Raw genomic sequence first — 53,516 nt, 5'->3', positions numbered from 1 at the left:
ACCACAAGTGACAAAAGGCACAGGTTGGACACTTGTCAGCTTCCCTCAAGTTTTGATGGGAAATGTAGGCATCCTGGTCTCGCAGCTTCACTCTCTGACTGCTATCCAATGGACTTTTCAACTGTCACTTGTCCAACATTCTGCCAAGCTGCCTACATTTCCCATCAAAACTTGAGGGAAGCTGACAAGTCCCCAACCTGTGCCTTTTTGTCACTTGTGGTTCTGCTCTGAGTTTCCAGATGCTTTTTACTTTAATGTAGCTGCAGGGACCAATGATAGCTTTTTGATAGGAGTTTTTTAGTTGTGGCTCTCCTGTGCAACACATTAATCAGCCCTGAAGCTATCTAGGCAGGTGGTGTGAGAGGCAAAGTTAGCCTAAACTTCTGACTTTGACTACTGAAAGCCCATGCCATAGGCATCTCGAAAGCCATACTGTGGTCTTAAAGGCGCTACTGGACTCGAATCTCGCTCTTCTGTTCAGACTGGCACTGTTCTTTGCTCCCCAGACTTTCCCACTTACCAAACTGCCTCCCTGTAGACAGGATTTAACACCCGTGAATTTTGCGACACCTTTATTTTTTAGACCCTTCTGTCTGTCTTTAAGGCCTCCTGTTTTGGCTCCTCATCTAGCTTTTCCAACACTGCCGTGTTTCCAATTGACAGTCTCCTTGTGGCTCGGCTCCCCAGCACCCTCTTGGGTCTGGCGACACGTTGCCATGGTAAAGGCTGTGATGTCACCCTGGAAAAACAAGGCAGCGAGACCCCAAGTTCATGTTGGCGCAAAGCGAGCAGTGTTTGGAAAAAGAAAGTTAATTAGGCGAGGGGAGGTGGGGTGGGGGTGGGGGGTGGGAGCTGGCCAGGCAGAAAAATGCAGAGCGCTTTACACCAAGGAGTGTTGTTCATCCCAAACAGCAAATATTCTGGCCAGAGATAATTCTAGAGCCCGGAATGGCAGCCCCCAGATCAGCAAAAAGAATCGGGTGGGGAGGAAGAGGGGGAAGAGAAGGGAGGAACTGGGCATTCATACGATGGTGTCCTTTCCCCCCATGACTAGGTAACAGGGAGACAGGCAGAAATTCAAAAGGTATGCTGGCTTCTTTCCCCCCCTGGCTTGAGATGTGATTTCCAAGAAAGCTACATGGATGAATTTCTGCATGTCTGGCAGCCGTTAAGGCTGCCCACTAGATCAGTTTTGTCATCTGATTTTCCTGGCCAGATTATGAGGCTAAAACAAAAGCAAGCCCTCATCACTGGTAGCCCCATTCCAGATGTTTGGCTGAGCAGCACTGCTGGAGACAAATTCCTCAGAGTTCTTTTATGTTTCCTCCTTTCCCGGAGAGGGGATGGTTAATCTGAATATTCATTTCAGTGTGTATATGTGTGTGTGTAATTGTAACATTGCCCACCTGGTGCTATTAGTAAAGATGGATATTTGAAATGACATCCAGCTCAGCTAAGTTGGAGGCAGAGAGAGATGGCAGCTTTAGATCTATCTGGTTTGGGTATGCTGAAAGAAGGTCTGTATCATCCACTGATTCTTTCTTTAAATGCAGATCCAACCTTATAATGCCAAACATGTCCAATATTGCTCACAGGCTCATAAATTAAATTTCTCCAAACAATTGCCCTAGCAGTGGTACCATTAGCAATAATATAAGCCTTCTGCTCCCTTGCTCTTATTGGTTGGTTTATTAAAACATTTGCAGCCTGCTTTTTGGCATAGCAAGTCCTCTTAAAGGGGTCTGTGTCATAAAATCTTAAATGCAGATTATACAACCAATGGAACAGCAATTGACGAAACAAGAGAGAAATCAGCACAAAGGACAACAACCTCCCATTAAATTTGTTTGTTTGACTTCATTTATACATTGCCTTTTTTCCCCCAGCAGGGACCCAAAACAGCTTACCTCATTCTTTCCTCTTCCATTTTATTCTTACAATAACCCTGTTAAGTAGGTTAGGCTGAGAGTGTGAGTGGCTCAAGGACACCCAGCATGATTCCTAAGAAGAGTGGGGGGATTCGAACCTGGGTCTCCCATATCAAGCCCAGCACTAAAGTCGGGGTCAGCACATGGCAAAGCGGGGCAGCTGCCAGGGCCCATTGCTTCTGGTGGGACCCCCTGCAGCTGACTCACACATCTACTGTGATGCCTGCACTCACACCCTTCTGCTGCCTGCTTGTAAGCGCTTTGTCACCTCTGCGCCCAGTTGCATATGCTGCCTAGCGCTGCTAAAGAAGGGCATGTGAGTGGTGCACGAAGCATCAGCATGACTGGTGGCCATGGCTACGATACTCCTAGCTGCAGCCACAATCCAGCACCAATGGAGAAAGGGCATGCGGGCAGTGTGGACAGCTGTGACTCTCTGCTTAGCGCCCCCCCCCCCCCAAAAATCTGGAACTGGCCCTGCCCAACACTCTAACCACTATACAACATTGCTTCTCCATCCATCCATTAAATGGATGGGTCCTTCCATCAAACAAGCATCAAACAGTTCACTGGAAGCTCTGGCACAAAAGAAATATTTTGACTGCTTTGGGATCATTCTTGATCCCAAACTATTTAGGATTCTAAAATTTAAAACCACTTCTTTGCATTGGACCCAGAAATGAATTGGAAGCCAGTGAAGCAGGACTGAAACTGGTATAGTGTGATCAAAATGACTTGCACAAGAAGACAGCAGCTGACCAGCCGTATTATTTTGAAGCAACAGAAATTTCCCATTAGAAGAAGAATTAGAGAGAACACCCTCTCATTTTCAAAATTAGTGCAAGACTGTGCAGAACTTCTGAAGGGGGTTTTGGTGGACAGAGAAAAGGGTAGAAAGCCAGTGAGGGAAGAGAATAACTGTGGGAACCGAGATGCGAGGGAAGAGGTGGCCAAGAAAGAGCAGAAAAGAAGACTGCAGATATCGGCATAAAATAATCTGGGCACGAACCAAAGTTTTTACTTGAGTAAACGGAACAAGAGACAGACTTCATATAGATTTATATCATATAGCATAGACCCCTTCCTGCCTTGTATGTGTGTGCACGTGTACCTTTAAGTAGTACCTTTAAGACTAACCAATTTTATTGCAGCATAAGCTTTCGAGAATCAAGTTCTCTTCGTCAGATGCATGATACAAACTGGTCAAATACAGAAGAGGAGGGGGGAGAGGGGAGAGGAGAGGAGGGACAAGATGCTCTGTACATTGGACAAACCAGCCAACCTTTACGCAAAAGAATAAATGGACACAAATCTGACATTAGAAATGGAAACGTCCAAAAACAAGTGGGAGAACACTTCAATTTACCAGGACATTCCACCAAAGACTTAAAGGTCACTGTGGTTCAACAGAAACCTTTCAAAAACAAAATCCAACGGGAGGCTGCTGAATTGGAATTCATATGCCAATTTGACGCTGTCAAGCTGGGACTGAATAGAGACTATGAATGGTTATCACATTATCACAGGTAACAGATTTCCTTTACAGCGGCGTGGTCTGGGGGAGCCCAGTGACGCCTGGTGTGGGCTTTCGGGGACCACAGTTCTCTTTGTCAGATGCATCTGGCAGGGAGAGCTGTGGTTATCGAGGGCTTATACTACATAGAAATTGGATGCTTTTACTGCTGCAAACTAACACGGCAAACTGACTACACACCAAAAGGAGATGTTTACATTTACTAGCAAAGGAATGTTTTGGTTGCCTCCCCCCTAATTGCATCTTGTCCCTCCTCTCCTTCTCTCCCCTCTCCCCCCTCCTCTTCTGTATTTGACCAGTTTGTATCATGCATCTGACAAAGAGAACTTGATTCTCGAAAGCTTATGCTGCAATTAAATTGGTTAGTCTTAAAGGTGCTACTGGACTCTTTTTGATTTTGCTACTACAGACTAACACGGCTAACTCCTCTGGATCTTATTACTGAGATGTTACAAACTCTAGATGAGGTTCATATGGCTTGCTTCAGGTTTCTGAATCACTCAGCCATGCAGAAAAACAACTGAGGCAAATATGTTACAAAGCCCTTACGAATGCTTTGTATCAGATGTGCAGTGGGAATTTTGTCCCTCTCAGATGCATGGAGAGTTTCTTCTCATGATTGCAGCATGTGGGGTGAAGCAGCTTTAGTCTTCTTCTCCCCACCCCCCATGCTGATGCTCATTTTTGTTTCTAAAACTACCCAGGCAGCTGCCAGCAGCTCTGCTGCGAAAATGTTGTGTATCAACTGTGCAACGTATGCGTGAATGTGAATGTGTAAGTAAATGTGAATGAGGCAGTCAACCTCTGAATACAAGGACCAGGAGGCAACACTGGGGGAAGGCCTTGGCCTCTATGTTCTGTTATTGGGCAAGAATAACTGGTTGGCCACTGTGTGAGTCAGGGTGCCAAACTGGATGGACTGCTGGTCTGATCCAGAAGAGCTCTTCTTACCTCCTTATGTGGCACATCTGGTACCTGCCTATATTTCATGAAGGTGGGTTGTGTGCCTGCCTTCTTTGTAGGGTTGCCAGTCTCCAGGTGGTGGCTGAAGATCTCCCGGAATTACAACCAATCTCCAACTGAGAGAGATAAATTCCCCTGGGGAAAATGGCTGCTTTGGAGAGTGGACTCTATGGCATTAAACCATTCTGAGGTCCTTCCTCTGCCCAAACTCCACACTCTCCAGGCTCCACCCCCCAAATCTCCAGGAATTTCCCAACCTGGACCCGGCAACCCTACTTCTTTGAATTGGCACCAGTGCATGTCTTCTTGTAGGGGACAATTTCTGGAGTGCAGGGCTGTCTGATTTGGGGTAATTCAAAGACTGTTTGGGAGTGCAGAGGACATGTAGCTGTTCCTGTTCCTTGTTTACAAGCTTCTGGGAGGCAGTGTGCCCAAACAGGAGCTTGTAGCTCCAGAACCAGTGTTTGGATGGGCACATTTTTTTGTAGAGGGCAGTCTCTGAAGTGCAGGGCTGTGTGTGTGTGATTTGAGGTAATCCAAATATTGTTTTGGGGTACAGCTTCCTCCCTTTCTGCCTGTGCATTTGTTCCAGGAGCACCCAACTTTGAAGCAGTTAACACAAGAACTGGGGGCTGGGGAAGGACACAGCATAGGTCCACTTGGAGGGCACAGTTCCCTGAACATGGAAGTGTATGGTATATGCTCCTCTAATCTTTATTTTTGGGTGCAGAATTTGTCAACTACCCCCAATATTTGTGTTTGGATTTGCGAATCAGGAACTAGGGACTCCGAATAAGGAACTGGGAATCAACTTCAGCTTCGAGATAAATGTTGAGCTAAAAGTTTAATAGTGAACAAACTGCCTGCCAGTCCATTGAGCAAAAACGTGGTTACTGTTCACATCTGCACGTGAATTCCATATAGTTCAGCAGCTTAAATACATTCAGTGACTGGAAGGACTCTGTGAGTTGCTAGCTGACAACCTCGACCTCCAGTTAGGGTCTGGAATTCTCCCAGAGTTACAACTTACCTCAGACATTGATCACTTTCCCTTGAAGAAACGGCAGGTTTGGAGCCTGACTATACCATCACAATCTCATTAAGCTCCATTCCCTCCCCAAACAGAACGGTTGCCAGCTTTAGGCTGGGAATTTCCTGGATATTTGTGGAGCCTGGGCAGGATGGGGTTTGGGGAACGGAGGCTCTCACCGGGTGTAATGCCACAGAGTTCACCTTCCAAAGCAGCCATGTCCTCCTGGGGACCTGATCTCCGTGGCCTGGAGAACAGTTGTAATTCTAGATCTCTAGCCCTCACCGGAAGGTTGGTAACCGTAGGAGCGAAACCTTCCCGAGCGCCTTTTTTGAGAACTTCCAGGAAAGAGGAGGGTGGAACTTGGATTGCCCGGAACTGCCGCGTAGGTGGTTGGCATTTCCCGGCCGGGCGTCTTTAAACTCGCACCCGCCGGGCTCTGCGCGCTCCCGTGCGCCTGCGCAGTCCCTTCCAGCGGGGCCATTGCGGTAGCGGTGCGTGTCCGGCCTTGCCCGCTCCCTCTTTCCTTCCTTCCCTCCCTTCCTTCTTCCCCCGAGCGAAGCATGGCGACGGACTCCTGGGCGCTGGCGGTGGACGAGCAGGAAGCGGCCGCGGAGTCGGTGAGGGGCGACGGGATAGGGGGCTCAGAAGGGGGGAGCTCTTTGGGTGAGAGTCCAAGGCGTGGGCGCAGAGCTTCATGGGAGTGACTTTGGAGGGAGGGGGGAGACGTTGGTCCCCTGACGGGGCAGGCAGTGCTTCCTAGTGGTTAGAATGTTGGGCTTGCCCTGGGAAGACCCGGTTCGAATCCCTACTGCTTGACCTTGGGTTAATCCTTTTTTCCCCGATTAAGCTATTTCACAAGCTTAACTGTGAACCACTTCTGAGGAGAGAAGCGAGTTATAAATACTTTAAATAAAGTCAGGGGTTCCAACCTCCAGGTGGTGGCTGGAGAACTCCTGATATTTCAGTTGCTTTCTAGGCTATAGGGTCACCCTGGAGAAAATGGCTGCTTTGGGGGGTGGACTCTGTAGCAATATACACTGCTGGGGTTCTTCTCCAAATTCCACCATCCTCAGGTTCTACCCGCCCCCCCCCTCCAAAAGCTGTACAACTTTCTCAACTTGGAGCTGGTAACTCTAAAATAAACACATTCTCATTATAATGGGTTCCTTGGATGATTAACCGGATGTTTTTGAGTTGGTCCTGATAGTGATATGGTGCTGAGCCATTTATTTTACTGTATCTTAATATTTCAGTTTAATTTTAATTGTATTGTTACCATCTGTCCTTAGGTTGGTTTTAACTGACTATATTGTTAAATGTTATAAGTCACCTCAAGACCTGAGGGTGCGTGATGATTAAAAAAAAAACAATAATATTAAGGATTTTAAAAAGTAATAGACTACGTACAAAGGTGTTCTGGCACTTTATTTGCATATTTTTCAGTGTTCAAATGCATGTTTCTGCATATGATAAAGTATGTGGACACATGAAGGTTGGAGCTTTGACTCTTGAAAGCTCATGCCCTGCAAATCTAGTTGTTCTCTAAGGTGTTACTGGACCCAAGTCTTGCTCTAAGAAACCTTCTGTATTTCTTAGTGGCTGGGTGTGCTCAGTAGTGCAGAATAGGATAGCCGTTCCTGGGTTGCTGAAGGACCTTCTAGGTAAGGATGTATGTTGTCATGCAGAACTGTGTTTTGCCAAGTCAGACCTTGGCCCACTTAGCCCAGCAGTTTTCCAGGGTCTCCAGCGGAGAAAAGTCTTAAATCTCTGGTTAGGAAAGTGTTTCTTAAAGAACTGCCTCTTTGAATTTGCATGTACAGACCGCCCCTCCCTTCATCGGGAAGTTTGAGATGGAGATTTGAAGATAATACATTCCTTTTACTACTTTGGTGTTTTGGGTGTAAGTCTGACATTGATTCCCACGTGAAAATTAACGATTAGAAAATGAGAACAGATTACATCAAGTGCCCATAGCCTTAGCATCGGTTTCATTTTTCTGCAAAGCTGGTCCATCATTGTGCTGTGAAAGGGCAGAAAGAGATTTCCACCTGTCCTTTGAGCTGAGGTAATGAAAGCTGTACTGCTCTTTCATATTCCCTTTCAAAGAACCTGATGCTTAGGAGCCCTAAGAAGCAGTATTGAAAAATATGTCCTGTGATAATATAGCTATTGCCCTATTCCTCACACTTTATCCTATTTTACTTTCAAGTTTGCCTTAAGCTTCTTTACTTTGTATTTTATCTGACACAAGCCTTTGCATCTGTTGTATCATGTGACATTCCCAGCATTAGAGAGCATTTTATATGCTCTGTAAAACTAGCCGGGTTCTTTCCTCCTCTTCTCTTTCGATATTAACTCTTGGGTAGCTGTTCTGTTGCTGAATCTTAATCCAATTCCAAATCGTACCATTCTTGGAAGTTCCTACACAGCAGGTGATACTTGTCATGTTGTGGTTCATTCTGAATACAATCTGTACAGATTATACTGAAGTCCCAGCAGTGTGGATGGGATAATGCTTTTCCATGAACGTTAAGGATCCATTCGGGTGACACTCATGATGGGCATGAGTCCGAAATCCTCAATGTCTTAGGCTTCCTTCCGTCATGCACAGAGCCAAGATCGAACACTCACTTGGTTAGGATTTTTTTTGCTCTAACAACAGTATGTTGTGCCATACATTTTTCTGACGCTTTAAGAAATCAGGATTTATTTCATCCCCACAAACCAAGGCAGTACAATTCAGTGGTTAAAGTTTCAGATTAGGATTATGAAGATTCAGGTTCAAAACTGTCTTGATGAAGTTTGCTTAGTGATCTTGGACCAACCGCTCTCAGCCTAACCTACCTTACGGAGTTGCTGTGAGGATAAAATGATGAGGACAGAACCATGCGCTCCATCCTGAATGCCTTGGAGGATCAAAATGTACTAGGCAGATGAATTCTAAACCACGATCTCATCCTGATTTAGATTCCCAGACTATGTACAACAAACAAACAACAGCTTGAAGGTCACTTTCTAAGCCTATTTGGGTAAAGCTTAAGTGGATACCAGTTCCTTTAGTCAGCATTTTAGCCTGCTTGCAGGAATCCTGCTTTCTGATTCAGCAACTATTTTGACTTCTGCTGAATTGAAACATGCAATGGCGACTTTTTGATAGCGTGGAAATACAAGGTCACTAAGGGTTTCTGATGATATTCTAGTTAGAGCTCCAGGTTTTTTTAACAGCTGCTTATTAATGATTTTGGCAGTGTGGTTTTATCTTCCGATGCTGCTATCTGCGACCATCTTGGGGGTGGTCTTAGTTTGTAGGTTGCCTTTTTAGAACTTTAGGTTATTTTGGTGTCTTAATGTATTTATACCGCTTCTATGTAGGTTTTTTTGTACATTGTTTTGTTCTTGATTTTGCAGGGTGTTGTATATAAGGATATAGATTTTGAAAAATTGTCTAGTTCATGTGTATAAAAGGATTCTGTTTTGAATGTGAAGTGAAGAATGTGACCCAGTTTTGGGGGGCGGGGGAGGAATCTTGGCAAATCCTTTCAAGGCAATAATGATAATTTCTTTTCAATAAGAGCTTAGAATTCTCCATATCACTACATTTTAGACAAAATTGTTTTAAAACAGCTTCTCAGTTGCCTTGGAAAATGACATAAACTATGTATTTTGGAAATAGTAACTTGGTATTTTGGAAGAGTCATTTATGTGTTTGTGATGTACTTGGGATAAAAAAATTGAAACATTTCAATTGGTGTTAGTGTTATATCCTTTATTAAGCCTTCTTAATAAGTCTCTTTTGTGGCCTGTGTGTCTCTTAAGAAAATATGAGAAACTTTTACTTGCTCACAGTAGCAAGAACCAAAAAAAGGAACAATTCTTTGGAAGGGGGAAATATCCCCTATGGGACTAGTTGGGAGAATATTTGACATGGTAAAACTGGCAGCGTGCCAAAAAAATTATAAGTACACAAATTGTTTTGAATATGTGGAGACCAAAACCTGAATATATTTTGGATACAGGTGGAATTTCTTGTACAGATTTGGATGATTGGAAACAAATATGACTTGTCAGTTGGTTTTGTAAATTGTCTTTACATCATAATAATCCGTATTTTTGTATTAAATACGAAAATCAAATTATGTATTACAAGCTTGCATATATCTAAACCACATTGTGCTTTATTTAATTTGTTCCCTGAATCACATCATTTCAGTGCTTGGCTATCTAGAAAAAAAAGCTTGATGTATTTTCGGCAGCATCAAATTAATATGGTGCTTTTTTCTGTTTTGCTTACTAAATATAAGCCAAATAAATGTGCCGAATCCAATTCTAGTCACCTCAGGGTATTGGAATAATTTCTAATTCAGTGTTTTCTGGAAAGCCCACATCACTCAGTCAGCCTTTTACCAAGTGCTGGGAGCAGATGGCCACCATCTCTGGCTGGTCACTGTTGGTAATGGAATGTTGAACTAGCTAGACCTTTGGTGGTATTCTTATGATTAGGGGGAAAAAAACTGTGTTTGAATGGCGACATAATAAACAGAAAATTTAAATGCTGGAGTCCAACCTGGTATAGGTCATGTTTTTTTTCCAAGCAACTAATTTGAGTGAGGTCTCCATTAGCCCTCATATTTTAATCCTAATCTTCCTCTAGGGAGACTGGGGGCCAGCATTTGTGGTTACTGCCACTGCCATTCTGTCCTCACAACAATCCTGCGAAGTAGGCTAGGCCGAGAGAGAGTGACTGACCTAGGGTCACTAGCATGACCAAATGGGGATTTGAAGCTAGTAGTGATTCTGCACACGTTGGATAATGCACTTCCAATCCTCTTTAGAGATCATTTGGAACTGAATGTTTCGAGTGTGAAACAAAAAATCCACTTCCAAATGATAGCTAAAGTGCATTATCCAACGTGTACAGAATCAGCCAAAGTCTCCCAAATCTTTACTCTAAGCACTGCACTGGCTCCCTGAAGGAAGGGGAAAATGCATTATGCTTCCTCTTGAGTTGGGACCTTCAGGTGGGTTACTGGACCCATAAAGCTGCTGGGTTTTTGTGGGTTTTTTTGCTATATGGAAGGACCTGTTGCTGCAATTGGAGAGCAAGGGTGCCATGCCTGCATGCTGACAGGAGCAATGGGGGGGGCAGCAAGGGGAGGTCTGGCGCCTCTTCTTCTGTCATGTGACATCTGATGTCACTTGCTTGCACCTCAAGGTCTCTCTGCTGCTGGCTGGAGGTTAAAGATGGGTTCTAAGGCTGGAAGGGCAGAGGATTGCCCCTTTAGACCATTTGCAGTATATTTTGAATACAGTTTGTGATCATGAGGGCTAGCAACCTTTTAGACCAATACTGAGTCTAAGTATTCTAATATACGCCTTTAGTCTGCCACCCCCATCCTCCCACCCCCGTAAAATCCAGGTATAGCAAAGATGTCATGCCTGTGGCTGCATTAGAGCATGGTCTGCCATTTACAGAAGCGACAAACACTGAGAGTAAGTGCATCGTAGTGTGTCACTTAAGGAAGGTTATATCTCAGCCCCCCCCCCCAAGTGTCCCAACTGCACAGGGCTGTTATGAGGGTTACAGAGAATATGTTTCGAACACCTGAAATGTACTTAAGATCATAAAGAATATTGCTGCCAACCTTTTTTTAAGTTTCCAGGAAAGGGATTTCTTCAAACGTAGCTGATGTAGATTTTGAGTGACTTTTTCTTTTTTCCTCTCCTCTGCATGCTGTTTAGTTGAGTAATCTCCATCTGAAGGAGGAGAAACCCAAACCAGAGTCCAATGGTGAGTATAATAGCTATGACTCTTAGATCAGTCCTCTGAAGCTGTCCTCCCCCCCCTCCCCCGCTCTTGCTCCCAAGGCCCTTCCTCTGTTGGATCAGTTTGGCATTAACATGGTCTCCTGCTTAGTTTTAATGCTGTCAGTTTACATGTTGAATTCTGACCTCCTAAGTATGAGATGGTAATGATTTTAAGTAAATGCGTGTATGTGTCTTTAAATGCTTGGTGTGGCATAGATGAAGAGTGGGGGTGAAAGAGAGGGATGAGTGAGTGAGGTGATTGGTTGATGACTGAGAATGTGGGCAGAGTGAACGCAGTTTTGGACTGAGAGTGGCGAGAAAATGATTCAGTCAGGGCAAGAGAGGCAAGCTGTGTGCAGCCTGAGCATGTTTAACCATTTCTGAGAAAAAAAATTGAGTCTGGTATTAGTAGGCAAGCTGTGTGCAGCCTGAGCATGTTTAACCATTTCTGAGAAAAAAAATTGAGTCTGGTATTAGTAGGCAAGCTGTGTGCAGCCTGAACATGTTTAAGCATTTCTCAGAGAAATATGACCTATGTGGAAACCTGAACTGTGTGTTTGTGAAAGAACATTCAGTCAGGGAAAAGTAGGCAAACTGTGTGTGTGCCTGAGAAAAGGTCTTACTTGTAATTGAGAGAGAAATTATTAATATCAAAAGCAGGCAAACTGTGTGTGAAGCCTGAGAGAAGATCTGTGTGACTGAGTTTAAGTAAAGGAACTTTAAGAATTGAGATCTACTCTTTTGAAACCATCCAGTTTTAAAAATAATATGAAACCAATACGCTTCTTATAACAATAAAAGTTAACTGTTTGTTTTATATATCCCAGAGTATCTGTCATTCCTATATCCCATTCCTTTCCTCAGGGCCACATAGTGCCACGAAAAAGCCTGAACCTTGGGCACGTTACTAAAAGGAGAAATTTTTCTTGAATTTAATTCCTGGTGGCAGCAATCTACCAAGAGGGGGCAAGAATAAAAGGCTTAAAGGCAAAATCTACCCAAGAAAAAGAAAGGGGTCATAACAGAGATTGGTCATCTTGAGAGAACCAGAGTTGCTCAGGGAGGTGCAAAAACTTAAGTCTGACGACGCTGAAGAGCTCGCAAGCGCATATGCTTCGCACATGAAGTGGCGATCTCAGTAGGCTGGCCGTGCTAAAGCATAGAGGACTAAAAATGATAAAAGTAGGGCCATAAGACAAACTGCGTCACTGTGGAATACAACACGTGGGAGTGATCTGGCGCAGCAAGTTTAGTGGGAGTGCCAGAAGTGGGACAGTCACTTTCTGTAGCAAGAGTGCCAATCCTCAGTATCAAATTGTCCAGTGAATTTGGATTTGGTTCTTCAACCTTCTTTTTTTAAAAAATTAAGTTTTTTTAACAGTATAGCTACAAAACAACAGCATAGAATACAATATGAGCTTATACTCAAAAACAGTGTAAACATAATATTGAAAATAATTTTAAAGGTAGTTTTTATGTGCAGTGGATCAAAACAATGTTGTGTGAAATATGCGTGACAGTAAAGCTCTCTCTCGCTGAAATAAAAAACATTAAGAAAGCAAATCTTTGCTTATTTTTATTCCAGTAAATGCTTTGGGGGAATCAGGCTATAAAGATGGATATGGTGAAGTCTGTGTGCTGCATCTGGCCTGCCTAGATAAGGAGCGGTTCTGGTACAGTTGCATAATTGGTTGTTTTGGTGCCACAGCATGAGATGCGCACAGAACAGGTGGCGTGAAATGTTTTCCTGAACTGGCTGGCAGAACAGCATCACGTTTTGAAGGATTGTTACGTTCAGGAGATCTGTGTTATAATCACTCTTTGTCCAAACACAGGTGCAGTTGTTAAGACAGATGATAATGTGGAGAAGACAGAAGAAGAGGAAAAAGGTGAGTTTTCGGCCTCAAAGAGGGAACAAACAAACAAAAACTTTTGACTAAGTGGGAGAGAGCTATTGGTCCAGTCTAAAGCACATGTGCACAGAATCCCAAATTCTTGGCCTCTCAAAGGGATCTTTGTTGGGGCTGGGGCAATCCTTGAAGCGTTGGTAAAGGGCTGCCAGTCCAGGCACAAACTGGTATTTGGCTCAGATAATGGCCTAGCTGCTGCCCCAGTAGCCTACCCAATGTCAAGTATTTCACATACCTTCAGGAAGCAACCTTGAAGTTCTTGATGTCAGATTAAAACTAGCAAGTGAAACTGCTTGTGGGGGCAATATTGGGAGTTACAAGGCGCAAGTCCTTTACGGGGAGCAGAGTAGCTAAGAGACTGGCTTGTAAAAATCCATTTCAGCTTGCCAAGTAGCTTTGGGCAGGATACTTTATTTCAGCTGTAATAAGGGGATCCTAACACTGCCCTACGTTACAGGGTTGTTGTAAAAATTGCCTCAGGAGAAGGTACTGGTGAACTTGCCCTTGACAGTTCGGCTTAAGCTGGGCTGCCTCCCATGTTCAGAAGCGGCATCGTATCTCTGAAAAAAAGATGTTTGCAGTGTGCCTCAGAAAACAAGATGATGTTGCCTTCGTGCCCTGCTTCTCTCTTACCAAACTGGCAGTGGAAATGGAGGGACCAAATGATCAAACGTTGCAACATGATTTAATGTTCTGCTGCAGGTTGAAGGGGGAAGGAGGAGTTATGCGCAATGAGCTTTTCTCTGGCACAATTGAAAACACAGCAAGGATCTCATGGGAGGAAAGCGCTCCTGGAAATAGGCTCGTAGACCACAGCCTACTTTTCTTGGCAGGTCTGGGCAACGAAGTGTCCAGGTCTGTTATTTTAGGGATAGAAGAAAGCCCACCCAGCGTTCTCTCTCTGGTGAGAGCAGCTTCTCAGTTTTCTGGTTCGGCCCTCAAGCATTGGAACAGCAACATCAGAAAAGCCCCCCCTCCCCCATCCTTCCTAGAGAGATCAGGCCCCTTGGTCTTTCTTCCGACATGGCAAAATGGCTGTCATCAGGCTGGTGGGGCTCTTCTTGGAGCAGTCAGAATAGTATGAGAACAAGGTATGCATCCAGCTGCTGCAGATTTAATTGCTGCATTTTCAGAGACAGCTGGTTAGACTGAAAATGGAGTTTCTTCTCATGCTATGCTTACTCATGACGATTAAATTTCACAAAATCCACAGTTAAAGGTACAGCGGGCATCACTGGCCTCTTGCTGTGCAGGTTTAGCTGCGCACACATCCTGCTCACAGCAGCAGTTTTCTGCTCTTGAAATAAAGCTGAAAGTGGACTTTTGTTCTGTACCTTCCTCCTCCAGAGGACAGAGCAGCCCAGTCGCTGTTGAACAAGCTGATCCGTAGCAACTTGGTGGACAACACAAACCAAGTGGAGGTACTGCAGAGGGACCCCACGTCGCCCCTCTACTCTGTGAAGTCTTTTGAGGAGCTGCGGCTGTAAGTACCTCTTCTCTTTTTAATTTTTGTTACTGTTAACATGTGTTGCATGTTACCAATGAGCCATTCCTCAGATCCCTTTGCACGTTATGCTTGTGCCTCATTCCTCCACTGCTTGGCTAGTGTTGGAAGACCCAGGCTGCGTGGGAGGAGCCAGTGTCACAGGCCCCTCCCCCATCTGTTGCCTCAGTGTATAGGAAGAGCAAGGTTTGCTAGGAATGGACTCTGGAGCAATGCAGAATGAGGTGACAGAAATCTGGACTGTACTAGGTCGGATTGCTGGTGTGGAGTTGTGATTTTGTGCATTGAAATGGGTACAAGAAGTCCTTCCTGTACATATGACTATTGCTTAAAGTCTGAACGAAGCCAAGCTACTGGGGTCTAAAGCTTCCTTTGGCCCACATCATAATCCACTATCTTATCTAGTTGCGGTCATCTCAGGAGATTTTTCGCTGGTACCATCTCTTGCCTTCTAGTGCAGCTGAGAGCTGGTACACAGCTTAAGGTTCCTGGGCAAAGCTGTTTTAAAAAGAGATCCATGTTTTTGGCCACGGCAAGTCATTTTAAGAGCCCACTGAGGGTTCACTGCAGTAGCGATGGGCACGAACCGAAATACAAACCAAAGTTCATGATGAACTGAGCTGGTTTGTGGTTCGCAAACCAGTGGTTTGTCAGAGCCCATTTCCTAGACAACAGGGGATGGACTTCCTGCAGACCTTTTGCTGACCCAGAAGTGGCCTGCTGACCCGGAAGTGACAATTTGCTGACCTGGATGTGACGTTTTCACGAACCAAATGAACCGGTTTGCAGACCGGAGCAGGTTTGTGAAAGTTCGTGGTTCGTGAAATGCGACGAACCGCACGGTTTGATTTTTTTCCAGTTCATGCCCATTTCTACACTGCAGTATTTTCGCCTTGTTCCAGCCAAAAATGAGCTTTGCAGTGGCCACCTGATTGGGTATAGTGAGCCACTATACATGTTGGATTTGACATGAGGATGACTACTTTCAAAGAGCCAATCTCAAAGCATCTTCAATGTGCTGGCCATAATGCGGTAATTCCCACAGCAGGTACCACAAAAGAACTGGTACGGTGTTGTAAGAAAGTAATTTGTGAAAGACCACTGCAAGCCTTCTCCCAGATGAGGCTGCTGTGACAAATGGGATTAAACTGTGATAGATCCTGCCCACATTAGCACCCCAGTTATTATCTCTGGTTACTGGTTTGCTTCCATCGGTGGAGGGGGGGAGAGATGCTTGGGAAAGTGTCTCAAGGGGAGATGTTTGCATAATCTTCTCATTATTTCAACGAGACAAGCTGCTGCCTGCCGTTCATCAACTTGTGATCCAATAGTGCAGGACCAAAGTTGTGTCAGGGGGTCAGCAATTACTTGGCACAGAGTGTTCAGGCCAGTTTATTAAGCAGGGCGAAGGGGATCATGAATGGAAACGGGTTCAATTGATAGCACATTTTCTTGCCAAGCACTAAACTTGACGAGCATCCTTGTTTATACTTCTGTCAAAGCAGACATGCCAGAGAAGCACGGGTTGGTCTTCCAACCCCTGACAAATCTGTTCCTTTCAAGAACCTCTTGTTGGTTTCTACATAGACAAGTTTATTGTATTTGACCATAGGCCTTTGCAAGTTAAAACATATTTACAGCTCTAAAATTAAAAAATTGTTGGCTTTTAAGGAAACTGGAATCTCTTGTTGGTCTTTAAGATGCTGTTGGACTCAAACCTTGATGGTACCAGCATGGCCACCCACCTGAAATGTTCTTGTTCTAATGCTTTTGAGGGGCTTCATGAGGGGAGAGGGACTCAACCAGTCAAGGAGAAAGGGTACGATGCAGCTTTTTCTACTTCGAAAGCTTAAAGCCAGTAACGACATCTTTCCCAGGATCAGATGGCAGGTCGGACTGGGGAAAAGAGCCTTAAACTCTTTTGGGAAAGGAGGGCAGAGGGGTCATTTTGGATGCCCTGGATCTGGTTTTAAACAGTCAGTTTTGGATGGATAGTCCTGCTCACTTTGTTTCCTAGATTCAGTTTTCTCTGATGGAAAAGAGGGCGATTTTATTGATTCTCTCCTCTTACTTTACCCACTGTTAAAAGTCTGTGAAAGTTCCCTTGACCCACTCCACCCCAACCTGGGCAGAATTTCAGGCTGCTGCAGGAGTGGGGGAGGCAGGAAAATCCCGCTTTGCAAATATCTGCCGTTCACAGTTTGTTGGGAAGTCACCAGAGGAGGCATTCATTCATTAAGAGTACTTGTGCAAGGGGAAAGATGGAGACATTTCTGAGATCTAGGTAGAAGTTGGGTGTAATGGTATTTGGAGGTCTCGGTTGCAAGTGAAATGGTTAAAAAAAACACAGAAGGGGGCGCTTCTCTGTTACAGCTGCCAGTTACGTCTGTATGAGTTAATTGCTTTGGTCTTGCCGTCTTAGTACTGAGAGGACAACTTAAGAGTAGATCTGATGAAGTGGGCTTTGGCTCATGAAACCTTATGCCACAGCTCATTTATTGGTCTTCAAGATACTGCAGGGCTCTTTGTTTAAACTTAGAAGACTGATTCACTTAGAAGCGTGTGAATTCAATCTAAGGGGATCTAATGCTTTCCCACCGGGTGCGAACAAGCAAGGAGTTTTGCCTATTTCAATTCAGAAAATGTCAGCTGTCAGAACTGGGAAACTTTGCGGTAATGCATGCGCTGGTCTTAATTAGAAGGTGCAATTCCTAGAGGGAAGGTGAACATTTGCAAAAAGAAGCTTTATTGGGAAGATTCACTTTAATTAGAAGGTGCAATTCCTAGAGGGAAGGTGAACGTTTGCAAAAAGAAGCTTTATTGGGAAGATTCGCTTTAATTAGCGTATACTCTGGCGATCTACAGAGACCTGTCACAGCCTTACTGTTTAAGGAGGAGAAAATGCTAATCTCAGCACTAGACATAGCCAGGTAATGTAAAATCTCAGAATCGTAAATCACTTTGTGTAAAATCACTAGGGCAAGCGCATTTCCCAACCCAGTGTTTTTTGTGAGAACCATATATGTTGCAGATAGTTTTTTCATTGCAGAATTCTGCCCTCCTCCCACACACAAGTACCTCCTAATAAAGGCTCGGACAGTTCCAGGTGCCTTCAGACCCAAATCGGCTAATAGCTGGCAAGTTTTCATGCCACCCAAGACATGAAAATCTCCCACTTCCATTAGGAAGGGCGGAAAGGATGTTGTTCTTGGTGCCCAGTTAGTTCAGATCAAATGTACCTTCTTCTTTTTGGATGTGCTTTTAAAGTGGGGGAAACCTTCAAATGGGTTTTCTAGAGAATGTTTTATATTCACTTGGAGGCAGGACAGGTGCCTTCTCGTCTTTGTGCGTGTTTAACGCTTCCAGAGCAAGAGTCTATTTGGTTGCCTGCTTTGCATGTGTGTGTGTCTATAAGAGAAATTATGACTTCTTGAAAAGATAGAGAAACCAGAAATTTATAAGTTAAACAAAAACTTGCACATTAATTAAGAATCAGACTAACAAGTCTCTGCTTACCCTGGAAGAGTTGTCTCCAGGCACGGATGCTTATATAATTTTGCAAAGTCTCTTCTTCTCTTTATCCTTCTTTTTAGTCAGTCATCATGCCGTAAATGGGTAACAAGGTACATATGAGTAGGCAGGCCAAGTAACTTTCGTAGGAATTATTTGCAATGCTGTTGTTAAGTGTTAAATATCTTGGAGGTTTGCCTGGTGTGCACATAAAGCAAGCTTAATCTCAACATTAGATGGGAGGGAGGGGATCAGTTATAACTTTGCCAATCGAAACATCAGCAGGAGCAGCCTCTCTTGGTGCAGACTAGCTAAACAGTTAGCTGGGGTGAACAAGGGCACCTATTATCTGGTCTGCTTTACTCTTAAACTAAGGGGAAAGGAATACTTGGGGATGCTAATTGGAAACTTCAGCTGCTCCAGAATACGGCAGCCGGGTTTTAACAGAGATCTTCAGTGGAGCGCATATTTCACTTGTGTTTTCTTAGTCACTGTGTCTTCTCTCCATCCTGGGACTGCTTTGAAGCACTTGAGCGGAGTGCAGATTACGATCTTTATCAGGCTTCTGATTTGAGACTTTGTGGATGGGGAGATTTCCCCCTTAAAGAGCTTCAGAGAGATGGCAAGGAAGTACCTTCTGGACAGCCTGGTTGTTCATGAAGCATCTTTCCTAATGTGGAATGTAGCACTTCAGTGTTCGTTCGTTCTTTGTGCAAAATGCCCTAAACAAAATCTTGAGTGGAATCCCTCTTCTTTTAATTCCTTTAATCCTCTGCTGCCTTCTGTTAACCTAAAGTTGTACCCCCCAACCTCATCTGGCTTGTTCCCTTTCAGGGTGTTTCTGCCCATGAAAACGAGATCCTGTTCTCCCATCCTTCACACACTCCTCAAATCTGTAAGGTGGGCAATAAATGGGACTGAAATCTGAAGTAACAGCTACTAAGAGAATGTGTGTAGATCAAGCTGGGTAGCCGTGTTGGTCTGTCTGTAGCAATGGAAAAGAGCAAGAATCTAGTAAAACCTATAAGACTAACAAAATTTGTGGTAGGGTATGAGCTTTCCTGAGTCACAGCTTACAGTATCTGAAGAAGTGGGCTGTGATTCACGAAAGCTCGTACCCTACCACAAATTACGTTAGTCTTATAGGTGCTTCTGGACTCTTGCTCTTTGCTAAGGGCATGTGTGTAAAGTGTTTCTGAACTCTTGGAAGATACTCAATCAGTGCTGAATACCTTTATTGCATCTGTACCTACAACTTCAGAAATGGCTCTGGGGTGCTCCCGTTTTCTTTTGAGTGTCTCTGCTGAGAACGAATTTGCTGTTGCAAGCATCCATGTGTCTTGGCATCGGCAAGGGGGGCAAAACAAGGCTCTTATTTATAGTCTCTAAAAATGAAAAGGTATTTAAATCTGTAGCTTATTGCTGTCCCTCCTCCAGGAAAAACAAGTGCATCTTATCTGAGACAGCACTTCTTCCGAGAGACACGACCTGCTTGCATCATAGAGAAGGCAGCAACGGGTCTCTGAAGATCTCGCTCTTGAAATATTAAGCAGGATACTTTGGAAGGAGCCAAAGATCAGGGCTTTTTTTCCCCCTCCCAACTGAAGGAAAACTTAACGCTGTAAGCCTCAGAGAGAGTGTGTGTCAGTGTGGTGTATTGCCTAGTGTCAGGTGTGATGGCTCTCTGGGGGAGATCCAGGTTCAGATCCCCACTTGGTCATGAAGCCTGTTGGATGACCTTGAGCCAGGCACTTTTTCTCAGCCTAACCTTCATTACAGGATCCTTAGTGAAGATATAGAGAAGGAAGAAGGAGCCACGTAGGCTCCCTTGAGCTTCTTGGCAGAACCAGAATAGGATGGGTGTCTGATCTGAATGCATTTGTGTGTTGTTCCCTGCCTTTTCTGCTGGCTTTTTATTATTATTTATTTATTTTCCTTCCATTTATACCCTGCCTTTCTCCTCAATGGGGACCCAAAGTGGCTTATATCGTTCTCCTGTCCTCCGTTTTATCCTCATGACATGCGAGAGTTTTGGAAAAAGTGTGTGATTCGAACCTGGGTCTCCCAGATCCTACTCTGACACTAATAGCTACATCATGCTGGCTTTCTGTTCCATTAAACCCCTAATGTAGCCAATAGAGCCAGACCGTACTTTCCTTTTACGAGAAGATAGTTTAGGTGGACAGCCATGTTGGTCTGCAGTAGAATAGCAGAGGCACCTTAGGGACCAACAAGACACAAGAGAAGAAGGGAGCTCTGGCTCTCAAAAGCTTACACTTTGAAAATCTTGTTGGTCTCTAAGGCACCAACTGGATTCAAATCCTGCTTTCCTTTTACAGTACCTCTTTATAAAAGCCTTTTTTCCTCGCCTCCGGTTTCTGTTGCAGCCAACACTGCATTTCCAACCTAACCCAGCTTTTTCGACACTTTCCATGAGACAAAGTAAATATAGACAAAACTGCAGCGGTTTCACTATAATCCAGAGTTTTCCAGAAGTGCAGAATTTGGGAGGGGGGCTTCACCTGCATCCTTCACCTACATCTTGTGCATTAATAGAGGCTGCCAACTTTGGGGTCCTCCATCCTTTTATTGTGGCCTGAAATCCTCGTGTACACACACTCATCTCGCGCTCTCTGCTAGTACATCCCCCTAATGCTAGATATCCAAAAATCACAGCCCGTGCATTTCCGACTTGCTCTGCTGAGGAATCTGTTGGTGGCGTTGAATATTTTGTCTGTTGCTGATCATTAAATTATTCTCGAGGGGTTCTTTCCCTCCCTTGTTCCGCCCTATAATTGGTCCCAACATCCTATTCCTGACGGTGTGTCCCTACAGGGAACCTGCAGTGGCGCAGTTATTGTGTCATTAAATTGCTTCGTTTTTCATCCGCTGTGCTTTGTTGTTACAAAAGACTCTTTAGATCATGTACTCCTGTCCTGGTACGTTTTTGAAAGCTAAGTATTAGTTCAGAATCAAAGGCAGAGCTAATGATAGCCGTGCTCGGATTAAGCGAGTCTCCCGTTTCGCTACCGCGTAACCCTGGCAACCGTCTCGTTAGATCTCTTACTTCTGAATGGCGCACCGTTTACCTTTTTGGAAGACTTTTCTGCCGACCAAACTAGACGCAGTGATGGCGAGCCTGTCTTTTCATGTTGTGTATGAAGCGAGGAGGTTGGAAGCTTAGATTTTCAATGCAGAGGATGAATGGACGAGTTGACTGCCCCCCTCCCCGCACACAGCTTACCTCCCTATAGCCTCTCCTGCACCAGGGCACATTTTTAGCATCCAGAGTCGGAAAATGGGAGGGGAAAAAAATAAGCTAGGAGAAAATGGCTTCAAGAGAAGAACTGTAGTGATAATTGTGAGAGGTTTCAACACTGGACCCATCTCCTCTTTTTAAAACCTTCTCTCATCCTAGCAGACAACAAAGAGCACCTATTGACCCAGAGGGGCAAATCATCTTTGTAAAATATTTATTATGAAAAAAGAGGTCACATTAGGATCTGCTTAAAGTTAATATCAGATCTTTCTCTCAGATATGCTATTATATTCAACTGGGCTTTAGAGAAGGAATGTTAATTTCAGGACAAGGGGGAAGCTTACTGAGTAACAACGACAACATTTGATTTATATACCGCCCTTCAGGACAACTTAATGCCCACTCGGAGCGGTTTACAAAATATGCTGCTATTATCCCCTCAACAAAACACCCTGTGAGTAGTGGGTTTGAGTCTACCTCCTGATTTTATTTTAGTAAGTGCAACTTTGGAAAATTGTTTCACACATCTGTTTGGGGTAAAGCATTTGACTTACAGCTGTGCAGAAGCACCGTAATTCAGAACAAAGAGACTGTGTGTATCATTGCAAGGGCAAACTCCCTATAAAATTTCCATTCGCCTCTGGATCACGCTAGGTAGAACTCCGAGGCAGAACAATATACAGAAATGCTTTCTCTTCTAGGAAGCCACAACTGCTACAGGGTGTCTATGCTATGGGTTTCAACAGACCGTCAAAGATCCAAGAGAACGCGTTGCCTATGATGCTTGCAGAACCGTATGTATTGGCACATGCTTTCACTGTGCATGCCCATGTGTGGTGTTTTTTGGGGGGCGGGGGAGCAAGAGAGCAAGGATTTGGCTGCGTACTGTATTAAGTGGTCCTAGAAAGACTGTAACTGTCTGCTGCAGGCCAGCCTTTTGCTAATACGCCATTTTTTGTTTTTTGCCTCTATTGAAATTCCTCTTCTTTCGTGTGTGTCCAGTCCACAGAACCTGATTGCACAGTCTCAGTCTGGTACTGGCAAGACAGCGGCGTTTGTCTTGGCCATGCTTAGCCGAGTAGAACCCGAGAACAGATACCCGCAGGTAATCAATTAGCCTTTGGATAATCACAACTAGGTAGTTGCCCCGCATGAAGGCTGTTCTCTTCAGAGGAAGGGTGCGTACACTCTTCCTTTCGGAAACGCCTTCCCTTAATGAAGGGATGCAAGCTTTTAATGGGTAGATTGGCCGACTAAATCCTTAGTTGATTGGCAAGAATTCCCAAGCTGGGAACCTCTTCTATACAACAGCCTCAGTTGTGATACAAGTACATTTTGGAGCGCATCCTCTAGATGCTGCTGCGGTGTGGCGCTTGAGAATAAAAGGCAAGGTTAGTTGTGTTGTTTTTGTTTTTCAGTTCTGTTTTGGTTCTGCTGTGTTCTGACATGGAAACTGTAACAAGATGCCTTTTCTTTCCAATAATAGCCATGGTGTTAGTTAGATCAAACTTTATGAATGGCAGCTGGAGAGAGATGAAGATGCCTTATCTTTCCCCACTCCTCCCCCGCCCCCCCCCTTCATCATACCAGCCAGTTGGGGTATCAGACGAGGATATGGGAGACCCCAGTTCAGATCTCCACTCTACTTTGACAGTTGCTGGCTGATCTTGGGCCAGTCTCCGTTTCAGCCTAACCTGTCTCATAGCATGGTGGTCATGAGGGTGAAAAGGAGTAGAGAAGAACAATGGAAACTGCTTTGGGAACAAAAGCAGGGTATAAATATATCAAATAAATCCAATGTACAAGGTTTGGGGCTGCCCTAGGCCTGTTCTCCAAGTTTGGTCCTGCCCTGAGGATGAGGTTAAGCTTCCATCTCAGAAGCTGCGTTTGTGGAGGGGTGGGGGAAATCTCCCTCGCCTCTTTCACCTGAGCCGCCTCCTGTTGTAGTGAAATAGCCCACTGGGCCCCGTCTCCTGATTTTTGGCGGGAGCCACCAGGAGCCAAGCCAGCCTGCTGCCGTTTCTCCTTCGGATCTTTGCAGTTCCGCTCTGGGTTCTGTTCCTGGTTAATACACTCAGGTGCCTAGTTGAGTACCGCAGGCGGCATTCTGAGTTGAAGTTGGGGTGGAAGTAGGAGGGGGGGGGGGTGGTGGTGGGGAGAGATTTCCTGATCGCCCGGCGGTGGGTGTGATGAAAGACAAGAGCCAAGCCTGCTTTGTCGCTTGAGCTTCACAGCTGGGATAAGACAGGAAGGGAATCTAAAGAAGCAAGGTCTGCTCTCCAGCTGTGATGTAGCGCCATCTAGGGGATGCACCCCAAACCGTGTCAGAGGCTGTTGTATCAAAAGCACAGCAAGCTGGCTTTTTGTGATGTTTTTTTGAACCTGCGATCTGGGGACCCGTCGATGGTCCCGATTGCCCTGTTGAGATGATCCTTCGTTCTATAGTGAGAGATTCTTTTTGAGACTCCTACTGCACACTGAAGATACAAACTGTTTTTCATTTAAGCTTTTTAAATGGCAAAAGGCGCGTCCGTTGTGCAATTGGCCGCAGTGGGAACTACAAGAAAGCTCTGCAAAGATCGATTCTCGCTCGTCTCACTTCCGAAGCTGTATTCAGGATGGGGTCAAGGCTTTTTTCCTCTTCCCCATCGCCACAACCCAGCACTTGGCTTTAGAAGGGGAATAGATGAAAGAATACCTTTTATGTCCTACAAACCTAGAGTGGTGGAGGGGATTGGGAGGGGAGTGTAATTTATCCCCTCTCTGGGTCTTTTGGAGGAAGAAAGCAGACACAGTTCCCATGCTGAGGGCCCTGTCATTGACTGAGCAACTCCGAGTCAGGGATAGCTTAGGAGGGACAGAAGCTCTCTCACGTTCCTGAGAGTTGTGCTTGACTGTTGGAGTTAGTAAAGCCACGTGCTCAGGGATGGCACGAGGGTGCATCACACCAGAGGAGCATCTTTACCAAGCCTCCTGCAGAAGAGCGTCCCAGAGTGTCCCAGAGCAGCCTCTTTTAAAGAGTCTGGTAGCGCCTTAAAGACTAACCCACTTTATTGCAGCACAAGCTTTTGAGAACCACAGCTCTCTTCATCATGCATCTGACCAAGAGAGTTGTGGTTCTCGAAAGCTTGTGCTGCAATTAAGTGGGTTACGTCTTAAAGGTGCTGCTGGACTCTTTACAATTTTGCAACTACAGATTAACACGGCTAACTCCTCTGGATCTGTTTCCTCTTACAGTGTCTGTGCCTTTCCCCAACGTACGAGCTGGCTCTCCAGACAGGAAAGGTGATCGAACAGATGGGCAGGTTTTATCCGGAGCTGAATCTTGCCTACGCGGTTCGGGGCAATAAATGTGAGTTGAGAACCCGTCCTCATTGGATGACTTTCCTGGGGGTGGTGTGAGGACCTTGTACATCGCAGGTTGATAGGTCTAGGAAGCGAATTCCTTAGGACAGGTAGAAAGGGCTGGATAATTTTCACAGTGGAGAAAAGACCATAAAAGGGTAGTGCTGTTGTGCTTTTACATGGAAGGTGGTGGCAGCTGCTGAACCAGGGGACCCCAGTGTTTCATACCTACTGGACAACAATGCTGTCGAGATGCCCCTTCTCTAGGAAACAGCATCAGCCAAAATAACTTGGATGTTTCCTATCTCATTTAGATCAAACCTTAGCCAGCAGGTTTGATCTTACATTTCTAAAACCTTTTTCCACAGCTGTGTTTGAGAAGAGAGAGGAAAAGGGAGGAAGAACGGGAGTGTGAGACTGAGGGCAGGGGCTGCCATTTTTACTTCTGATTAAATGGCAGGGTGGGGGCAGTTTTCCAGAGCTGCAGGCAAGAAAAATAACACAAGACATTACCCTCCCCCCCTACTGTTTCTCATGTAGACCCCCAAAACAAAATATGAAGGGTGGGGGGCTTGAGTGGACAAAGGGGAAAATCCCTCTCTGCATGCAGATCTCATTGTGTACAAGCTACTGTTTCCATGAGCAACACAACGGCTGTCTCACAGAATGTGGGTTTCTGGTCATCTGATTGAGGAGTCAGTTTAAATACGTAAGTTTAGTCTCTGCCACTTTGATGCAGGCAGAAGAGAAACTTCGATTGGATGAAAGAACGTTGAAAGCTGAGCAAGACGGGTACAAATTCACTCCAGTAAGGATCGCCTAGGAGAAGATTCCTGAATGGATTATGTCTGATTTGTTTGGTGGAAAGTGGGTCCTCTTGCTCAAAATGGGTCTTGATCTCTTCTCATTTACAGTGGAGCGAGGTCAGAAGATCTCTGAGCAGATTGTCATTGGCACCCCTGGCACTGTCCTGGACTGGTGCTCCAAGCTGAAATTCATCGATCCCAAGAAGATCAAAGTCTTTGTCTTGGATGAGGCGGATGTCATGATAGCCACCCAAGGACACCAAGATCAGAGCATCCGTATTCAGAGGTACAGAGAAGCACCTGACATGTCCTCCAGGCGCACCACTGTGTGTGTTAAAAGCTGGTTTTTCTGGTGTGGTTATTGCTGTGTTCTTCCTGTTAGCCACAGACTTCAACACAAACAAACAATTTATTTTTGATAAGATGATTAAGAAATCTTTATCATACACATTTTAATTCATTGATGACCTCTGCATCAAGGAGCCTGTGAACAAAACGGTTGTTTTGAGGGTGCTTGTGTATGTTGTAGCAGGTGCCGTTCTAGAGGTGGCTTTCCCCCAAGTGAAAGCGGAGGGGGAAATGCCTTAAGTACAAATTTGTTACCTGTACTTAAGTTCATGGGAAGGTCGCTTTGGCTCCTAGGTGTTGCCACAATAGGGAACTTAAGAAGAGACCACTGAAAACGTCAGAACAGGTTTCTTCTGCATTGCAAAAGAACAGCCGTCTTGAGAGCTTGGCAACTTGCCTATTTATTTGATTAGAGGCATTTGAGTCGTCCGCTTACAACTCGAGCTTTCTCCCAAAGAAGGGAAAGGGCTGTCTGTTGCGGGTCCTTGCTTTCAATTTTCCAATGCACTCTTGAGCTTGAAGATAAAAGTTTATAGTAATGTGAAGCAACATTAATGAGAGAGGGGGAAGGAGGGAAGGACGTGCAGAGTCTCCTTTGAAGGAAGGCTGACTGCTCTGCTCTTGGGTAGGAAATGTGTAAAAAACACTTCGGGAAGCGTCGCTGTCCTTGGCCAGATTTGTGCCACTGCCCTTGAAAATTCCTTGGCTGTTTTGCCCAAGCAGGTACCTCAGACCTCGGGCGCGAGTTCTGGCGTTGTGATGGGAATCCAGCTGGGCACTAGCACCTTGGCTTTTTCTACCCAATCTCCCAGGATGCTGCCCAGAGACTGCCAAATGCTTCTCTTCTCGGCTACCTTTGAAGACTCCGTGTGGAAATTTGCAGAGAAGGTTGTTCCTGACCCAAACATCATCAAGCTGAAGCGTGAGGAAGAGACGTTGGACACCATCAAACAATACTATGTTCTGTGCAACAGCCGTGAGGAGAAGTTCCAAGCCCTTTGTAACATTTATGGCGCCATCACGATCGCGCAAGCTATGATCTTCTGTCATGTGAGTGTGATTGAGGGGAGGAGGATCTGAGGGGGGGGGACAAAATAAGCCCATTTTTACACAACCAGGTGAAGTTCCTGAGGGCCTCAGCTGTGTGTGAGTCTTTCAGAAAGGCCAGGTTCATGGGTGATTTTGAGAGGATGGGTTCTTGTGGAGAGCGTCTCTGAGGCATTGCCTTGCAGTAGGCATGGGCCTAGCTGGCTCCCAGGGCGGAGTAGTGGTGGATAGAATGCTGTTGGGCTGTTCACCGTGGGGCTGCTCTTCTCCCTGAGCTTGGAGCAGTTTTATTGTGCAGCTTGGAGAATTTTATTGTGTACGAGCAGTCTCAAGATGTCGTCTGTGGATGAGTCACCCTCATTCAAATATGGGCCACTCTTCTCCAGTCTCTCGCTGAAACGGAAACTAATTTACCACAAAATACCTTTTTCCAAAGAAAGTAAAGTGTGTCTCCCCCCTTAACACACACGCACAACACTCTCTCTGTGCCATTTCATAGTCCACATTTTTAAAATAAAGTTAAGTTGTTCTGAGGTAATCCAAATTGTTTCCCTTGAGGGTTTTATTTAAAAGTATGTTGCAGGTTAATTAGACATCCCCTATTAAAGGGAAAAAAGGGGTGGGAGGAAGAAGTGGACATTTATACTACTGGAAGTCTAAACGATTCCCAACATTACCTCTAGGTTGATGGAGGGGTGGGTGTCTGAATGGGCTTAACCATTCAGTATTGTTCTTCATCGGAGTTGTTTGTCAGAGGCCTCTCTTAAGCTGCTATTCATCGTCTGTGTCCGCAGACTCGCAAAACGGCTGGCTGGCTGGCAGGCGAGCTTTCCAAGGAGGGCCATCAAGTGGCCCTCTTGAGCGGTGAGATGATGGTGGAGCAACGAGCTGCGGTGATCGATCGTTTCCGAGAGGGCAAAGAGAAAGTCCTGGTGACCACGAACGTCTGTGCCCGAGGTAACTACAGCACCAGAGAAGCTTCTGTTGGCTGTATGTGCAAGTGTGGAGTCCACTTCTGTGTCTCTGTTAAGAATCTCTAAATCCTTTGGGTCAGATCCTATCCGCTTTTTCTCCCAAGCCCCAGCAACACCTCCCCCCCCCATTTCTTCCCTTATTTCACCAGTGCAAAAGTCAGTTGGTCCTCTGCTTCTAAAGCAAGGGTCGGTCGTCTACAGTGATGCCTCTGAAGGTTCCCCTTTTCCTAAAAGAAAAAAATCAAAACAAAAACCCAAGGAGTTTTGCAGCACCGCTTTTCAACAAACATGTTGTGGTCACCAGTCTTTCATGAGCCAGAGCCTGCTTCGTTAGAGAAACGATGTTGTTCTCACCTGACTTCACATTTGCAGAACCAAGAGGTTCTGGGTGGCAAACCCGTTGACCTTCCTGGTGTGTCCAAAGACTGGCTATCCCAGTAGTAGCTTCATGTGCATTCAGTGGGCACTCAACTACATGCACCGCTGAGTGCGCTGAATTAGCTGACCTGCAAGCCGCTGCTGTGCACGCATCCTTTTTGGTACCTTCTCGATCGCCATTGCTTTTCCTCCTTAGGGATCGATGTGGAGCAGGTCTCTGTCGTCATCAATTTTGACCTCCCGGTGGACAAAGATGGGAATCCAGACAAAGAGACATATCTTCACCGCATCGGGCGCACGGGGCGCTTCGGCAAGCGAGGGCTGGCCATCAATATGGTGGACAGCAAACACAGCATGAACATCCTCAACAGAATCCAGGAACATTTCAGTAAGTCCCTTTTGGCTTTCTCCTGCTTCTCAGCCAGATGTTTTAAGGGGTGAGGGGCACCTTCCCTCTGAAAAAAGGCTAACAAGTCGGGGGGGGGGGTCAGTTCAGAAAGAAGACTGGGTTGAGGCGGGGTGGATGATAGAAGACTACGAAACTAGGCATGGGGTGGAAAAAGTAAGTACAGCTTTTCCTCTCCTACATGAAGAATGATAGATTCAGGAAGGACAGGCGGAAGCACTTAGTAAAATCAACAATTCATTTAAATTGTGGCATTTGCTAGTGATGGCCACAAGCTTAGATGGCTTTAAAATGGGATTAGACAGATTCATGGTCCAGCAATGGCTTCCTAGCCATGGTGGATTAAAGGGAACATCCATATTCAGAGACAGCAAATTTCTGAAACCCAGTGCTACGAGTCAACATCAGGAGAAGGCTTTGGTCTCTAAGTCTCCAGGGTTAATTGGCTGCTGTGTGAAACAGGGTGCTGGCCGGTCCACCAGGGCTCTTAACAGTCTTACATTCCCTTTTAAAGACGTTCACAGTCACTTTTGCCTTGCCCTTTGGAAGTTCTCTGGGGCCTCCACAGAGCACTGCCTTGTGTGCAGTTCTGTGTTTTGTGTCCTCCTCCGGGTTGCTGCACCTGCCAGAAGGGATAAATCAGTGGGAGAAAGCAGAAGCCAATCTGGATGAATTTCTGTGGGGCTGTGCTTGGGGAAAACAGCTGAGCGAATGGTGCAGTTCAGGGTTATAAAATCAGATGACCTGGTGCAAAGGAGCACGCCGCAGTTGGTTGTAGGCAGCAGAACTGGGGCTGAATGTGCTGCAGGAGTGGAGTTTTGTTTTGTTCATTGTAAGGTGTTTTCTGGGATCTTGTGGTGGAAAAGCAAAGTAGAAATGCAAAAGTAAACACTGGACACAAGATTCTGCTTTGAGAATCCCCCCTTTTTTTTACCAAAGGAAAAAGTTTAAGCTTCAATGATGGATGGACAATGCTAGCTAACACTTCTGTGACAAGAAGTGTTGTTGCATAAGGTTTTCAGCTGTTTCGGGTATGTCTTCAGTGTCCTAGTCCCCCTCAGCAGCTAGAAATCTTCAAAGCTGCCAGCAGTGACAGCTGAATAAACTGAACACCATTGTGTAGCTTCTTACTTTGCCTAGCTTACATAGGGGGCACAGCATTCTGCATTTTCTGGGTGCAGAATTTTAATTTTTGTAGCACAGCCCTGAGCAAAGAAAGGGATAGAAACTCCCGTTTTCTGATGGAAGGGGGGGATGTTGCCAGGTTGGACCCTTTCGGCCCAGGCTTCAGAGAGTCTCTCTACACAAGACCTCTTACATGGAGATGGCTCCTCAGAGGATTTGTTAATTTCATCTTTGCCTTGGAAGGCTCTGTCAGTTTCACCTTTGGGGAGGCAAAGATGCAATTTAAAAACCCTGGGAGGAGTTTTTAACTACCCTCCTGTAGAGAGGTGAAGTTAAACTCTGCTTCCCTGCTAACATTGTGTCCCCCCTATACTTGAGTGTCCCCGTATAACAGGTATCATGCAGAGAGACTCTTAGAGGGCCTGGGTGGGAGGGGGGATTGAGGAAGAAGGCTCTAATCCCTAAGGCCAAGGAGAATTTTCCCAAGATGTGTTACAGGAGTCAGTCCCAAGCCAGATACTGTGCGGTAACTGTTCCTTTGCTGCCAGAAATAAACACCTATATTAAAAATTAAAGGCTTTTGTGAGTCCAGAGCCATCCACCCATTAAGGCAGCTGCACAAATATACCTTGTTTGGAGTGGTAGATCATGCTGTCAGTCCATAGTAGATGTGGGTAATTCTGCACCCCGTTTTCTGTAATCAGATCATGTATTTGTTCCTAATGCACAAGAATGCCATAGTATCTTGCTTTTAGAAAGAGGCTGCTTGTTGCATCTCTGGATAAGTTATTGCTCTGGGCTTCCCTCCTGCCCTCCAGGTGACACATCCAGAACACTGATGCGTGTAGAAATCTGGGTGCGAACTCTGATCCCTTTGTGTTTTTTTTCCTTTCTAGACAAGAAGATCCATAAACTGGACACTGATGACTTGGATGAAATAGAGAAAATAGCTAACTGAAGTGCGGCTTGCCAGAATTGGCCTGCGCCCTCCCATGGTAGCTCTCCCACTACAATTGGATCAGCATTCTGATTGGCGCAAACCTTTAGCCAGTCGCACGCAAAAGGACGTTTTTAAAGATAACAAACATACAGAAATTACCTCATCTTTAAAAAAAAATGTGGCTGGACTTTGATTTTTAAAAAATGTGCAACTCTGGGGAAAGAAGAAATGTTTACAGAAACTTTTTTTCTTTTAGTTTAGCCTTAAAATGGGAAGCTCTTAAATTCTAAAGATGTACTGATGCCAAAAACGTAGCCAATTAATGCACAGGAGAATGCACCTCTGCATTAACTCGGTCGATGGGGAGAAACTTTTTAAAAACACACCCAAGCAGTATATTAAAGGTTCAAGACACCAAGAGTATGAAAAAAAGAGAGAGCTCAGAGTCTGGCTAAAATTTAAAGTCTTAATGAAATGGCGTTTGCATTTTGAGCTCTAGTTTCTAGACTTCTGTCCTCTTTTTTTTCCTTGGGTAAATGATCCCAAAGGATTGCTTTTTGCTGGTGAGCACGATCAACTGATTTTTTTTATCAAACTCGCTTTCCCTGAAAGGACAGGTTATAATCTTGTGGAGTCCCTTGGTTACCTTGTAGAACTACAGTTCCCAGAGTTCTTTGAGGGAAAGCCGTAGCATTTCAAAAGTTCAGTAACAGCAGGGTACCTATAAAAACAGATTTTAAAATGGAGTCATGATGGAAAGTGGATGTGTAGTGAAATGGACATTTAGAGAAGGGTATATATTAACTTTGCTGTACCAGATAGGCAATTTGTAAAAGAAGGGCTGGATCAACCAGGAAAAGAGGTGGAAAGCTGTAGCCAATGTCTGGACTTGTTGGTCAAGAAACCATCGGGCATTGCTGGGAAATCAACACTTGGTGATGCAGGGTGTGTATTGGAAGAAATGGGGAAAGGGGTTTGGATGATTCAGTCTCTCTCAACAGATCTGGTTCATGCAACTTCCAGCTTTGGGGCTGGAGGATGCTACAGCTTAGTGCTGTAGCATCCTTTTTAGCCTGCTGTTTTGATAGCCCAGCAGAAATCCCCCCCTTCTAAAGATAATGAATCAAACACACCTATTCCCTCAATTGTTGAAACGCAACAAAGAGACCCTGCAGATCCTAGCATAAGGCTGAAACCGAGGGAGCCAACAGAGGAATAGGAGGCAATCCATGGAGTAGATAAACTGGCATGTTAATAACTTAGTTCTTTCCAAAGTTTGTCTCTGAGCGTGTTTTCCTTGAAGGGGATAGAGATTTGATTTCAGTTTCAGGAGAAAGTGCCTATTTTTAGCAATGTTCCCATCTAAGCAGCTCCAGAGGTTGGAGCAGGATCCATCAAGCACTGCTGTTGGGAGGCCCATGAACGGTGATCAGTGGAGATCTGTCAGGAAACAGTTTGATGGAGCACCCTTGGTGTTTCTTATAGGCAAATGTTATCAAACGGGTGGGGAAATGGATTTATTTGAGAGAAATCATGGTGGAAATGGGGCTGACCAAAAATATCCTCTGGTGGGTCATGCTGCACTTGTTTGAGTCTTCCGGTTCTTTTGTTAGCAATCTTGAGATGCACAGCAAGGGTTTGGATAACACCCCCCCCCCCCGATTTTTCTGAGCAAATTAGAGTATTTTTCTCACTAGCGATGAAGAATTGGAGCAGGGAAATAGCCCCCTGCTCTGGGCACAAGTCCCTTCCAAACGGAGACAAATATTGACGTTTCCCCTTCCCTTTGACAATTTTGGCTGCTAATTGTTCTGTCCAAAGACAGAATTGTGGATTCTTTTACCAAGTAAAACGAAATAAAAAAAAACAATCCCACGAACACACACAAAGCTTATTTTAAAAATGTAATTTAAAACTTTAGGAAATTTGTGGCAACCTTTTATCAACTTGTGTAAAATGGCTTATGGGGTGGTGAAGCAAGTTTGTAAAAACAAATCCACAAATTTTGTATTCTGAGGTGTATCTATTTTTATTCTGCTGGAAATCTCTCTAAAGTGGCAGGTGAGTGTGTGCTTGTGTGGCGAGTAGCAGAAGGCCTTCAACCCACTTTCTTTAGTACTGCTGAGAGACAATGTGAGAGCGGCGTGTCGGCTTTGAAATGGTCCCATGGACGCTGCTGGGCCAGTGTACTCTTTCTAATGTACTTTTCAATTGGAATAAAGAATACAGAAATACCACAGTTGGCCCCGGCTGCCTTTTTTGCACCCGCATCCTTTCCCTTAGGGAAGATAGCTTTGTGAAGGTTTTTCTTCCTCCCAATTGGCTAGCGATGAGTAATGCTTTGCAGCCTTGGCTGTGCTGATGGAAAAGAAACCGCTTCTCCCAGATGCATTTGCTGCCAACCATACTCTTAAATTGATCAAGCCATGCCAAGTTAAGGCCATGGTTAAGAGACAGCCCCCACTCTACCTTGGTGTGTTTTTGTGTCCTCCTCCCCCCACCCCCCAAACTTCCAAGCCAGAGAAGCAGGTAGGCTGCATAAAGCCATTCTTCTGCCCAGTTGCTTGGGAGCACACACGAGCTAAATTCATCTCCAACCTCACAATCTGGCTGCTCCCAATGAGCCACCCAGTGAGTTTTCAAAGCACACAGGAGCAGGGTGTTCTCAGGTCCTTCCAACGTGCTAATCTTGCTGCAGGTATAAAAACGGATCACTTCCATGGACTTTAAAAAAAAGAAAAGCAAGCAGTCACACTTGAAATACTTTTATTGAGCCTAATGCTACATATAGTTTTATTTTGAATCAAGTGCAAAAATCGTAACACTCTTCTGTACATTAATTTACTGTTTCAGGCTTTACTGATGAGGCGCATCATGCTTGCATTCCCCCTCAGTCCGCTTACTGCCGTCTCAGAATACTTGCTTGCCCCTAACCAGAGAGAAATGCAGTCCCCCAGGTGACTTTGGAGAATGAGAAAGCGGCATTTTAAAGTTGACCATCTGGTCCCAAAACATAAAAGGTCACCCTCCCACACACTGAGAGAGGAAAACTTCCTACTGCAGTTTGTGTCACTGAACAGGAATCCAACCAGTCCAACCTATACACTGAGAACAGTTGGGAGAGGCTTTCTGTACAATTACAGGTCCCAGGTGAATGTTGCCATTTCCCCCATCTTGAAAAACCTCTGAATGTATGCAACTAGCAGTGGTTCACACTAGCTTTTGTACTGACATGCTTTCCTTATGTGCCTGGCGTTTCATGCAAGAGGGGCCTTTGCTATACATCCCCCCCAACAGCCTGAAGCGGAATGGCCTTTGAAAAGGCTGACTTGAGATTGCTGCTGCGTGTCTAAACTGGTCCCATCTCAGCTGTACATTCGCTTCCTTCCCTCTGAATGCCAGACCGGTTCTCCCATCCCAATGTGCCACCTTGTGGCAAACCACTCGGTAAAAGGCTCAGCAGCTCAGCATGCACAGTCCAGCTCGTCCGTCTCATCCCGTTATTGACCCAAAGGGTTCAAAGTTGTCATGCAGCAGGCTTGGAAGGAAAGTTAGCAGCTGCTGCTTTCCTACTTGACGGAACAAGCAGCTTCCCCCCCCATCCCCTTCCTCTTGCTTGCAAAGCCCAAATTGGAAAGGGTTCTGCCTTAGTGAGTGTAGGGTTTTCTGTGCTGTGGCCAGAACTGGGCCTTGCCTCAAGGCTCTGTTAATCCCAATTCCAAGAGGAGCAATGCTGCCTGTCACCTATGCTTCATATAGTTGACAACCCAGAACAGTCAAGCTCCCTTTCTGTTCAGTCCCAAAACTCTGCTCTGCGGGGCACTGACAGGCAGAGGAAAGGGGCGTGTCATTCCCTGCCACCACTGTCTGTTTCAATTCACTGCTTACAGAACTTCCCAGATTACACTGTTTCTGCTTACAGCTGAGAAGAGCTGGCAGCTTGCAAAGAGTTTGGCAGGGAAGTCAGCAGCTGTAATCAAAGAAAGGAACATCTTAAGAACTGGCATGGGCAAATGCTTCCGCCAGATGGGGAAGGAAGAAAAGTCGAATCGTCTCTCTACAGAGCGGAGGTGGAAGTTGCCTGTTTCTGCAGCCGTTAATTACAGCAGAAGTGTAATCCCCTTCTAATCTGAAGAGGTTAATTTGGCCATTTCATCGAAGCAAAGGTTGAGATTTGCTTATGAGAAACACACACTCAGAAGCAGGCCATTTGGCAAGCAATCCAGTAGGTTAATACGTTTTTTTGTATCATACAAGCTGTCCAAGCCCTAAATATTGCCAGTTGATGGGTTTTCCCCTGCTCCTGCCCCCATGCAAATACAGATTTTTTTACAATATAAATGGCATTTTGCTAAATACAAAGGTTGATTTTAAAAATGAAAAAGCAGTTTTCTGAGAGCGCTGTGGTTTATACACAGACCGACTCAATTTAGAGTACAAGAATACCAAATCAACGCAAGTTTGCAATTAACTCCTATTTCAAAAAGGGAGAGGTTTCACGCCAGCTGCCAAACACTGAGATGCAAATTTACACTGGATAACCCACTCTCGAGCCCAGATCCATCAAGATCTTGCGCAGTAATCTTGTAAGGAACGGCTGATTTTAAAAAATACAGTAAAACTCAGGGAAAGCAAAAGCCGCTTATCCTTGAAGGTAGAACAAAAATATGCGATCTTTTGCTTTTTTTTTTTTTTGAGCCAAACATAAAATGTTCTCTGAAGAGAGGATTTTTAAAAGCACTGGATGATTTAAGCAGGAACTGTCGTCCAAAATATGAAACAAATGGGCAGCCCACGTGACCTTGAAAGTGATGCTGCTGCCACTGCCTGTGGAGTGAAAGGCACTTGCAAGGATACCAGAGTGGTGATGGAAGGAGGAAACTGCGGGGAGGTGGACACCCAAAAAGGGAATGGAAATGGGACGTTTTGAAATGGGTCCCCTTTGAGCACGTGGGGAACAGCTTGGAAAACAAGACCCATCAGGCCAGAGAAAGGAGCTTGAGGGCCTAAGGACATCAGGTAAAGACCCGTGGCTTCCAATGGCATTTTAATACAGAGAACAGACCCTGCCTGCTTAAAGCTCTCCTTCTGGCTCCTCCTGCAAGATACACAGCACTGATTTGTGGAGGATCGCACACTCTTGCAAGGACTTGGTGAGGTCGGAGAAGGTCCGCCGAGGCACTTCCACAGTTTCAATACTGCAGCGCTTATACACGGCTGAGTTTTTCCGCTCTGCCACTGCAAGGACAGTCTCGAGGCGGTCAGTTGGGCGGAAGTGGTGTTGAAACCTCTGACCCAAAGGAGACCTGACAGCCAAGAGCAACATTGGTTCCTTCTCGGAGGGTTCTTCCAGAGCTGGAGCTGGCAAGGAGATGCTTCTTTCTTTCATTTCACTGAATGGCTTCTTTTCCAATGGAAGAGATGTTTTTGCATGTTCCCCACTGCCCCTATCACGTTTTGTCATGGCAGAGGTGGGCACCCTCTCTGGCAGGCGACCTTTGAAGTTCTGCTCTTCTTCGTTCACTCGGTTGCTCACTCGGAGTTGACTTGCCTGTTCGGACATCACTTCCACTGCACCTCTCCTCAGTTCTTTTCGGCTGATGGATGGGAGCACCCTGTACTTATTCAAGGAACAGGAGGTCCGCACAGGCACCTGCTGGAGGAGATCCGGGATTTCGGCAGGAGACGCCTGAACGGGTTGGCACAGCTGCTGGGGGAAGTCTGCCCTCTGGCCACTCCCAGGTTTGTCACAGGGAGATAAGGGCTGAGGGGATGATGGCACCCGACAGGAGTAGGCTTCTACACTACGGGAGTAATTCAAACTGGGCCTTGTGCGCCCCTTTGCAGATTTTGGGCGAGTGACATGCATGGTGACGGCGGGTGGCTGCCAGAGGGGAGGCTCTGTAATGCCAACGGAGGTTTGCCGTTCAGGGGGTGCTACGTTCAGATGCGAAGCAGCTGCCATTGCTTTTCAGGACTCCTGTGGAAATGAATGGGCAACAGTATCTCAAGGAACTGGTAATACCTAAAATGCCTGCTGCAGCCACAGCCACAGCTCATTGTCAGATATGAAAGCAGCCCTTGTTATCCTCCCAGCCAGCATCCCACAAAAATAAGTTGTAACCAAGGGGGGTTCAGATGCACAAATCTCCCTTGAAACAGCCCATCCATTATCACAAGGGCATGAAAAATTCCCAGTGGAGTACACCCTTGTGTTTTTTCACACCTCCAGTGCAAAATGAAGGGAGCCCACCCATCTGAGGAATGGGCAATTACATATTAGCTAATGCTCTGTGCATTAACAAACTTTCCAGCTATTTCAAGCATGGTTATGCTTGCAGCTGCCACTAACCATATTTAGAAACAAAGAAAACACAGGGACCACGAAAAACCAATCCTGCTTTTATGTTCCAAATTGTAGAACTGAAATATACAATGCACTGGAGCTTGATATATATAATTACTGAGTCAAAAATTAACACCAAACCTCGCGGCTGGAGATGGCAACGGGCTTGCCGGCTTACAATTTCGTTTTGCAAGAGTTATGCTTCTTCCAAAGCCACAACTTTCGAATGTCGAAAAAAGAGTTTGGAACAGATTGACTTTGAAAAGAGAAAGGATTGAATGTTCATTTTGCAAGTGTACGGAAAAATTGTGGCTTTGGAAGAAGCATAACTCTTGCGAAATGGGAAAATTGCAAGCCGGCAAGCCCGTTGCCATCTCCAGCCGCGAGGTTTGGTGTTAATTTTTGACTCAGTAATTATATATATCAAGCTCCAGTGCATTGTATATTTCAGTTCTACAATTTGGAACATAAAAGCGGGATTGGTTTTTTGTGGTCCTTGTGTTTTCTTTGTTTCTGCATTGACTCTGGGACATCCCCCCCATTTTTTCTTACTAACCATATTTAAACAGGAGCAGTAGGGACAAAAGCAGATCTAACCATACAGCCAGTGAGGGATGAGGGCAGTGGCTCATTGGCTGACTAGTTTGGGGGCTCCTGTCATTTGGAATATATCCGAGTCTGCTGTGGGCAAGGGCTTTTGAGTGATTTCACAGCTCTGCAGAATGTCCCTTGGATCTCAGTGAGAAAGGTGGACTATAAACAAATAAATAAATACATATCGATAACTGCTGTCAGGGTAAGCACTAAGCCTGCTATACGCTTTAAGAGGGTAAACTAAAATTAATGCTATGTATTTGAAACTTTTATATATATAATATATATAATCTGAAACTTAATCCTGACAAAACAGAGGTGCTACTGGTAGGGGGAACGTCTGATCCAGGAACAGGGCTATCTCCTGTTCTGCTTGGGGCTGCACTCCCCCCAAAGGAGCAGGTTTGTAGCTTGGGGGTGCCCCTGGATCTGGGCCTCCTGTTGGATAAACAAGTAGTAGTCAGAATACTGACTGAAGTGGGTTGTACGGAACCGTATCACTCCAGGCTTGTTCCATTTACACAGGCCCCCAATTTGCTTCTGGGCCCAACCCAAGGTGCTGGCCCCAATCCCTACACACAGCGTAGGACCAGCATACCTTAAAGTGACCACTCTAGTCATCTTCAGAGGCCCTGCATGGGGTGCCCGCACCAAAACTCTGGACCTCTCTTCCCAGGAAGATTTGTCTGTCTCTATCATGATCTGCTGTCAAAGCTTATTGGTTTGCTTTAGTGTTCCCTGCCTAACTCTTCTTAGCCCTCTTCCCAGTTTGTGTTTTTGTGTGTACCTGTGTTTATATTATGTTTTATTCATTTTCAATTTTGTATACATATGTGTATTTTAAATGCTTTTTCGTGTGCGAAACATTTTAACGTTTTGATTTTCTCTGCCTCGGGCACCCTGAATTGGATGTAAAAGCAGCACAGAAATGTTTTAAAGACGTATCTTACAGATCAGGGGTCCCATTCTGCTGCCTGAAGTGTGAAATATGAGTCCTGGTCTGGAGGGGCTGCAGACCACTGTTGTAGGTGACACAGAGCCCAAAGATTGTCATTTTCTGTTTCCTCAGGGACAGAAGTGTATTTTGCTGTATGAACAAAAGTTGGTGCCGGAGAAGACAGAGAAGGAAGCTGCAATACAGCCTTCCACTACTTTTTGAAAATGTTTCTTCTCCATCGAATTGAAATGGGGGAATGTTTTTATCATACCATGAAAAGGGCTGACAGGGCCAGGAGGATGGGAGCAGACAGGTTACTGCAGGAACGGATCCAACTCACAAGCCACCGCTTGGTCTCCTCTGAGCCTAATCCATAAACTCTCTGCAAGGTACTGGTGAGTACTTGGGCCCTTTGGCCCTTATCTTTGCTGGATCCAGCCCTCTTGGCCACTTACAAATAGTAAGGCTACTTCAAATAGCAAGGCATGGTCCAGAAACTTAAGAGAAGAGCTCTTAGAGCAAAACTGCCTTGCTCTAGAGGTCCATCAAAATGCCAAGACTCCAGCTTGTGTATATTCTTAATACCTTCTTGTTCAAACGGGCGCTTGGTAGCTGCAGCTAAGGGGTGCTAGTTGCCAATGTATCCTGTTTCTAGATCAGCTGGTGTTATGTTTTAATTATATCATTATACAATTAGCTATCCTGGACCCTTGGGAGGAGAGAAATTAAATGGAAAAACTCACATTTCACACTGTCTGGTGAATCTCCTTCCCTTGGCCAGTTCCCACCTTACCCATTTCTCTCGCCACCCCTCAATTCCCACCTTGATCCTCTGCCTAAATATTCCCCCCACTTCCATTCCTTCTGTTTAAAGCAGTGGAATCCACTGGGTGGGCATTTGTTGAACTATAACTGAAGAGAAGTGGCCGCATCGCCTATCTTTATGTGACAGAACAGCTATCTTTCGCGAATATCCTCAAAGGGCTAATCGTTGGGAGGAGGAGGCAGGCAAGGGGAAGAGGATGGAACATTGCCCAGCTGTGTGGTACGAGGCAGAAGGCAGCAGCATTGAAAATATCCCCGTTTTAGAAGTCAGACAGCACGAATAAAACTTTGTAAAGGGGGGGGGGGACACACCCAGACTCACCTGCAGAAGATGCTCCATCAGTTCCAAAGGACTGGCAGCTCTAAAGCTCCCACTGATATAAATAGGTCAGTCACTCCGATATGATCTCCAACTGCAGCTCCAGGGAGTCACAGATCTTCAAGCCTGAAACCCAGGAAGAGAAGAAAGATATGTGTGTCTGCATAGTCTCCATTGCCTTTTCAAGGGGAGGGTCAGAGAGGGATCCTCTAGAACACAGGATGAGTTCTAAGCCTGCTCCTATTATTTTTTTTTCCTGGCAAGGGTATCTTTAGCAAATGAAGAAAGGGAAAAATTCAACAGCAGCTGCTTTCCCTGCAATAGAGCTACAACGAAGTAGTCTCCTCCTGACCTGTCTCATGCGCTGCTAGAGACCTTCCTAAAACACATGGCACAGGGCAGGGAATCATCCCAGGATCTCAAAGAATGGGAAGCAACGGCTAAGCGAGGCAGCTCCCTAACGCACATTTTTAAAAGTCACTACTAGCATCTTGAACGGAGGCCAGAAGCTGACTGGTAATTTAAGCCTTCAAACCTGAAGTCTCCAGAATGCAGCCTCAGACCCATCAGGCTACGGTGCTCTTCAGAAGCACTGGGCACTTACTTTCCCGTGGTCCAACCTACATTATGATTATTTGAATGTATACAGCTTTACATCTAACCCACTTTCTGTGTCCCACGCTTCTTAAATCCACCAAAACGGTGCATTAGAACAGGTGCCACCTACCATACTGTGTTCCTTCCGTCTTTGGGAAAACGGTAATTTTAAGGCTAACGTCAGTTTCCTCTGATTTTGCCTCTCATCTCCTCAAAAATGAGAAACAGGAAAACTAACGGATACGCAGCAATGTCCGACGCGCCTGTAGCCCCAGAGGTGAAGGGTGCTGCCACCCCATGTCCAGCAAAGCTGGCTTGCCAGTTACAGCCCCACTGAATTTGGAATCAAAACAAATGCAGAAAAAGCTGGCTTGAGTTAGCTGTGTTAGGTGTGTTTTGTTTATTCAGTTTAATATGCCCAGCAACAGAAACTCCAAGGCAGCACAAAGCAATACTAAGATCCTGAGCAACAGTCTGAATTAATAACTTATGAACAAGGGCAAAAAGAATGAAATCTCCCATGCAGGCTTATACTGCGCAAAGCCAAGGGGAGAATCTCTCTTTTTTCGTTTTGTAAATGAGCATTTGCCATTTTTAATTGAGCCAGGGCAGATATTTGTATATGGACAGCGGTACTTCCCAAGCTTTTATTTAATAGCAAATCGAAAATGTCTGTGCAGGGGATGCTTTTAAAAAGGAGATGTAGAATTAAAAATTATTCTAGAGAAGCAAGATACCAATTTTTAAATAAATGTTAAAGAAATTAAAGAAAAAACTCCATCAGCTTGACTTCTTTGCTTAAGTAATTCTGTAATTACCTGAGCAAGTCTATCAATGATAGGGTATTTTGAAGGTTGGAAATTCATAGGATCATCGTAAGTCGGAAGTGACTTGGCAGCACAAAAATTACACACAATTCTGTAAAGAACAGTGTACGCTGTGGACACTGTATAAACATCAATTTCCTCTACTCAAATGTATTGATTTCTATAACATACCAGCAAGCAGCCACGATTTGACCAATGATGTCACTGTTCCAATTTTTAAAAATTTTAATCACCAAGTATGCACCTATTTCTCAAAAGGCATCTCCTAGACCACGTCGACCCAGTTACGGCATACATAAATTGGGAAATAGTATACCATTCTGCACTAATTGGAGGGAAGATGAAATAAAAATTCACAAGACAGAGAGATGACTGCTGCATCTAGGAATGTTTCAATGGTCCACGACAGACATCATTCACATCACCTCAGAAACAGTTGATTTATTGCATACGCTCCAACAGTTCCTATTGCCTGGTTTCTACCCCTGGTAAATCACAGCTTCTATTTTACAGGAAATTCTGGGCGTTCATTTTAAAAGCTTCCGCCCGATTTGCCAGAGTTTAAAGTGGCAGCCCTACTGCAGTTTGCAGGAGTAGCCAGCATCCTGGTCCCAGCATGAGAAAGGAGGGGAAAGTGTATTCATACACGATGGGGGAGCTACACACCTTAATGAATCTGTGCAGAACACATACCCAAATCCAAGACGTACACAAACAAATATGGCAGCTCTGTCAGATATAGATATACACACATCATATAAATATGGAGCCAGTTTAGTGTTGTGGTTAAGAGCGGCAGGACTCTAATCTGGAGAGCTGGTTTGATTCCCCACTACTCTGCTTGAAGCCAGCTGAGTGACCTTGGGTCAGTCACAGCTCTTTCAGAGCCCTCTCAGCCTCACCTCAGAGGGTGATTGTTGTGAGGATAATAACACACTTTATAAACTGCTCTGAGTGTGGTACTAAGTTGTCCTGAAGGGCGGTATATAAACAATGTTGTTGTTGTTATGCAGTTACAGCGGTACAAATAATCCTTTACCACCACACCTAGAAGGACAGTGTGGCTGCAGTACTTACACTGTCTGACTAGGATCGGGAAGATGTGGCCCTCTCAGCCATGAAGCCCACGGTGTGACCTAGGGACAGTCACTCTCTGCCAAACCCACTTCACAGGTAAGTCGACGCGAGGAAAAGGAAGGAGAACCATATATGCTCTCCCCAGCATTCTGGAGCAAGGGCAGGACCCAAATACAGGGAACACACCTCCTTTGGAGAGAGAGGCACGGTAGGAACATTGGGAATGCGTGTGAGAGTTTTTGTTATTTAAGGTTTTGTCTACATCATTTAGCCTTCCAAACTCCTCTCCTCCCCCTGCCATTTAATTACCCACGAGCCTTTTGCAGACAAGAGACTTGGGTTTAAATCGGCCACTAGTTGAATTTGGAACAGTCACCCTTTCCAGGCCTAGCAAGGTTGTCAAACCTCCTAGTGGGGCCTGGAATTTCCTCTCCAGACTAGAGAAATCAGGTTCCCGTAGAAGGAACAGCAGCTTTGGAGGGTGGACTCTTCAAAATCAGATCCCTGCTGAGCTCCCTCCCCTGCCCAAATCCCACTCTATCCAGGGATCACCCCCCAAATCTCCAGGAATTGTTGGCAACCCTAAAGCCTAGCCTACCTTAAAGGATAGTTGTAGTATAGACCGAGAGGGGATGACAATGGACGTCACTGCTGGATTTTTTTTGGAGAAAGAGGTAGGGATAAAAGTGTGAGTATAAAAGAGAGTTTGTTTTGGGAAGGGACACGCTACGGTTGTCAGCTCCAGGTTGGTAAATTCCTGGTGATTTCGGGGTGGAGCTTGGGGAGGGCAGGGATTGGAAGGAGCTCAGCAGGGTATAATGCCACAGATTCCACCCTCCAAAGAAATCATTTTCTCCAGGGGAACTAATCTCTGTGGCCTGGAGATCAGCTGTAAAGCCGGGAGATCTCCAGCCACCATCTGGAGGTTGGCAACTGCAAGAATTGGAAGGAAATTGCCTATTCCCCCCACGCAAGATAGGCCGGCCACTCCCGGGGAGGGCTGGGGAGGAGACCAGCTGGCCGGCCGAGAGCAACACGGGGGCCTCTCACCTCCCTGCGGCTCCATCCATCAGCCCCGCTTGCAGCCGGCCCCGTTCTCGGTGGCAAACAGCGCCGCGTTTCCCCAGCAACGCCCGTTAACAGTCCACTTCCTGTCTCTGGCCGGAAGAACGCCATATCTCCCAGGACCATAGAGTGGAAAACTAAAACGTCATTTCAAGGGGAGAAATGGGAACGCGTGTTGGTTTGATGTGGCCGCTCTAGGCATTTGTCTTCTCTGTGTTTTTGAGGCGGGGCGGGGCGGGGGGACATATGCTGGACGAGAAAGAGAGAAGCTCCATAGGGGAAAATGGCAGCTTTGAAGGATGGAATTTACTGTATTATAATACCCTGCTGAGGTCCCTCCCTTCTGCCACAGAGCAAATAGCAGCTCTTGGGGTCCGCTTCAGGATAGGAAAACGGCTGGGGTGGAGAGTAGCGTTGCCAACTCTGGGTGGGGAAATTCCTGGGGATTTGTGGGCGAAGTATGGGAAGGACAGAGTTTGGGGAGAGACCTCAGCCGGCTTTAATGCTATAAAGTCCACCCCTAAAAGCTCTCATTTTCTTCAGGGGAACCGATCTCTGTAGTCTGGAGTCAGAGGAAATAGCCGTGTTAGTCTGTAGTTGCAAAATAGTAATGAGTCCAATAGCACCTTTAAGACTAACCAACTATATTGTAGCATAAGCTTTCGAAAACCACAGCTCTCCTCTTCTGACAAAGAGAACTTATGCTACAATATAGTTGGTTAGTCTTAAAGGTGCTATTGGACTCATTACTATTTTGTAGTCTGGAACTAATCATAATCTGGAGAGATCTTCAGGCCTCATCTGGAGTTTTAAAAAAAGCAAAAAGCAACTGTGTAAATATCACTATAATACACTTATTTCTGTTGTTACGAATAACAGGCTTCTTGCTCGCTAAACATAATTGTTTACAAATATATGCATTTATTATTTTTATTCATATGAACTGCAACAAAAAAAAGTTCCTCCAGCATCTCAAGTTTAGAAATAATAAAAAATCTTAGATTGTCAGTTGCGTGATTTTGCTCTAAAAAGTGAGCCACAAGAGGTTATTTACTCTGATGAAGGATGTGAAACTAGATTATTTACCTAGGATTCTCCATATATTTTGATATTACAAACAAGTCGCAAGTTGATTGCTCTTCATTTGGCAAGATACATGAATGGAGTTGTTCTCATTGATTATTTCCACACAAGAATTGTAAACTGCTTGGAAGACAGGTCTTGTTTTTCTCAACTGTTGTGACTGTTCCCTTTGGAGCGGAGTTATTTTGTATCTAGAGACTTTCATTTAATATACATTGTGACCAGAGGGTGGAGGAATTGTTTTTTGTTTTAGTTGATATGTATAAAAATAATAAATACATGTCTTTGAAAACAATTCTATTTAGTGAGCAAGAAGCCTGTTATATGTAACAACAGAAATACATTATAGCGATATTTACACAGTTGATTTTTGCTTACGTTTTGTGACGCTGTGTTGCCAGTTTTGTTTTGTTTGGAGGTTGGCAACCCTGAGGGGGAGGCTTAGACACACAAACACGTACACTTTGCTCTTCTCCCCGCACACCATAATATCAATCCCTATTAAGTCCCCACTCAACAGGCAATTAAGTTTCAGATTGAATCTTCCAGCTCACAATTGGTTCAATAGGACAGAAGCAGACTCATAAACAAGGTTTCATGTAATTATGCCCTCATGCCAACTCTAGCTTGGGAGATTCCTGAAGACTGGGGGAGATGGAAGTTTACTAGGATGTGATGCCACAGAATCCGCCCTATGAAGCTGACCTCTGTAAGCTGGAGATTCACTGTAATTGAGTTCCAGGCCCTACTTGTAGGTTGGTTACCCAGGAGAGTATTGCGCAGATAAGAGGCTTGATTCTCAGTTTCTGCGGTCCTCAGACGCAGGACGGAATTTAGTCCCCAGCCTAGTGGAGTTTTTGAGCATGTTAACAACATTCAATTTATATACCGCCCTTCAGGACAACTTAACAACCACTCAGAGCGGTTTACAAAGTATGTTATTATTATCCCCACAGCAATCACCTTGTGAGGTGGGTGGGGCTAAGAGAGCTCCAGAGAGCTGTGATTGACTCAGGGTCACCCATCTGCCTTCAAGTGGAGGATTGGGGAATCAAATCCGGTTGTCCAGATTAGAGTCCTGCCGCTCTTAACCACTACACCAAACTGGCTCTTCTCACGACAGTCACCCTGTGAGGTGGGTGGGGCTGAGAGAGCTCTGAGAGAGCTGTGACTGACTTAAGGTCACCCAACTGGCTTCAAGTGGGGGAGTGGGGAATAAAACCCGCAAGTCCAGATTAGAGTCCTGTTGCTCTTATCCACTACCCCAAACTGCTTGAATGTCTCCCACATAATGGTACAGCTGATATGACAAAAGGCTGTCTGTGTCCCTTAACAACAATGGAATGTGTCTCTGCTTGAAGAAGTGGGGGAGCACATAATGCAAACATTGAGATCCCCTGAAACCTGCAGGCATTCCCTCTGCATTTTGTGAGCAATAAATCATAACCGTAACAGCCACTAGAATGCAGTATAGTCTTATCTTGGATTCTCTCTCTCCCTTCTGCCCAGTTTTTCATCAAGCTCCACCGCTTCTCCCCTGTAAAAGTGTCGCCTCCCTTCCCCATCAATGAACACTCTGCTTCTGACTTTGGCCCTCTCCGGCCTTGTCAATTGCAATGTCCTCCTCACCTCTTTTCTTCTGTTGCTGCCCCTTGGGCCTCTCCCCTCTATCCAGCACTCAGCTGCCAAAATCCTTCACTTTATCATCCTTCCAACTGTGTGAGCCTGTTCCTAAAATCCCAACAACGTCTTCCTGTTTGCTCCTGGATCCAGCAGAAACTTGTCCTCACCTTTATATTTATAGACCCACCTTCTTCCAAAACATCCCAGGATCCAACACAGGTAACGATACGTTCACTTTGTTAAAACAATAAACATTTAACCATCAACTATATATACAGAACAGAAAAAATCTACTAACATCGTATGCTCCCACCAGCAAGGTATTTCTCCTTTGTCAGGCGCAGACTGCCCCCAAATCTCTCCAAAGAATTCTGTCTTGCAGCCTCACTGGAAAAACAAGAGGGAAGGATCCCCCTTGACCTCTTCCAGGCAGTTGTTCCAGAGGCAAGGGCAGCCACCAGGGAGAACTGGCCATTAAGGCCACCTGGAATAGTCTCAGTGGGTTGATGATCTGGGGGGCTGCCCTCCCAACTGGGCCACCCAAACCCAGGGGCTCCCTCCAACAGGACCAGTCCAGCCCAAAGAGAGGGGCAGGCACAAGTTGGAAGCTCTGGGAAGAGGGGCTTGTGACAGCAAGGGATACGAGACCCTGGCCCACCCTCACCTGGTCCAGGCTTGTCACAACAAGGCCTGGACAGGGCCTGCCTGGCCTCACCCTACCCAATAGCCCCATTTAGCCAAGCACATCCTGTTAGGCAGGAAGTCCCTCCCTCAGTTGGGAGGATGAGTCATGGTGGCGCCCTTTTCCAGGGCTGTTTCTTCCCGTTCCTGGCAGCACCTGAAAAAGCCTGAGCTTAGACCTTAGATAAGCTGCCAGCCAGGAACATGCAGGGAGAAGTAGTTTTTTAGTTATGTGGGGGTCCCACTCCCAGATCATGAGTTGGTCCCAGAAACTAATCCACAGCCAGTGAAAGGAACAGGAATGACAGGTTCCTGCTGGCTAGCCCCCGATAACAATTGGACTGCCGCATGTTGCACCAGCTGTAGTTTCTGGATCAGCTTTAAGGGCCGCCCCATGTACACAATGTTACAGTAATCTAGCCTTGAGGTTACTAAAGCATGCATCAGCATGGCCAGAACAGGCATCTGCAAACAGGGAGCCAGCTTGCTAACTAGTTGTAGTTGGGGGGAAACACTTCCCCCCACCTGCTTTTCCATGAAACCTTTGGCACAATTTTCCCTAAGCAGAAACATTTTTTACAGCAATGGGCTCTAATAGTTTCCCTGTTTTTAACCCCACTGCCTCTCCCTTCCCTTTGTTACCTCCTTTATGTATGACTTTCCCTTCAAAGCAGGGTCCTGTCTTGTTTGTAGTTGTTGAAGTGACGTGGAGTTGTGAGATGAGATTTGACCAGCGGGAACCTCTCAGGTTTGGTGAAGTCCTTCTCGTTTTGTGAGCAATAAATCATAACCGTGGAATGCTTCATGATGCAGTTGAGCACCAGGCCTGGTGAGATGCCATAAATCTTGCAAAAAAAGGCTAGCTTTGCCCCTCCTTGGTTACCCATCCCCAAGAAACAAACACAGAGGCACCAGTGTTCCTGGGTGAGCTCATTCGAAAGCTAGAAGAGGCACTGAGTGTCACAAACGGCTCCGAGACATGATAAAGACTCCTCAGTCCATTTGTCATGACAGTCAAAAAAGCCCCAAAGGCTGCCCCTGAGCTGTGCCATGCAATGAATAGCATTGAGAGGACCTCTGCTTGGATTCTCCCATGGCACAGTGGTTAAATGTCTATACCAGGGGTGGCCAAACTGCAGCTCGGGAGCCATATGTGGCTCTTCTAGACATTCTGCGGTTCCCAGAGGTCTCTGAGTATTGCCGTGGCCATACATTTTATTTTATTTTAGTTTATTTCCCTCTTTTTCCTTCTTTCTTTCCATGTCTTTCCCTCCCTCCCTTTCCTTCTTTCTTTCCATATTTTTCTCTCCCTTTTCCATTTTTCCTTCCTTCCTTCTTTCTTTCCATGACTTTCATATTTTCTGACTCAGAAAATACTTGGGGACTTTGGGGGTGAAGCCTAGCAAGGATGTGACATCATTTTTGTGATGTCATTTCCAGCATACTGCACCAAACCCCCACCCCTTCCTGTGATGTCACTTTCAGGACACTCCCCCAAACCCGCCACTTCATCTGAAGTCACTTCAATGCATCATGTCTTGCGGCTCTCAAACATCTGAGGTTTATTCTATGTGGCTCTTACATTAAGCAAGTTTGGCCAGCCCTGGTCTATACTGATGGCAGACCGAAGAAGACCAGCTGGACCACACCTGCTTGAGTGCAGTAATATTGGGGGGGGGGGTGATAAAGCAGTGCATGATCTGAGAACTTTGTCCCAGGACCCCTTGCAATGTCATGAAGAACACTAGGTAAATACCTCCATCACATAAACATACAAAGCCCCCTTACCCTCGTTCGGACCGTTGGTCCCTCCTGCGTGTTTGCAAAGTGCCATCAAGTTGCAGCAACCTTAGGGGTTTACTTACAGCAACCTCAGGGGTTTCCATGGCAAGATAGGAACAGAGCTGGTTTGCCGTTGCCAGCCTCTGCGTAGCAACTTTGGATTTCTTTGCTAGTCTCTCACCCAAGTACCAACTGGGGCTGACCCTGCTTAGCTTGAGAGAGATGTCAAGATCAAGCTAGCCTGGCCCATCCGTGTCAGAGCAGTCCCGCTTGTAGCAGCAGGAAAAAAATGGAGGAGAAAGAATGATGTAAGCTGCTTTGGATGTGGTACAAATGAATAAAAAAATAAAGATCTCTGGCAGAGAGGTCTTTTCTAGCCCAGCTAGCTGCAATCCTATTGAGATATTGAGGTCTGAACTTGGGACCTTCTGTGTGAAACTCAGGTACTCTGTCCTCATGATGAACGTAATAAATTGTTTCATACAAAGTAGAAACAGTTGTCAATTCAGGCTTGTCTGTTCCAGCAATAGTTATACAAGGACCCAGGCAAAATAGCTACTGTCCTGCAGTTTGATGCCTTTTTTCCAATTAACCATGTTCACATATTTCTGTGAAGTTCCTGTTTTTGTTTTTAAAGGAACACATCATCACCGTTCTGTACCCCCTAGAACAGGAACCTCCAACCTTTTTCTTTAACGAGAGCTACTCCTTCGTAATGAAAAATATCCCGTTACTTCCTCCCCACACTGCTAGTAAGTTACCAAGTTTTGTTCTGTCCTAGAAACAGAATACCATCTAGGAAGAGCACCAGAAATGAAGCTATTTTAAAAAATCCTGTTCTTTTTTTTACAGTTTAGAATTAATCTTTTTGTGACCTTTCCCTGCGTCTTCCGAGGGATGCATGAGCTATTCTGCAGCAGCCAGCAAGTTACGACTAACTCATGAGCTATATGGTAGAGACCCCTGACCTTAGCCTACCGTAATTGTACCATTTCCAACACGTAAAATATTCAATCTTCTTCCTTTTATCAGGGCCATATTAATCCATGGCCGGGCCCCTAGGCTTTCAGGTATTTTGGCCCCCCTCCAGCACTTCAATCTTTCACCCCAGTAGGGGCCAAGCTACAAGTGATGAATGACACAGGTTGGACACGTGTCAGCTTCCCTCAAGTTTTGATGGGAAATGTAGGCATCCTGGTCTTGCAGCTTGGCTCTCTGACTGCTGTCCAATGGACTTTTCAACTGTCACTTGTCCAACATTCCGCCAAGCTGCCTACATTTCCCATCAAAACTTGAGGGAAGCTGACAAGTGTCCAACCAGTGTCATTCGTCACTTGTAGTTTGGCCCTACAGCTGACAGCCTGGCCCTGGTAGGGTAGATACTAGACTACAGCACATAGTCTCCTGAAGAATTCTATTCACAATTTTTAAAATATTTTTATTGTGTGAGTCAAACTCTTCAGGAAAGTATATTTTGGGGGTATAATTGTTCAATATTGTAATATTTTGAAGTGAGTGAAGTTTATTATTTATTAAAATATATAATTTATGGATAATTGTTATAAGAGACAATTTGTTTCACTTGAATAAGGAAGCAGTTAATTATCTTATTAATAGAGGTTATACAAGAGAATCAAATAATTGTAATTTATGTGGGGGGGGGGGGGCCTCAACAAAAAAAATTGACGGGCCTCTAGTCCCTGCAGGGCCCCTAGGCTTCGGCCTAGTCAGCCTTATAAATAATATGGCCCTGCCTTTTATGACATATTGTACTTCTTTTTAAATGTGTGTTCAGTTATGTGTGGTATGAGAAGATCAGGGTGTTTTTAAGCATATCACTGGGGTGAATACAACTAGGTCCAAGTTTGGGAAATTCCTGGAGATTTGGGGGGTGGAGCCTGGAGAGGGTGGGGTTTGGGGAGGGGAGGGGCCTCAGAATGGTATAATACCATAGAGTCCACCCTCCAAAGCAGCCATTTTCTCCAGGGGAACAGATCTCTGTCACCTGGAGATCAGTTGTAATTCTGGGAGATCTCCAGCCACCACTTGGAGGCTGGCAACCCTAACAACTAATCATTTACCAAGGGGTAACTTTCCACTATAATATGTCCACACTCCACAGTCTATTGTCCTGCCAAGCACTTAAGAGGGTTTTCCCTCTTTGCTGCTTCTCTGGTTTCTTATGAACATGGTCAGATTCTCCTCTGCACTTGGAGAACAACAGAAATGCCTGTGCCTCCCAAAACCATTCCCCAACTCTGTGCTGAAAAAAAAATCAAATTTCTTTTTTAACTTCAGTACTCTCTAAAAATCAACCATCTCAGCTACCTTTTCCAAGTATGTTTAGGTAGAATGCTTGTGTTGGTTCTACATGGCCTAAGAGGTCAGGTCTCAGATGTAGGGTTGCCAGCTCCAAGTTGGGAAATTCCTGGAGATCTTGGGGGTGTAACCTGGAGAAACCTGGAGAAAGTGGGTTTGGGGATTGAGAGGACCTTAGCATGGCATAATTCCATACAGTCCACCCCCAAAGTAGCCATTTTCTCCAGGTGAACTGATCTCTGTGGCCTGGAGACTGATTGTAATTCCAAGAGATCTCCAGCCACTACCTGGGGGCTGGCAACCCTACTCAGATGCTAGCCAATTTTGTCAGGCCACAACACAAAAAGCCCTGCCTCGAGTACTAATAAATCTCATTCTTTGATCAGAAGGAATATGGCTCGCGAGTAGGGTTGCCAGCCCCCAGGTAGTGGCTGGAGATCTCCCTGAATTACAACTGGTCTCCAGGCCACAGAGATCAGTTCACATGGAGAAAATGGCTACTTTGGGGGATGGACTCTATGGAATTATGCCATGCCAAGGTCCTTTCTCTCCCCAAACCCCTCTTTCTCCAGGTTTCTCCAGGTTCCACCCCCAAGATCTCCAAGAATTTCCCAACTTGGAGCTGGCAACCCTACTCTCAAGACACCAAACTTTGATCGGTTAACATTTTTTAGATAGAGGCCAGATGAACAGGGATGGAAAGAGGCCTCAAAAAGCTTTCAGCGCTGCACATAGATACGGAAAAAGACCAGCATAACCCCGAAACCTGAATCTCTGATATTCAGTTGAAAACTTCAATTACCTATTATTATCCATGAGCACACAGTGGCATCTGTTCTCTATGGTGAAATCTTTTGCATTCAGATAACATTAGGATGATACCTCCTTGATGCCCCTCAACCGATTATTGTTCTCTGGTCCACGCAACTGGATCCTAGCAACCAAAGAGTGTGTTTTCTGGCAGGTGATAGGCAAGCTACGGACTGAGGTTGTGGTGTCTGCATATGCTTCCACTCTTTGAAAGGGTAAGTTATTTCTGTCCCCTTCCCCAGAGAATGAAAATCTCCTGCCTCTATCCCTAGAAAACAGAGTGGGCCTTGTTTTTGCATTCGCTTGACGGGCCTGAGGAAGGGTTGCCAACCTGCAGGTGGAGCTTGAAACCCCCCCCCCCCCCCGAATTACAACTGATCTCCAGACTACAGAGATCACATCAGAAAACAAGTGCTTTGAAGAGCGGATGGTATGCATTATACCTTGCTAAAGTTCTTCCCTTTTGCAGACTCTCCCCTCCCCAAAACTCTGGGAATGTTCTGAGCAGGAGTTGGCAACCCTATCTTGAGGGCTCATCCTTTGCCATTAAAAAGGACTCATGGACCCCTGGAGTATCCTTGTGGATGTGTGGGGATCCCAAAACACCATTTTAAATATTGTTGTTGTTGTTATGCCTTTATCACTGAGATCCAAGGCAGTACACAGTGCAAGTGAAATTTTCAGATCCTACTGTACACTATTAGAGGACCTCACATGTATTCTCCTCTGTGTGTGTGTGTGTGTGTGTGTGTGTGTGTGAGAAAGAGAGAGAGAGAGAGAGAGAGAGAGAGAACCACCTGTTTCCAACCCAAAATCTGTTTCAGGTTTAGCATCGCATGAAACAAGAACCCACATGTAGCATTTCCTCCTGCGGCTCTTTGGGTTGGATCCAGACTTTATTTTCCATCAGAAGATCGCAACTTTCCTGCCTTGTCTCTCCCACTAATCTCCACAAAATCCTGTATCTGGGAGACAGGGATTTCTAAAGAATGACATGAGAACAGTCGGCAGCAGGAAGGGGGAATCGGTGCAAATTGCTAATGTAATATGGATCCGACCCTTTTTTGTGTATGCAACTAAAGAACGGAGATGTTATCACAGAGAACAGAAATAACCAGGGTCCCTCACGTGATCCACCGCCCTATTTCAGGAACAAAAGACGAAAAGCTAATCTCAAACCCTTTCAGCCTGCAAGAAAAAGAACAAGCTCATGTGAGATTCTTAAGCCTCAAAGGCAAGGGATAGGGAATGGAAGATATGAAACCTTCTTAGCAAGTGGGGCCAAGTGTCTCCACGGCAGAAGGCCGCAAGAGTCGGCTGTGTTATACCAATGAACTATTTGGCCCAACTTTTGGTTGAAAAAGCTGGTTGCCATGACCACTCAAAGTGGATCTCCCCCCCCCCCTTTTGACGGATGTTTCTAGAACACGAGTTGCTGTGGCAATAGGATGGAGCTTTAAAAGTGTGCAATCTTTTTTCCTACAGATTTCATCTTTTCCACAGCCCTCCTCCATTTATCCATTCCTCCCTCAAATCTGAGATTTTGGAAAAGTGAGCCGAGCAATGTGAAAAAAGGGACCGGTAATAAAATACTCCTTTCAGTGTGGAAAATGACAAAATACCTCTCTGCGGCAAATCCTAGGGGGTCTGCCCTGTTGATCTCAAACACCCCTTGTGGGTTCCTATGTCTGCTTGATGCTTAGCTGCGAGAGAGCTCTCCTGACATCTCCTCATGGAACATGGAAGGTGCCATCTAGGGTTGACATTTCACCCCACACAAAACAAACACAATGGCAGGGCAAGCAAGCATTTCTCC

At 45.4% G+C, this 53,516-nt stretch overlaps 2 protein-coding genes and 1 non-coding gene across 5 annotated transcripts; 2 read left to right on the top strand and 1 right to left on the bottom strand.

Moving 5' to 3' along the window:
* Positions 1 to 5,933: 5,933 nt before the first annotated feature.
* On the top strand, positions 5,934 to 33,052 carry LOC129344573 (ATP-dependent RNA helicase DDX19B). Its single transcript, XM_055001335.1, has 12 exons — positions 5,934 to 6,075; positions 11,198 to 11,246; positions 13,099 to 13,152; positions 14,521 to 14,656; positions 22,148 to 22,240; positions 22,449 to 22,551; positions 24,684 to 24,798; positions 25,706 to 25,883; positions 26,758 to 26,995; positions 27,787 to 27,949; positions 28,541 to 28,732; positions 30,772 to 33,052. Exons 1-12 carry the CDS (start codon positions 6,019 to 6,021, stop codon positions 30,831 to 30,833), a joined length of 1,440 nt encoding a protein of 479 aa, XP_054857310.1. The 5' UTR covers positions 5,934 to 6,018; the 3' UTR covers positions 30,834 to 33,052.
* On the top strand, positions 13,990 to 14,129 carry LOC129345119 (small nucleolar RNA SNORA57). The gene has a single exon (XR_008598444.1). It is a non-coding gene; the product is annotated as a small nucleolar RNA SNORA57 (small nucleolar RNA).
* Positions 33,053 to 33,601: 549 nt separating the features above from the next.
* Positions 33,602 to 43,469, bottom strand: UBXN10 (UBX domain protein 10). Of its 3 annotated transcripts, none has more exons than XM_055002099.1 (3): positions 43,388 to 43,469; positions 39,840 to 39,962; positions 33,602 to 36,795 (listed from the first exon to the last, which is right to left on the bottom strand). In XM_055002099.1, exon 3 carries the CDS (start codon positions 36,778 to 36,780, stop codon positions 35,890 to 35,892), a length of 891 nt encoding a protein of 296 aa, XP_054858074.1. In that variant the 5' UTR covers positions 36,781 to 36,795; positions 39,840 to 39,962; positions 43,388 to 43,469; the 3' UTR covers positions 33,602 to 35,889. The 3 variants fall into 3 exon arrangements, with proteins under 3 accessions (XP_054858074.1, XP_054858075.1, XP_054858073.1); XM_055002100.1 differs by lacking the exon at positions 43,388 to 43,469 and adding an exon at positions 42,338 to 42,442; XM_055002098.1 differs by lacking the exon at positions 43,388 to 43,469 and adding an exon at positions 40,564 to 40,632.
* Between the last annotated feature and the right edge of the window lie 10,047 nt (positions 43,470 to 53,516).

The sequence above is a fragment of the Eublepharis macularius genome, chromosome 17 (genome assembly GCF_028583425.1).
Source record: "Eublepharis macularius isolate TG4126 chromosome 17, MPM_Emac_v1.0, whole genome shotgun sequence".
Classification (NCBI taxonomy): Eukaryota; Metazoa; Chordata; class Lepidosauria; order Squamata; family Eublepharidae; genus Eublepharis; species Eublepharis macularius.
Note: the sequence above shows the minus strand (reverse complement) of the source record. Positions and strands in the feature narration are given on the sequence as shown.

What these genes read in the sequence shown, in the direction of transcription:
- UBXN10 (XM_055002099.1), bottom strand. Translation starts at nt 36,780, where the DNA reads ATGGCAGCTGCTTCGCATCTGAACGTAGCACCCCCTGAACGGCAAACC.
- LOC129344573 (XM_055001335.1), top strand. Translation starts at nt 6,019, where the DNA reads ATGGCGACGGACTCCTGGGCGCTGGCGGTGGACGAGCAGGAAGCGGCC. An exon ending in CCTATGATGCTTGCAGAACC is followed by an intron (nt 22,241 to 22,448) that starts GTATGTATTGGC and finishes GTGTGTGTCCAG; the next exon opens with TCCACAGAACCTGATTGCAC. An exon ending in AAGCTATGATCTTCTGTCAT is followed by an intron (nt 26,996 to 27,786) that starts GTGAGTGTGATT and finishes CTGTGTCCGCAG; the next exon opens with ACTCGCAAAACGGCTGGCTG.